The sequence below is a fragment of the Aplidium turbinatum genome, chromosome 5, assembly GCF_918807975.1.
Source record: "Aplidium turbinatum chromosome 5, kaAplTurb1.1, whole genome shotgun sequence".
NCBI lineage: Eukaryota > Metazoa > Chordata > Ascidiacea > Aplousobranchia > Polyclinidae > Aplidium > Aplidium turbinatum.
Genome location: NC_137476.1, coordinates 23,698,580 through 23,770,668, shown reverse-complemented (window position 1 = coordinate 23,770,668; position 72,089 = coordinate 23,698,580). Strand labels below are relative to the sequence as shown.

The 72,089-nt window shown below is 38.4% G+C and overlaps 3 protein-coding genes and 1 non-coding gene across 4 annotated transcripts in view; 3 read left to right on the top strand and 1 right to left on the bottom strand.

Moving 5' to 3' along the window:
* The window catches only part of LOC145770449 (E3 ubiquitin-protein ligase RNF170-like), a 15,445-nt gene extending 1,532 nt beyond the window's left edge, over nt 1–13,913 (top strand). The window contains exons 2-5 of the mRNA XM_082582102.1: nt 7,574–7,700; nt 8,724–8,823; nt 12,190–12,374; nt 13,055–13,913. Of these exons, the coding sequence (XP_082438228.1) occupies nt 7,574–7,700; nt 8,724–8,823; nt 12,190–12,374; nt 13,055–13,321 (679 nt within the window). The 3' untranslated portion in view covers nt 13,322–13,913. The remainder of the gene's footprint in view (nt 1–7,573; nt 7,701–8,723; nt 8,824–12,189; nt 12,375–13,054) is intronic.
* A 12,668-nt stretch (nt 13,914–26,581) lies between these two features.
* LOC145770825 (uncharacterized) lies at nt 26,582–31,743 on the top strand. The gene is made up of 2 exons (XM_082582555.1): nt 26,582–28,087; nt 28,975–31,743. The coding sequence occupies exons 1-2, from the start codon at nt 27,930–27,932 to the stop codon at nt 29,162–29,164; spliced, it is 348 nt and encodes a 115-aa protein (XP_082438681.1). The 5' UTR covers nt 26,582–27,929; the 3' UTR covers nt 29,165–31,743.
* Nucleotides 31,744–39,608: 7,865 nt separating this feature from the next.
* On the bottom strand, nt 39,609–70,187 carry LOC145770797 (DBH-like monooxygenase protein 1 homolog). The gene is made up of 16 exons (XM_082582525.1): nt 70,000–70,187; nt 69,644–69,754; nt 68,046–68,198; nt 66,951–67,038; nt 65,730–65,902; nt 64,211–64,285; nt 59,848–59,952; nt 58,815–58,914; nt 58,288–58,457; nt 54,445–54,539; nt 53,335–53,491; nt 51,896–52,032; nt 45,430–45,535; nt 45,138–45,213; nt 43,748–43,767; nt 39,609–40,044 (listed from the first exon to the last, which is right to left on the bottom strand). The coding sequence occupies exons 1-16, from the start codon at nt 70,156–70,158 to the stop codon at nt 39,913–39,915; spliced, it is 1,857 nt and encodes a 618-aa protein (XP_082438651.1). The 5' UTR covers nt 70,159–70,187; the 3' UTR covers nt 39,609–39,912.
* LOC145771426 (U6 spliceosomal RNA) lies at nt 42,092–42,198 on the top strand. The gene has a single exon (XR_014289216.1). It is a non-coding gene; the product is annotated as a U6 spliceosomal RNA (small nuclear RNA).
* Nucleotides 70,188–72,089: the final 1,902 nt, after the last annotated feature.

Here is a 72,089-nt window from a genome sequence, read left to right as displayed (position 1 = left end):
TATTGTCAACATGACATTTTCTTCTATTTGTCGATACAAATGCATTGCTTTCACTAGGGTGGCTCTTAAAATTGAGTTTTTGAATTTTGCTTGGGACACCCTTTCAAATGGTGAGGTTGTCAGAAAAAATAACTCTTGCAAATTTTTTTTTAATTTGAAGTTGATTTAGAGGTGGCCCTCCCTCCCTAAAGTTCTGTGCCCTCCCTCGAAATACCAAATCTGCATAACTCGAAAACCACTTGAGCTAGAGATACAGTTATTGTGTTAAAAGATGCAGAAAACATGGTTTTCTATCTGCTTTCTGAACATTGAATGCATCTATCTTGAGTAGAAAAGCAGTTATTTAGAAAAAACGCATTTGACCAAATCTTGATTTTACAACCTTTTTTGTGACCACGCAACCGTCTACAAAATTTCTTTTTTTTTTGTCTTAATTTTTGCACCTTAGAGGGAACACTGGTAACGATATTCATTTCAAAATGTAATTCTGGTCAGTATCATACTGGAAGAAGCGATATTATTGACAATATTTTACATATTGCCTTGCGTATCGTGACAGGATGTCTGCGACCTACACCATCGGACAATTTCCCTGTCCTTGCAGGCAACCAACCAGCTGAGTTTCGTCGCGAAGAAGCCATCCTGTCTCTTTCTCGCCGCACTACGAACCCCAACCACTTGCTCCACTCAAATCTCTACGAATCTGTGAGCGAGCAATCGAGCATCCTCGGCAACTGAAATCGAGACACCCATTTGTATGTGACGCACAACTCCTGATGAAAACCGCTGAAGACCAATCCATCAGCGCGGCTACCTGGGAGGACAGCAAATGGAGCTCAGAGTGAAAGAAGAACTCCTCAAGACTCTAAAGTTGTATCTCCGACACCAGCCCCCATCCAACCGGAATGGATAATTTGCCAAGGAAGGCCTGGGTGTGGCTCAACCGCCTACGTACTGGGCTAGCCTACTGGAGTCAGACTATTCCGCTTCAACATGCACAAATGGGGGATGGCTCCATCCGCAATCTGTGAGTGTGGCAAAGAGGAACAAACCACAGACCACACCATCTGTAACTGCACCAAATGGTGTGCGTGGTCTGCTTGAACTGGATGACGAATCAATGGACGAATCAAAGGATTGCTGCTCAACACCTGCTCAAGCATCTAAACAGCATCGCCACTGCCCAAGAGTGGTAAAAGACAGAGCCCTTGACCCCTGGAGTAACAAAGAAGGTTTAAAGTTTAAACGAAGAAGAATAGACAATATTGTTCTTGTTGGAATTTGGAAACAGTTTCCTGTGTTCAGTAACAACTTGCAAAAGAAACTGAAGTTGGTACTCATCTTCAGTTAAGATTTTGTTAAAATCCTGGATTAGACTTTGAGCAACTCCTCTCTCTGCTCTGTCATTGACTACTGAAAGTCCCTTCGCCATGTGTAAAGCTTGAATAAATGCACCATCTTCAGTCCAATGAGCAGGATCCTTTGAAAGTATAATTATTGCTTCATTTTCACCCAACACCAACAGCTGAAGAAGCCATTTTGAATTAGAGGTGCAATACTGATCTAGACCCTTATTGCTAAGAAACGCATCTACTTTGATGCTTGGTCTCCTTGGTGGACGTTCTCCTGTTTCATCTAACATGGTTGCCACCATTAGCTTTTTACTTTCCACAGACAATCGAGAGTCAAACAAGGCTAGACCAACCATTTCTTCGGACAGATACCATAAATGCAGACCAAGCTTTTTGCATAAATCGCCTTCGCCATCCAACAAGTGCGATGCATAGCACCTGAAGCTTGAAAGCGGATTCCACGCTCAGGAATTTCTCCAAGGAATATGATAAAAAACGGGCATTTTAGCTATGCATGAATGCATAAAAGTTTAGGAATACTTATTTCGTTTATTGCTTTACCAGTTTTACAGGTTAGTTTATGAACTTTGTTTATTGAATAGCTTGGGCCACAATACTTGTTTAGCACTGTTTTGTGCTAGAATACCGAAAACAGGTTTTTTCTAAATAACTGCTTTTCTACTCAAGATAGACGCAATCACTGTTCAGAAAGCAGATAGGAAATCATGCTTTCTGCATCTTTTGACACAAAAACCGTATCTCTAGCTCAAGCAGTTTTTGAGATATGCAGATTTGGTATTTTGGAGGAGGGCGCAAAACTTTAGGGGGGGAGGGCCACCTCTAAATCAATTTCAAATTCAAAAATTTTTTGCAGGAGTTATTTTTTCTGACAACCTCACCTTTTAAAAGGGTGTCCCACACAAAATTCATATTTTTTTCATTTTTTGCCAAATAAGAGCCACCCTAGCTTTCACACTAGTGAAGTTTTCTTTTTAGATGATTTAATGTTGATAAAACCTCATCAAAATAATCATAAGTTTCAATCGAGAGGTCTGCTTCCTACTCAGGGCTTAGTTTTAACTTACTAGCTCCCAAACGAAGCATAAAGGAAGCTCAACAAACATTAAAACATGTAGTACAACAATAAATAATTGTTGAGTATATCAAGAAATATTTGCTCTTCTGAAGTTTTGTGGGTCTTGGGCAAACCTGTATATAAGTGACACATGCAGATTGCAGTCTGCAGATCATGTATGCTTTCTACATAGTGTAGCATTTTTCTCGTTTGATGTCATAAAAAAACTGTATGATTCAAAGTGTTTAAAGTAGGAGTACCGTATCAATCAACCTCCACTTTTTGGAAAGTAGTTTAGTTTCTGTTGCCAATTTTCTTTTGCTGACATATGTTTGAGCATTTGAGCAAGCTGAAAGGTGTGTTTTGAGAAAATCTGTTTTGTTACTTTTCCCATTGTGTGTCATGATAATAAATGCATTGTTGCTAACAACGTTTATTAAATTGTAATTGATGACCATTGGGTGACGATTTCAAGCAAATAATTTTTTTCATTTCATCAAGAGTTTCATCCATGATAACTGAAGGTTTCTTGTAACAGTCAGTTGAAAACAGAAGAGTGTTAAGAGGACATCATGAAACTTCCTGTTTCGTTTTGGTACATATGACAATAGCGAATGTTGTTCAAATGGTCATACATTGCTTCAGTACTTTCCACCTCTCTTCCCCTTGGTGATTTGAGCTGTGGTGGTACTTCACGTCAATTGGCGATTACTGTTAATTAGCAACCAATGTAAGGTTATGAACTGAAAGATTGCAAACCAGATCATGAGAGGCAAGTAAATAATTGGAATTAAAGGGAGATCCGTAACAATATTCTTCTTTTGAGGTAGAGTATAAGAACTGGCATTTTGACTCCCTTCAGTCGGAAAGCTGTTCACCTTTATGCACAATGCACAATTGCACATGCAACTTTCTTAAAAGAAGCCGGCTATTCATATGCGTAGGGGTGTTAAATTTCGATTCGATTTCGATTAAGGTGATATTCGAAATTGTTTTTCGTGTCGGACATATTCGAAATTATAGCCACCCTGTCGGCTGAACGCGGTTGAAAGTGGCGTGAAATCTGTCTTGTCGCATTTTGCAAGCGAAAAAAGACTTCGACCCATGCGCATCGTCGATCACGTGACTATCACACGCTCTCGCGGGTACAACCATAGTACAACGGCCAGTCCCGCACCAGGGATGCAGGGTTGGCATTTTTAATGCCAAATTTCACAAATTTCTCTCTAGGTTGTGCAATAGCAGAAAGTGTAGGCTGAGCTTTGTCGCAGTTTTATCCATTTTTTACCGAATCCATAGGTGCCTGAGCCGTGGGGTCAGGGCCGTAGCTAGACTGCAGAGCAAGGGGTAGCCAGACCGCAGAGCAGGGGGGGCAACTTTTTTTAGGGGGGTCGAAAAAATTTAAATGGGCAAAATCATTATAATTGTAGCTGTTGCCCGAGAATGTTGAGATTATGCCAAGCGGGGGACAACATTTTTTTCAGGTAGGGCGAGGCCCCCCTGAAAAAAAGTTGCCCCCCTTGCTCTGCAGTCTGGCTACCCCGGCTGGCTACGGGCCTGCGCATATTTCTGTGTGGGGGCAACTTTTTATGCTGTATTGATACATAAAGCATTAGATAAACTAGCGATCGGCAGCAGGAAAACACTTTTTGAATGCAAACCGCAACAGCTTCGCGATAAATAATCACTAGAACGAGTTGCGATGCTACAACACCAGACAACAAAATCTGTCATTTTTACATTGATTTAACGTCTGCAGACGTTGAATCAATGTAAAAATGGCTGATTTTGCTTCCTGGAACATAGCAAAAATCTACCATTTTGTGTCGATTCAATGTCGTCAGATGTTGAATGCACCCAAAAACAACATAATTTGCTTACGTAGACGGAGCGTGCGTTTAGCTTTATGCGTTTGCAAACATGTCGCTTTCAAACTCGATGTCGCTTTCAAATCAAAACCTCTGCACTCTGCAGTGAAATGTCGCGGCAGTGAATCGCTCGCTGTGAAAATGAACTTGAAGTGATTGGGATCCCAGCGACCTCGGCTCCAGCGGAGCGATCGTTTTTAAAAGCTGGCCTGACCGTCAAAAAGCGGATAGTGATATCCCGACTGACGGGTGACCATGTCCATCAGCTTGTGTTCATAAACACCAACATGGGCCTGGAGCTGTAGACGTTATTTTGTGTTCTTTTTTCGCAAATTTTCATGGCTTTTTTTCGCGTTTTCCAGTGAATTTTCATGTCGTTTCTTACAATAAAATCACATTTTGCAGTTTGGTGAATAGTTGTGATATTCGAAATCGAAATTCGGAAATCGAAAATAAATTGAATTTCGAATATTCAAATAATCGAAATTGAACACCCCTACATATGTGATTATAGCTAGCCATTGCGCAGTGATTTCAAACTCATTATTTTCAAGACTTATCCTTATCTTCCATTGTTTCTAATTGTTGACGTTTTGTCAACAGATGTGCCGATTAAAGGTCCACATCTTTTAGGCGCAGACAGTTAGGCGCCGGTCAAATAGGCATGCATACTGTGGCGTCAGGATATTTAGGTGTGGAGCGCTGTGGTGCCCGGTCATCTAGGTGCTATTCCTAGTAAAGTCTGCAGATTATATCAGCTTGGCGGGTAGGGCAATGCTTTTCATACAAATTCTTATATTGAACAGAAAAATATGTTATTTTGTTAATGCGTGCATATATTTGTTGTTAATCATGGCTTCAGTGAGTGAAGCTGCTTTATTCGGCAATGCTTTTCACACAAAATGTTATATATTGAACAGAAAAATATATTGTTTTTTTAATGCTTGTGTTCGGCATTTATTTGTTGTTAGTCCAGGTTTGTGTCGGCGAAAACTTTATCAATTATTCAAGTTTCAAAGCATGACAATCAAACAAAAGAGCTTGCTAAGTGGGTTCTTTGCTATACTTGCATAGTCAGGCACTGCACACCAAAATTTTTACCATCCGCTTGGATATAGGCTATGGTATGTTTTTTACTGATGTTTAGTATAGTTATTATTTGACTTAACTAAAAGTGAACTCAGTCATGCTTTAAAGCTTGAATAATTGATAAGCTTTCCCCGACGCAAACCTGGACTAACAACAAATGAATGACGAACACAACACATGCATTAAAAAAGCAATATATTTTTCTGTTTAATATAACATTTTGTGTAAAAAGCATTGCCGGTTTAAGCAGATTCATTCACGGAATGCATGACATATTTTTCTGATATTCAGCAGACTTTACTACTACTGTACTAGGAATAGCACCTAAATGACCGGGCGCCACAGTGCTCCGCACCTAGTTATCCTGATGCCACAGTGCGCGAACCTATTTGACTGGCGCCTAACTGTCTGCACCTAAAAGATGTGCTCCACCGATTAAGGTAAAACACAAATAACTGATTGTCAAAACAATTTAACGTTTTGAAATTATTACAGCAATTGGCGACTCAGAAGCCCTCTTTCTCACTGAATGTTGCTGAGCTAGTGCATACCGGGCGAGGGCAATCTCACACAAAAAATCGATGTTGACAAAATGTCAACACATGCGAGGATAAGGGGTTTAAACAGAGCGGTCATGCGAACCTTTTGAATGTCATAAGATTTATTATAAAACTAAATCAAAATCAACCATTCAAAAAAGTTGTGTGTCCACACAATTTACTTTTTGAAGTAGATTGAATTATTATTGCCAAAGTAACCTTTACAGCCTATTTTACTCTTTGTGGGATATGTTTCTTTATTGTTTCTTAATTGTTTTAGCATCATTTGCAGCCTGTTGTGGTCCACTGGCCAAATGTTTCTAATACAGTACCAATATCACAAAACTATGCAATCTGCAAATATATACTTTTTTTTAACTGTTAAACAATGGCAACCCAATTCCATGGAAAATTGTTGAAACTGACAAGTTCAAAAATTTGTATTTGGAGTTGTTTACTGTAAAGCTTTTATAAAAATCCTGTATTCCAAAAAAACATTTACTGTACCTGAGCACTGTGATTAATTTATTATGTATATTAATTTGTTTTTTATCATTAGTAAAATGATTATTGGTTCTATTGATTTAGCATTAGATATATATTATTGGCTGCATAGCTGAGTGGTGAGAGCCTTGGTTCAACGTTTGAAAGGCTCCCGGTTGGACACTGCTCAAGAGCATGTGCTTTGACAAAACACTTATGCATGCTGCCAATTGCAGAGTGGCTCCACTTTGACTATAGTCCTTGATTTCTCATGATTATGAGTAAGAGTACACTGCTCTAAAGAGAAACGGAATGGCCGTTTCGGTGAGTCCGATTCGGTGAGTCCGATCCCTTAACGGGGGATTTTTTCGATTTGTTTTTAATTACTGGTACCGTAGCCTAATTACCATTGCCGTTTTAGGGTTTGGGGTTAAGGTTAGGGGTTAGAGGTTAGGAACTCACCGAATTGGACTCACCGAATTGGACTCACCAAATAGTAGCAGACCCAAAGTGAAATGCCTATGGCTCTCCTTAAGGCTATGACGCACTGAACTGAACATATTATTTTTATTTCATAAGGTCTCGTCAGTGCTCTAAACGTACATGGCAGAATGCCTTTTTTCTATGTAAAGTAAACTTAATAGGCAGGGTTGAGAAAAACCCGTTTTTTTTTAGTTTTATATATTGAAAAAAGGTAGATTCATGCTTATTTCACCTCAAAACTACTTTTTACCAATGAAGTGCCTCTCACTCACAGTACATGCTGGCATAAATGGATAAAATAATGCACTAGGACTGTTTAACTATGACGCCTTGCATAAATGAGTTTTAGTGTAGTACAACAAAGTGGTATTACGTGAAGTCCTAATTTGAAGTTTGTTAAAGTGCTTTGTAGTGTTTTTGTTTATTTTTTTCGATTTTCTGATACAAACTGGACAAATATGATGCTCTGGGTTTTTTGATCATTTTTAAGTGGGTTTTTGTAAATTTTTTGGGTTTGGTAAAATACCTACAACCCTGTTGATAGGCCTACAGCATAGCGATTTTCCATTTGAACGACATTGTAACGGCAGTTTGGTTCTCTCACCCACCTTGCCAAAGTGCTTGAACTTCCAAAACAAAACGTGAGGGATTCATAAAAACTCAATTTTTTATATTCTTATTTAGATTCAAGTACTTAGATGGGCTTAGTGCAATTCATCCAGAGAGTCAAGAGGATGTGAATGCTGCTCGGAGCCATTTGCAAATTGATGTCAATGAAGAACTGAACGAGGGACCAGAAAACTTAGAAACAGTAATATGAATGATCGATACTTACATCAATAATAACTTCTTAGCAGTAATTTCTAGCTGTGTCAATTAATACAAGCTTGTAAATGCAATGTAAGTTTTTGCTTTACATAAAGATTAGTTTATACCGGTACATGGCTACTAAATGGTTCTAAAAAATCATATTTTTTTATTTTTTACTGATTGGTAATTATATAAAAGCTTTTGTTGTTTTGGGGATGCAGTAAAAATAAAAAAAGGCAATTTAATAAACCTTTAATCAAACTGTCAGCGTGTAGGCAACAACCTTACTCAAATTTTCAAATTCAAATTGTTTTTATTTTTTGAAACCATGTGATGTTAAAACTCGTTGTGTCACCTGGGGAAGACAGGAAAAAATTAAAATGACATTAAAATATGATTTTTAAAAAATGTCAATCTGGCAGTTAGAAAAATCTCCAAAAGTCTGGAGAATGTAACAAATTAGGTTGTGCTGTATGTTTAAGTAACCATGGATAATAAAACTTCAAGTTTGATGAACATTGCAAATAATTTTTTTTTATTGAAAAGATTGTTTATTACTGCTGATGTCATTTTATAGGCATCAAATGTAGGACATTTCTATATTTCTTAGTTGACACTAGCTATTTTGTTGACTATGCCTTGAAATTTCTACATCTGTGTTGTGTGACAATGTTCACTTTTTGGTATTGGAAGTGCATAATTGTGCTAAAATTATTAAGCTTGTTGGCTAAATAAAGCCCCAACCATCAGTTTCTCGTGTTAAAACAAGTTTTTAGACAGATTATCTTTTGTGTTTGTTGCTGTAAGTTGCGGAATTTGTAACTTCAACAGCTATCATAATCACACGTTGTGATGCAATTTGAAAGAGTTTTTACTACTTTCAAAGAACTTCTAACTACCCAGCAGTTTCATTGCAGTCCTGGATTTCTAATCCCATATGACATTGTGAAAGAGATTTTGCCTTGGTTTGTCCATGTTTTTTTGGTGAATGCAAACATCACCATATGTCAGAATCTGTTTTCAGGGTGACAACCAGCATCGATTTTATAGCGATCGTAGATGCCCGGTATGCCTACTTGATGCACGACATGCTGTTGAAACAAACTGTGGACACCTTTTTTGTGGTAAGTTTGGTTCATACAAATGCAATAACAACTTTGTTGTCGACTGCCACCTCTTTATCCTTTACTTTTTCATTTTACGACGAGTATCGTTGTTCATGGAATTCAATACATGGTTGAATCAGCTTTGATGTTGGGAAGCTTTTTATGCACACAATATTTGAGTGGCACTCCCTGTAATTTGACTGGTGGACATTCAGTATAGTTTATCTAATAGATTTTATGAAATCAAGTGAACTTAGCATAAGTTTGATTAGGAATCCATAGAAGTACCGTACTTGATGCCCAACTACTTGCCAAGGGAAGAGTGCAGTAAAAGAAAGCATTACCAGGTATTAGAGGTGGGCAGTAGCGCGCTACTTTTTTGGTAGCAAGAGCATCGCTATATTTTTGTTGGGTAGCGACTGCAGTTACAGCACTGGCGTAGAGTACGGGGGTGCAGGGGTGCGGCGCACCCCCTGCTCTCTTCAGTATTTTAATTCTTTTTTCATTTTAATTTTCATTTTATTACGGTATTCAAAATATATCTGTTTCAAATTCACACTAATTTAGTTTGTTTCCGACGCAGCAAGCTACAAAAACGCCTGAGGTTTAGGGTCCATTATACGGCGTTGTCATTCAAAGAAAGCAACAATATCGTTAAACGCAACAATAGCTGTTACATCAAGAATTGCTGACTTGTTCATTTCCCCGCCCGTTTGAAGCTCAGACTTATTGAATGACTTCGATTCGCTATGACGTAACAATGCAGACTTAACAAATGCAGGCGCAGGTTTAATGTAAGTGTAACCTGGTGTAGCAGTCTTGTGGTTAACCACGTGCTCGCGCGTTGTTATTGCGTTGTAAGCAGTTATAAAGCGCCGAAAACAACAACCATAATAATTAAAATGAAGTAGGCAACTTTACAGTTCATGTGCACTTGTGCAGCTATAGACTTGCTTAAAGTAATAAAGTTATTAATTTGCCTTGTTAAAGTGTCTTGAAAAGTTTAGACCTGGATTCTCTGTGATTAGTTCCGCGTCTACAAGCCTTAAAGCAGCCGACGGCCATGGCCGCTAAGTAGTGCTTGAATGACCTCCGGTGCCACCTCCTCAGTCGGCCAATTTGGACGCCAGTTTCTTCTAGCTAATTATTTAATTTTGCAATAGAATGATCGATGATTAACTGTTAAAAATATCTACAGTAGTATCAAAGAGTGACGCAGAATTAGGTCAGCGCGTCATAATAACCACTGCGTTGCATTGTGCGGAAACTTTTGCTATTGTATGGAAATGTCCAGCTGCGATCACCAGCTATAAGTCTTGTTTGTAATTCCCAACGTTTATTTTAACAAAGTGTCAATCCGAAGTGCTAATTTACATCGGCTGGCAATATCGTCGAATTTATGTAGATTCAATGTTGTCGAACATTGAATCGTTGTTAAAAAAAAGAACTACCCAGACAACAAAATTCGTCATTTTTACCCTGATTTAACGACTGCAAATGTAGAATCAATGTAAAAATGATGAATTTTGTTGTCTGGGTAGGTTAGTTGACATCCGAGGGGAAAGCACGTGTCTTCGGGGTTGAGAAATGTTTCGGCTGTGGGTTAGTGATTTCACACCCTCAATGGTGACATCATAAGAGTATAAATGGTCAGGTTTTATGAAAGGCGGTATGCAGTTGAAACAATTTAGTGTCGTTAGATGTCGATAAAAAAAATAATAATAAAAAAGTTAGATGGTCCGCAATACTGCATGGATTACAATCCCGACAAAGGAGTTATTGAGTGGTACAACGATTCTATAACAGGACGTCGCCCAGACTTCAACACCAAGTGATCATTTTGGCATTGTTGCAAGTTTAATTCTATCTACTTGTGCTATCGCTTTGCATTTTGGCCTCCAAGCAAGTAGATTTGGCCGTCGAGAAGGAGCTCTCGGTAGGCCACGATGGCTGCCGGAAAAAAACACGAGTTTTAAGGCCTGGTAAAAAAAAATAATAATAAAAAAGTTAGATGGTCCCGCAATACTGCATGGATTACAATCCCGACAAAGGAGTTATTGAGTGGTACAACGATTCTATAACAGGACATCGCCCAGACTTCAACAACACCAAGTGATCATTTAGGCATTGTTGCAAGTTTAATTCTATCTACTTGTGCTATTGTTATTCGCATTTTGGCCTCCAAGCAAGTAGATTTGGCCGTCGAGAAGGAGCTGTCGGTAGGCCACGATAGCTGCCGGAAAAAAACACGAGTTTTAAGGCCTGGTCTATCACACGAAAACAATGAAGGGGGCAGGTAAAGGACAAGCTAGCATGGATATGTTTTTAAGTAAAATCAGCAAGTCGGTGGAAGCCACCGAAGCGCTTGCTGTTGTGCCTAGCGATTCTAAGCTGCCAGGTACCTCGACCCCGTGGAACGTTTGCAAGAAAAAAAGATTTGTGGAAGTCAGTCCATTGGCAACATACATTTTTATTGCACAGGCCATCAAATAAATTTAGTTGTGCAGGAAAGTTTCAGCCAGAACCATCACGCTATGGCAGCACTTGACGTATTGTCAAGTGTTGTGAATTTCGTGTTGAGAAACACGTTGCTTTCTGCACCCCCGGTAATTTCTAAAACTCTACGCCTATGAGTTACAGCGCTACTTTATTGGTAGTAGTGGAGAAGCGCTACATTTCCTTCAGTCGCACTCCCTCTACCCGCTACTTTCCGAATTAAAGTGAAAAGGGGACTCGTTTTTGGAGATTTTTTATGGAAACAATGCGTAAAAAAATCAAAGCAGAAATCATTCGACTATTGTCGGAAACATGAAGCCACTTGATAAGCAACAAGAGTGACACCAACACCAGTCACAATTTCGAAGATTAATTTTTTGTGTGTTGGTGCCATCGCATGAAACGTCGGTTTGGAAAGAAAAGTCAATTGTGGAGATCTTTTTTTCAGACAGAAGCAAGTCCTTGAACTTTCCAAGCGCCGATTCATTAAATATATCACCCCCCCCCCATTCCTTTCTGTGCTACGGTGAAGAGACTTTTCTCCATTGGAAATACCGTGCTGAAACCAGATCCGGCAGGACTCAGCGACTCGCTTTTTGAAATGCTTGTGTTCTTGAAAGATGCGTTACAATAAATTTCCACTAGAACGTGTTTTCTATAACGACGGTGAAATGGCAGTGTAAACGAATGAAATTCATTCTCAAGGTCATTTTGACGTTTCACAAAGTGCTTTCTGTGTCGGTTTAACTTTTGATTTGGAAGACTAAAAGCTAGAAATCCGCTCCTTATTAGTCAAAAAAATTTTCTTCATTACCGATCATAATTTACGATTAGCTGATCGCAAGACCTTAGCACGGCTTACAATGTCTTCAAAAATTTTCACCACAGGTCGATGCATTATCACTTACTGGCAGTATGGTAACTGGCTGGGTGCGGTACAGTGCCCGGTGTGTCGTCAGATCGTTACCTTGCTCATGAGAGACTTTGATGGAGATGATGATTCAGAAGAACGAACGGATGTGGAAAGAGAGGTCAATCTCTACAACCGTCGATACTCTGGTCAACCGAGACCGGTGAGCAATCACAAGCTATTCAATTTTTAAAACTTAAAGCTTTGGTAAAGAGTTTGCTTTGTTGAACCATATAGACAAACAAAACAAAGTAACTTTAGCGGGTAAAACATTTGAGTTGATTTCTTAATTATGTTATATCTTTGTGTAATAAAAAATGTTAAACCCGGTAAAGTTACTTTTTTCAAAAACTTAGTTTTTGAACAAACTGGGGTGTCTCAGCATACATACAGAAGCTGCGAACCACAATCCTAAACGCGATCACTGATGATGGGTTGTTGACAGTGTAATATTCCACTTATTGTTGATATACATTTTTCCATGCACTGTAAAGCTAGTCTTAGCGAGTTGAATCGGCAGTTTTTGATCTTCCCTCTTTTTTTGGTTCTCGCTTGATAATTCACTCACCCAGCTCGAAAGGAAAGCCTGTTCGACACTGCTGACAAGACAAGCACACTTAAATGCGTACCTAAAGGAGGACATGAAGATGGCTTCCTTGTCTTCTCATCCACTTAATCAAAATCTTCAACCATTTGGGGCAAGCCTGGGTATGACTGAGCTGTTCTAACGAGATGCCCCATAAGAAAAAAAAAAATTCTCGGTGAAGTAGGAGATTACAACGAAGCCATGGCATTAAAGCAACTTTTTACTACTGTATCTTCATATCGTGTTTTGTTATCCAGCTTCTCGATTACATCCGGGATCTTCCAACCCTACTGCGCCATGTATGGCGAGAATTTTTCTCAGTTGGTGGTCTCGTTGTCATGTTCCGCTTTCGCATACTCCTTTGTTTTGTCGCCGTTTTGGTCTATCTTCTCTCTCCCCTTGATATCCTCCCGGAAGCTGTGCTGGGCGTCATCGGATTCCTCGACGATGTCGTTATTCTTCTACTCGTGCTCGTTTACGTCACGATTATATATCGTCAGATCGTTGCCGATCGCGCTGATTGACGACGCCTTGTGATTTTTGTTTTCATTACACTGTTGTTTGACCGAGCATGCGGTTGAACTAGTGACTGGCGGCGGTGCGCCGACCGTACACGAAATGATGATGAGGGTGGTGTGCGACAGCTCGCATCAAAGGTTACAAAAGAAATCGTTCCTGTTGTCACGTGCGATTAGAGTTCCTTCAGTTGTGAGAGAATGCTTGAATTTGCTTGGTGACACTTCAACGTACCAACAAAAAATATAACAACCAAGTGCATTTCTTAACCTCTCATAAGTGTTTCACAAGTAAATCAGAGAGCGTGGTCACCGTTGCATCAAGGATGTTACTTATTCAAGTATGCTGATCCAAATGTTACACCGTTTATAAAGCACTTCATTTGTGTGTGATCAATATAGCTTAGCCTACTTAGCTATTCCGTAGTAACACGTACATTTTATTTGTTTTTTTTTTGCATTGGCGTAAAGGTCTTCTATCTTTCACTGCTACATGTTGAATTTTGTGTTGTAGGCTACGCAATTCACTCAGGCTAGGGAGCCGTTTTGGAAAAACTGGTATCTGCTCAGGAGCTACTAAGCATTCATCCACATGTATTGTTTTAAATCAGTGGTTCTCAACCTTTTTGTCTTGGTGGACCCCTTTTGGTGTCTTCGAAGCGGTCGCGGACCCCTAAAAATTTCAATTTGAAATATTGGTATATCGCGTTTCCTTATGGAATCATATGTTACATAAGTTTCAAAGCAACACACTTAAAAGAATTTGCTGAATTTGCAACGCACTTGACGATTGATGAGATTGACGAAATTATGTTATGACTTATGAGCTATATGTTGGCACACAGGATCAAACATCGGTAAGCTATATGCTCATTTGATGTTTTTCTATAACTTTCATCAAAAGTTAATAGAATACTTGCGACTGAAAATTGAATGAGGCTGTTCACCAGGCATTAAATTAAATAATATGTTATGTTCTACTGGTGCAAATTAAGCTAAACTATCACAAGATGTATACAGTGACAATCTGCTTTTATTCCGACTGTTACAAAGAATTTCTCCCTTTTTTCATTTGAAATCAATATTAATTCGTTATAATCACAGTCATTGCAAAACTGTGAGTGGTGATAGACTGCTGACTAACGTTTGTATTTCTAAATTAATCATTGATCAACAATCTGTTGTCTTAAAAGAATTTAGTTGAACATAGCCAACATAGCCTTATTAAAAGGTTTAAGTAATTTATATGATATTTTAGTTAAGAAACCAAACCTTTGTGCAATGTCCTTTGCAATTTCAAACGACTCACCAGTGCGTTGCGACTTACAGTTTAAGAATCACTGTAGGCTAATACATAAACAAAGCACAAACAATTTTTAAATTTCTTAATTTATCCGTCATGTTGAAAACTCGGAAACTTTCGCGGACCCCCGGAAATCGCTTCACGGACCCCCGGTTGAGAACCACTGTTTTAAATGATGTTTTTAATTTATTCTATTTTAAAAGTCACTCAGAAAAAAAACGAAATAACTAGGATAAATGACATTCTTAATATGTGATATTTCAAAATGTTTTGTGAAATTGCAGATTACCTACTATCTATGCATATTGAAGCTGATAAGACTTGTAGCTTTAGCTCCAAAGATGACACCTTCCTTCCCAGTTGCACGTATAGGATTCATAGCCTGGTTGTTACGTTGAATATGCAATTTTTGTTTTGAGAAATATTTATCATTTTGTTTGATTGGCATTGCGACCGATTCTTGTGTTGTTCCAGAAATACGTTCGCAAACGTACTTTGTTCATGTTGCAACACGCTTGAAATATTTTACATCCATCAAGCAACGTCATAAGGTAGTGTGAGGCATGGGAATGGGGTGGACATGTCCACCCCACTCCTACTAAGGTAAACTTTGCAATACAGTATATTGAGATCCAATGAGAAAACTTGGGCGCCGCTACTGAAACTCGTAACCTATCCAAGGAGCCCAAGAAATTGAAGAAACCATCGCGTATTTTATGAATATCCTATGGGCTAGTGCATTTTCTTTAATGTCTTGATTGGAGACCCCAGGGTCTCATTAGTATCTATTTAACGGCCCTGGATACTGGTGTGAAAGGCACTGCGGTAGGCCACTTTGAGTAAACAGTGAGAAGAACGAATAACACAGGTGAAAACATTGTATCAGTTTCTATCACAAACGGCGGGGTTTCATCAATTATTCATAAAACAGCAGAAACCAATTCGTTTTTGAGGGTATTAAAGGCTTGTTCAGCTTTACTACATAGAGCAGTGGTTCCCAACCTGGGGTTCGCGGACCCCTTGGGGGTCCGTGAGAAAGCATTTGGGAATCCGTGATTACCTTGATAAATTTTGGAAAAAAAATTGTTCTATATGCACGGATAGAGCACCAGCTATGCTCGGAAACAAATCCGGATTTGCTACTTTTAAAGCGCTCTGTCAAGAAGTAGGGTCAGATTACGAAGTACTTTTGTATCATTCGGAGGTACGTTGGTTATCTAGAGCAGGGGTCCGCAAATAGTGGGTCGCGACCCAAATTTGGGTCGCGAGACCATTCGCAGTGGGTCGCAAGACAGTTTAAACTTACCATAAATATAACTTGTATGGCAAAAATAAATACAATCGTATAGTTTTTGATGTGCTGAGTTTCGTACAATTTGGTAGGCTACAAGAAAATTTATACATTCGATTGCAGTACAGTAGTTAAGCCCACGGTTATATAGCCTGGAAGACACCTTGAGGCAGGCCATGAAATCTCTCAGCTTATCTCCAGAGCTGGCGACTGAAACTCAGCGAAACCAAAGCATTGGCGGCAGCTTTCCACCTACACAATCGGGAAGCTGATCGTGAGCTACAATGGAAAACTTCTGTACTTCTGCCCCGAACCAAAATATCTTGGGGTGGCACTAGACAGATCGTACACATAGGCTACAGCAACCATTTGGTGTCACTGCGCAAGAAAATGACACCCCGCGCTGCACTACTCAACCTGGGAGGCGAATGCTGACACTTTGCGTATAGCAGCCTTAGCCCTTGTCTACTCTTCAGCAGAGTACTGTGCACCTGTTTGGTGCCGCAGTGCTCACTGCCATAACATCGACACTGTCGTAAACAGCGCACAGTGACCGGATGCCTGCGTCCCACACCATTGGACAATTTTGCCATTCTCGTTGGCACCCAACCTGTTGAGCTTCGTCGCGAAGAAGCCACTCTGTTTTTTGGCCGACGGGCACTAGAGCCTAACCACCTTCTCTACCACAAGATATCTGCTCTCTCAAACCAGCACCCCCCTTGACTGAAATCAAGACATCCAGTCGCTCAACTTCTGATCAACGAAGCAGATGAAATTCATCTCTGCGGCTACTTGGGCGGACTATAAATGGAATTCTGAAGGGAAGTCAAGTACCACCAGACTCCATTCGTTCATCCACGACGCAGACACATGCCCCATCGGCCTGACACTACAAAGACAAGCATGAGTGCGCCTCAACTGTCTTCGTACGGGCGTCGGGCTTTTCCGCTCAACCATATGCACCAATGGGATTGGGGAATCGGCCTCTTCCTCCTTTTGTGATTGTGGTGCCAAGGAACAGACCGCAGACCACATCATCAATGATTGTACCATCTTCAAACCACTTAACGGAGTGGAAGGTCTGCGTGTCATGGATGATGAAACTAAAGACTGGCTACTCTGTAGTAGTTTTCCAGTGTAGTCCGGGAACATCGTGAATCTGGGGCGATAAAAGGATAGAGTAGACCCTCGGCCCCAGAGGCTTGCACGACGACGAAGCACACGTTAATAAGTCCACCCGCTTATTAAGCCAATTTGGTCCATTCCGGAGTTGCTGAAGGTATAGGAGTGGTAGAAAATTGTCCTCTACTTAATAAGCCAAAATCGTCCGGTCCCGATGTGGCCTTAATAAGCGGGGACGACCGTATTGGAATTGATATTAATTTGCAAAGTGTTTCGCGCATTCCGAAACGTTTGGGTCGCACCAAAAAGTATTTGCGGACCCCTGATCTAGAGGAGAAGTTTTAAAACGACTGTAGCAGCTAAAAAATGAGGTATCAACTCTTTTGAAAGTAAAAGGAAGTCTCCTCTCAAAATTGTTTGAGAGTAGCCTAAAAGTTTTCTATACGGCTTGGCCTACTTAGCCGATATTTTCGGTCATATTAACAATGTTAATTGTGGCATTCAAGGACCGGGTGTGACAATAATTGCAGCTGAAAAACTGATAGCGTTTTTAGCCAAGTTGCCGGTTTGGAAACGCAGATTGGAAGCAGGTAATTACGCTAACTTTCCAATGTTAGAAGATCTTATCTTGATGGATGAAACTCAAAGAGAATGTAGTATTTTGATCTCTATGAGAGAAAAATTTTGCGTACACTTGGAAACCCTGCAAATCTCATTTCAACGTTATTTTAATTTAGAACACCTGCCGAGCGAAGTTGAAACATGGATTCGAAATCCTTTTCTTTTTGACTTGAGCAACATTAGCTAAGATGACCTAATTGATTTGAGATCAAAAGAGTTATTACGCATTGAATTTCATTCAAAAACTGTGGAAGAATTTTGGTGCTCACAACTGCAAACCTACCCATTCTTGGCAAAGCAAGCGATTATTGTTTTGTTACCATACATAACCAATTAACCATTTACTTTTGCGAGGCAGGATTCTCAGCTCTTGTTACAATAAAAACTAAACATCAAAATCGCCTGGACGTAGAAGATGACATGCGTGTTGCATTGTCAAAAACTCAAGCACAGTTCAGTCGTTTAGTTCAGAAAAGGCAACTGGTCACAGCGGTAAACCATAATCTCTTCGTGAGAAAATTGTAACATAAGATTCTCGGATCCGTTCGTCTGTATGCAATAACCGAAAGAAACACTCTTCTGGAAACGTCTATTCGAGAATTGTATTTCTGTAAAAAATAGCCCACGGCTGTCGAAATTGGGACGCAACACGGTACGCCACTAAAACTTGTCACTACAATACAGATTACTTGGATAAAAGACGGAAATTTTGTCCAGCTGGTAGCACTAAGCAAAACAGTTAAATATGCGACTAGCTTTCAAGCAACAATTTTACGAATGAGAAAATAATTTGCAATGTTCCAAATCTCACGTAAGCAACTAAGCATCTTATGTGACGTAATAATGATAAGCAATGATAAACTATTCAAGCACCTGTTTCAAGTTTGGCTAACACCTGTTCAAGCCTAGCTCACACCTGCTCAAGTTTGGCTTACACTTGTTCAAGTAATTAAAGATTTAACGATGATGTAACGCTATGCCGCAGCTGCAAATTTTTTGCAGGTCTTGCAAACGATTCTGCAATCTGCTCATTTTTAGCAATAGTCCATTACGTCAGACGCCAAGATTCAGTAGACCTGAACGGTTTTATATGACGTTTGATATGAAAATTGTCCGTAACAGCAACAACAGCCCTCTCATTAAATTTGCTTACGTTGAAAAAAGTTTCGGCATGGCACTTTGGGTCACCTTAATATTCAAATAGGCTGACATTTCTTGAACAATTCATTCATTTTCTTATTTGAGCAACTGTTTAACCTGATATTTGCCGCAGGAGTCATAGCGGCAATGCAATATGACACAGTACAGTAGTTTAGTAGCATAATTATTACAATAGTCAATATAGTGCAGGCCCTTAGGGGAATCTTTAGGCTAAACGTGTTACACGTTGTTTTTTTGCATATTTTTGCAGTTGATCAACCCAACTTTGATTTTAGTGGGTGCCGCAACTTTTTGGGTCACGTAATCACCCCCAAATCGGGGATTTCCCCAGAAATCACGTTTCAGCTCTTTTTACGTCATTATTGTACAATTACATATTTGATTTTTGTATATTTTAACTTAAAAAGCACATACAAATAAGTGAGACAAAATAAACACAAAATAATTTGATTGATGACGTGATTGTGACGTCATCACATATATTTTTTTGCTTTTTTAACCTATTTTGGTCGTTTGCTGTTGGTTTTAGTTGGAGTACCGGTTACTAAAACCATTTCACAATTCCTAAAAGTAGTTTCGTCATGGTTGCATCTTTTATGGCGTCATCATTACATTATTAAAACTAGACAACTTCAAATTCAGGAACCAAAGATAAGTTTATTCCGAAAAAAGTGATCAAATACTCTCATTATAAGTTTTACAAATGCTTAAAATTTTACAATTGCAAGCAATAACAATAATTCCAGTACAGTATGACGCAATAATGACGTCAACAAGGGAATAACCAGAAGAGCAGCTACCAGGGGTGAATTTCCCTTTTGGTCATGCCAATTTAAAATAATATGTAGGCCTAATTATGATCTACAAATCAAATTAATACACGACCCCAGATGATGCAATGTCAGAGTCTTAACACTGTTAATTCAAGATGAAAAAACTAGCAGTTTTCGATGTTAAATTCCTACCATACGTAATTTAATGTTAAAAAAATTCGTGTACGACAAGTTTTTTCAAGTTACAAGATAGAGTTTAGAAAGTCAAAAGCATTTCTTGAATGATCAGTGTGGATTGGAGATGAAACGTCAATGTGGATTGAAGATGAAACATCAGAGAGGATTGGATATTTTGTGGTCGAATTGCATGTTTCGTACTCGCATGAACAAAGACTTGTGCATTTTATGGATTTTTTCTTACAGGAACATCGAGAGCCACAAGTAGACTGACAAAACGGAACAAGCTGATTTGCATCATTATGTTTCCAACCCCAAGCTAAAGGAGAAGGTAGTTGCTGAAGATTTACGAGGCTTGATTTCCGTATTTCAGCTTGATGTATCGCTCTGCGTGTATGTTGCATCAGAGCAGCTGACGTTGGTGGCAGCTTTTTAATAGTGCAACCATTGGTAAACATCATATAACGGCATTCGTCTACATCCGTGACAGTAGGACCATTGCCATAAAGAGCTACGACATACTTTTGTATGTCATTTATAGAACTAGGTGAGCTTGAGAAATTCAGAGAGTTAAATAAGCCACACATTGCGGTAAGATTAAGCATCCAACAATCCCAAGCCTTTTTTTCCAAAGACGAAACAGTATCACAGATTGTGATAGCATAAGACAAAGGCAAAGAAGCGCAAATCATCGGAGATTGAGGTAAAGATGAAACAATATCATGGATTGGAATGAAGCGAGTTTTTTCTTCAACTCCAAATTCAACCCATAGTTTACAGATTTCTAACTTGTCAAAACACGAAATTGCAATAATTACCACATTAGTAGCCTACCTACTGTTTTGACTATGGCATCGGATTTTCCATGTTTCACATGGAGAAACATACGGGTGTCTGCCTCTTCGTGATCACATGGGGAAACCTCAGACATGTCCAATGTTTGATTGTTAAGAGCTGTATCTAACGATGTTACAACAATCGTAAACAAGTTTGGGTCGACTGAAGTTATCACAGCTTGTTGAACCAGTTGATATAACGCAGTTTTGTTGCTGTCATTTCCCAAAAACTCAGACCAGTTGAGAGGAAGACGAGTATTACTTGTGACAGCCACGTAACATCCAGACCCTGTTTCTTGCAGAAGATAAGCCTCAAATAGCTACTGCCATCACAGAACATGCCAGCAGTGTGATGTCAGCCGATTATGAAGTAGTGAAAGAATCTGCCTCGAAAACCGATCACTACGTCCTTGATGGAGGGTTCTTGTTGCATCGAGTGCCATTGAAACTGGAGACAGTTATGGGTCTATTGCACACTGCACAGTCGTAGCCTATGCAGATTTTAACATTCGTCATTATCGCTTAGCAACGGTGGTCTTTGATGGATATGGTGGTCCGTCTATCAAAGACAATACCCATCAAAGACAATACCCATCAAAGACGCGGCATGAACGTCCACCCGGTTGTTCACTTTACTGTAGACACCAAGTTCATTGGAAAGAAAGAGCAGTTCTTGCCTCGAGTTTCCAACAAGGAAGGATTAATTTCTGCTCAACTGAGGAATAGAAGCTGCAATGTGATGAACGCTCCAGGTGATGTAGATGTTGACATCGTCAAGACGGCAGATGGACAGCCCTCATCGACATAGTACGACTTTAATTGGTAAAGACACGGACCTTTTAATATTGATAGGCCTACTACGCTATGCTGACACTGACCCAGACATTAAAGACCTCTACTTCCGCTCCGAAAAGGCTTACGCAACCAAGATACACGACATCAACAAACTTAAAGCAATCATCGGACAGGACATAATTATGCTTACAGCTTCTCTTCATTCATGCATTCACCGGTTGTGATTCAACGTCAAGGATATTTGGTATCGGGAAGAAGACGCTTTCAAGAAACTAGTGAAAAGTCAACCAATAATTAAAGAATGTGCAAATTGCTTTATTCTCCCAAATCAGACAGACCACATCATTAAGGATCTTGGAAACAAAGCTATGACCATTATGTTTGGCAACGATGGCAGTAGTAACCTAGAAACACAGCGATACAATACATTGGTCAAGAAAATTAAAACAGCCAAATGTTTGTTTGTTTATCTTTATCCTGCATTGCGGGAAAGCGGACTTGAGCGCTATGCATCGGTGTACGCCTTCCGACATACACCTGACCCACGCTGCAGCCGACGGCAATGTCTGTTTCCGGTTGTCTACTTTACTTATGACTTAAATTTGGTACTACCCATTACTCGAAATCGATCACTAGGTAGAGGCAATTATCGTTAAGTTTCTTGCCCAGAGAAACAACAGCAAGTGCGGGTGGCTGGAGTCGAACATGCAGGCTCTCGACTGCGAGCCCAACGCGCTAACCACTCGCCATTGCTGCCGATTCAAGTAAAATCGATTTTTGGTTACTTTTTTGGTTACAATAAGTTACCAATGGTTTTTCAACTGATTTGATTAGTATTGAGTAAAACAGACATTGCCGTCGGCTGCAGCGTGGGTCAGGTGTACGTCGGAAGGCGTACACCGATGCATAGTGCTCAAGTCCGCTTTCCCGCAATGCAGGATAAAGATAAACAAACAAACAAGTAACACCAACAACAAACAAGCGACTACAATAAGAAAAAAACAAGCAAAAAATTAATACATGACGTCACAATGACGTCATTAATAACATAATTTTGTGTCATTTTTATCTCGTGTATTTTGTAGTGGCAGTCAGTCCAAATGTAAAAAAATAACGTATCTAATTGCATAAAAATGCCGTGAAAAGAGCTCAAAATTGGGGGGAATCCCCGATTTGGGGGCGATCACGTGACCCAAAAAGTTGCGGCACCCACTAAAATTGAAGTTAGATTCATCAACTACAAAAAAATGCAAAAAAACAACGTGTAACACGTTTAGCCTAAAGATGCTCATTTTTACCCCTCAGGGCCTGCACTAATAGTAGGCCTATGTTAATTGAGTTTCGGGCAAAATTTAGGTAGGGGTCCGCAGAATTAATAATTTGTCTAAACGGGTCCGTGACAACAAAAAGGTTGGGAACCACTGACATAGAGGGTAGGCTATCTATCGGTTTTGATAAGAGGCTTAATTTTTTTCTGAAACTTTTGGTAGCCTAATCACTGTGCACAATAGGAAAATGTACCAACAATGCGTTGAATTTATTTTAAGCTATTTGGCACAGGTAGGCCTAGATCAAAAATCGATTTTACTCTGTCGAAGTCAGGTCGTAAAATGCCTTCTGCGATTTGATAGCCCAACAGTTTGATGGAATTTGTCACAAAAATACTCTTATCCTCGTTCAAAGTGAGATTAGCCTACATTCTTTTACAGCTTTCAAAAATGTCTTCATATATTAGCACCGTGCTCTTAGCGTGTGCGACAAGAGATCATACCGTAATGTCATCTAAATAAGCAAAAGTTAAAACTTACACTAATTGCTTTGAAGAGTGTATAATAGGTCCTGCCCTTGAAGGACCTATTGTAGCCTAGGACACAAGAAAACATTGAAAAATTGATCACGTTTATTACAAAAACAAGCACATAAAAATGTGAAGTAATAATTAATACCGTAGGCTACTTAAAGGGCGGGAAAACCCAAATTAACTTTTTGCGAGTTTTTTGTTTCAGCGTGATGTCATTGTGTAGGCTACAACATGCGTTTTAGCAAAAAAAATCCAAATTTTGTTGCCCTCGTCTCGCTAAGGCCGCTTTTGTTTGATACCCGTTTGCGAGGTCTCGCGCGCATCCAGCCGTGACGTCACAACTCACAAGGTACATATAGTCGTGGCCAAAATTTAAGACCAGACTTGATTTATGACGATTTTTGCTTTACTTGTCGGCAGCCGTGGCCGAGTGGTTAGCGCGTTGGGTTCGCAGTCGAGAGCCTGCATGTTCGACTCCAGCCACCCGCACTTGCTGTTGTTTCTCTGGGCAAGAAACTTAACGATAATTGCCTCTACCTAGTGATCGATTTCGAGTAATGGGTAGTACCAAATTTAAGTCATAAGTAGAGTAGACAACCGGAAACTGACATTGCCGTCGGCTGCAGCGTGGGTCAGGTGTATGTCGGAAGGCGTACACCGATGCATAGCGCTCAAGTCCGCTTTCCCGCAATGCAGGATAAAGATAAACAAACAAAAACAAACTTCAAAATACTGCATCAGATATCGTTTCAGTTGCATCATCTTATATCTGATGCAGTATTTTAAAGTAATGCAAAAATTGTCATAAATCAAGTCTGGTCTTGAACTTTTGGCCCCGACTATATGTACCTTGTGAGTTGTGACGTCACGGCTGGATGCGCGCGAGACCTCGCAAACGGGTATCAAACAAAAGCGGCCTTAGCGAGACGAGGGCAACAAAAATTGGATTTTTTTTTGCTAAAGTGCATGTTGTACACAATGACATCACGCTGAAACAAAAAACTCGCAAAGTTAATTTGGGTTTCTCCTCCCTTTAACATTGATAAACACTTTAGTTGAAGTGTTGTTTCTGGGAAATTATTCTACTCACAAGGAGCCACTGAGTGGAGAGCAGCCCTGAAATAGGTTGCTTAAGCACGCACCCCGAGAGCCGAACCAGCAGCACTGCTTGATCATGAGTCGGGCGCGTAACCACTGAGCTAACGGGGCGAACCTAACTTATTACCAGTCTAGCTAATTCTGTCAGCAGCCATATCCTAATTTATACGCATTGGGCGAAATAAATTAATCAGTCATTCGACAGGAAATAACCCCTACAAAAACAATCACAATATGACGCATCACTTCTATGCTTGAGTGGAGTTAAATCTGGTAGTTTTCCACTTTCAAGTAAATGTTGCCAGATGAAAACTTCTTCAACAAATTGATAAATCTTTATCAATCAATCAATCATTTTATTTTTCGTCATTAACGCGTCCGGGACGAAAAAGATACTAACTACAAAAATCGATATAAACCTACCAGCACGTTAACGAACGGGAAAAGGTGGCAAAACCTTGAAAAGTTTAAAACGTGCCTGAATGAAAAATTATGTAGTAGGCTATATATCAGTAGTTAGCACGGCCACAAAACCCAAAAAAACAAATAGCAAAAAAATAAAACAAAAACAGAGAGAAGCACACATGTAGTAATGAATGACGGCCTAATGAAAAGTGTTGTGGATTGAATTTGCCAGTTCCAATATTGATGTGGATGAACAGTCATAATAACAATAATAATAGGATGGAGAAAGAAAACCGGACATAAAAGAAACCCATCCTCAGGCAAAAGCCCGTTTCAATGTGGCCCAGGAGAGCAGGTGTTGAGCTCTTTCTACAGTTAGACCAGAGCCACTATATACAGTATATAGTGACACAGTATATAGTGACTCTGGTTAGACTGCACATCACACAGTAGCCTGAAAGCTTAAACTTAAAAGATGAAAATCTTATTTTATGTCAAATACTTTATTGTTATAATTTAGGATCAAACAGATGAGAAAATTTCCTATGAATTATCTTAAGGTTAGCAGAAGGAAACTGTTGGGAAAGTGACAGTTGGGAAAGTGAGTGAGAGGTTATTGGAAAGTGAGTGGTTAAAGTTCATTTGTTGGCGTTTGGCAACGCTGTTGTAGTTTTCTGGGATTCACTCACTGAGAACAACAGACTCACTCAATTTCAGTCAACAAAGTGAGATGCTTTGTACAGTATGTTAATTGGCGTTATTGGGGAAAATTTAATTGTGGGAGTCATTTCAGTTCATTTTTTTTTTTAATTTTCCGGTTTAGCAATGCTTTATATAATTTTTTTAACATGACAAAGAGTACCGTACATTTTTCTGAAGTTGTCACTCTTAAAAATGTATGGTAGGCCTTTAAATTTTTCTAAAACATTTCATACAGTAAAAAATTTTTTTTTTGCGAAACTTTGAATGGAATGGTACATATGGAATGCAGTCAAGTCGATTAATCGTATCAGCCATTTGCCTGGCATTTTAATACAATTATATTCAACTGATATGTTTAACCAATTTGATCAAGAAAAGATGTTTATTGTGACCAGGCATTATTGTTGCCAAAGTGTGTGTGTTAACTCGGTTGCGTTGGGTTTCACAACTGTGCATGTGTGTGGTTTAACCCTACAACTGTTTTCAACTCTAATAAAACTCAGAGGAGTTTATTAGTGTAACATAAACCCTAATAAACTTTTTTGTTACACAACGCAGTGCATTGCTCGTATCGGAATCGGTTGTATAATCAAAGCATTTTCACGCACACTGCAGTACAGCAATCAAACTCCTTTTACTTTTAATGATGTCTTTGACGTCACAAGACGAACTTTGACTGCCTGCGTCTTTGTTTCAAGTGTGCTATTTTTAGATCTGTTGCAGTGTGATTATGTTTTTGTCTATTCTTTCGCCTTAACAAAGTCTAGTTGTGCAAAGAATAATCTTTGTGGCGCAATGTCTTGCTCATGAGATGACAGTATGGTATTGGATTACAGTAACTTGTTTTTCTTTTAATGACATGCATCTGTCAGTTATGCAAAAGTCACAAGGGACATTCTCCTTTCAATTACCGGCAAACATTGTTTTTGTCTAGATATTAAGCAAAGATAGTGATATCATTAAATGAATGAAGTACCGTATGCAAAGGAGAAGCAAACGCTGATACACTTATCTGACATATTCCTTTATGTGGGATACAGTAAACCAATAGTTTTACTTATTAGATCGGATTTGGTTTGGGATTTCAGACTTTGTTACAATAAAAGAATTGATACATTTAAGCAGTAGGCGCTCAGCCGGTTTCGTCTGTAAGCTAATATGGTACGGATGCAACCTAATTCGTACCATGAACAATTCATACCGTCAGTTCGTACCTTGAAAAGATCAAGAGAAAAAATTAAAAAAGCCAAAGTCGCTGATCACAGTTTCCGCAAACATTTTAAAATTTTCCGCAAACAAACAAAAACTCTTAGGATCATTTAAAGAAATTTTAAAACGTTTGCGGAAACTCCAATCAACCCTAACCCTTTTAAAATGTTTGCGAAAACTCCGATCAACCCTAAACCTTTTAAAATGTTTGCGGAAACTGCGATCAGCGACTTCGGCAAACTTATAGGATCATTACCGGAAATTTTAAAATGTTTGCAAAAACTGCGGAAAAAACGGAAACTGCGATCAGCGACTTCAGCTTTGTTCTATTTTTTTCTCTCGATCTTTTCAGTTTGTTTGCGGAAACACCCTAGCCTTAAACCTTAACCCTTTTAAATTTTTGCGGAAACTCCGATCAACCCTAACCCTTTTAAAATGTTTGCGGAAACTGCGATCAGCGACTTCGGCAAACTCTTAGGATCATTAACAGAAATTTTAAAATGTTTGCATTACCGGAAATTTAAAAATGTTTGCGGAAACTGTGGAAAAATAGAAACTGCAATCAGCGATGTTCTCTTTTTTTCTCTTGATCTTTTCAGTTTGTTTGTTTGCGGATACCGATAGGCTACTCACTACTCAGATACTCTAACCCTTTCAAAATGTTTGCGGAAACTGCAATCAGCGACTGCGGCTTTTTTAAATTTTTTCTCTCGATCTTTTCAAGGTACGAACTGACGGTACGAATTGTTCATGGTACGAATTAGGTTGCACCCGTCCCATATGGTACTATGCTGAAAATAATTTTGTGCAACTTTTTTGTGTTTTGCCAGTCTGTACTTGGTTTTCTGGGTTTTGATATTCCCAAACGGTTTGATCTTTTGTATGTTGTGAAACCTGTGTCACTAATATGAATTATATAATATAGTATAAGTTGTTGATTAAACTTTGATTTCAATTGGTTGATAGTAGATCTGACTTATTAAAAAAAAAAATTGAATTTGTTATGTTGTAAACATAGTGTGCGTAACTCTTGCATAATGAAACCAAAGAGTGGCTGCTCTCTAGTAGCCTTCCAGTGTAGTCCGAGAACATTGTTGATCTGGGGTGGTAGCAGGATAGACCTTCGGCCCCAGACCAGAGGCTCATATATGACAAAGAAGAAAATTACATTGTTTACAATATGTTGAGAATTTTGTAAATACCATTTGTACTTTATGAAACTGTTTTAAATTTTTTGTTTGTTTTTGATATCTATGCAGTTGTTTACCACGCTCATTTGTTTTTATACAGTTCATTTTTATAATTTTTACCTAAAGAGCAGAAATGGTGTCACTATCAAGAGAACAACAAAACAAGCTGACATCAGACCATTTAAAAGGAAATGCAGGAATAGAAGTTTGGTTAATCCCATACTTTGTTACTTTGGCAATCATGATTATCATTGTCTCAATAATGATTGTGATGCATTTTGTCAACAGAAAGTAAGTAGTGCATTGTTTTCTTAGATTTTTTTTTACTCGTTTCATTGAAGGATGCTTTTTCTTATTATTCTACTGATTTGCAGTCATTAATTTTATTGCAAATGCAGTGTGATGACATATAATATATATATATATAATAATAATATAAATCAAATATTATTGATCCTCCTTTTAGGGTGAAACAGGCTGTCAAGGGTTTAGCGAGTAATAACTATATTTGATTTAATTCGCTCTGCTTGGCTTTTTGCTTGGCATTGAGCACTTTTTGTAGTATTAGTATGTAATATTTATTCTTATTGTTTGTATATAATATATATATATAGACAATAGACATAGTGTTGAATTGTACCCAACATCCATTGTTTTGCATCTTGAAGAACAAGAGCACTAACATGTAACAGGAATAAAAAATTGTTCAAAAGTATATGGTAGGTGCTTTCAAATATGATAATCCCTCTTTTGCAGTATTGGTAAACCAATGCCTAAAATTCACTAACTTTATGCTTATTTATTCCAGTTTAAAATTAATTTTTAATACACAGTAGTGGTATGTAAATCATTTGTTAGATAAAAAACTTTATCCATGTTAAAAACGACATTAGCAAGCCCAGTCAGTTTAGTAAACAAATCATCAGTGGTATGTTACAAGCCTAGGTTATTCTTTTGCTCAGTACCGTATATAAGTGCGTTGAAGAGGCACTAGTCTATCATTGTTATTCAGCCGCTAAAATCGATTTGAAGTCCTAGTTTCATCATTATTTTGTGTCAAAAAGCACAAACTGCGCAGTACAAAACAATCTGAATTTTGTACAATTGTCTGCTCTAAAGTAGCCTACTTTGCAAAATTGCATTATTATTAAGTTTGATGTCATTTGCATTGTGCTCAGACGACGTCAGGATGCAGCATCACATGGAGATTATAGAAAAACAAACTGTCAAGAGATGCTTCAAGAGCTTGACGATGTTAGTAGAAATGGTATTGCTGATAATAACAGAAGCGATGATTGGTCAGTTGCAAACAGTAGCGGTACTAAACCTCGCAATGATTACTCTAATCTACCAACATCCGATATATAACCCAGTAACCAACTCCCCATGATGTTTTCTCGCTTAAAGTTTGTCTTATTTTTTGAGACTGGATGCCCCAACCATGTATGATATATTGTAAATTAGTAATCATTGCTCTTGCTTATATTGTTAGGCTGTGTTGTTGCCGCTTTCAACTGAAATTCCATCTATGACTTTAAGCGCACATGGTTATGTGGAAGCTTGTTCAATGTTCATCCAGAAAGCAAAAATCCAGCAAAATCAAAAGAAAATTTTTGGTGTTGCAATTTGTTATGATATGGCCCAATTAAAAGACCAAGTGTTGTAATTTAACTTGTTAAGTGCGTATTGCGACAATTGTTGTTTGAGCCTATCGCTTTTACTGTACGTAACGCGGTCGATTTCGATACCGCTACCGGTCGATTTCGATACCGCAGCTTTTCATGGCACATTTAATTTCCCTTCGTGCCCTTTGTCTGGAAGGCGCTATTGCAGCGTGTGAAGAACCGACGAACATTGTTTCCAATGACAATTGCAGTTTGACAGAAATAGTCCAATATTGAATTTTTTTAAATAGTCAATACCACAAAAGAAGGCAACCATTTAAAAGAAAAGCTTGTTGCGTTGTGGTCTCCACAACACTCTACGAAGTAATAATGCGACAAAAAATACTGGGCGTCCTCACGCACAGTTGTGCGAGTTGCAAAATACTGTATATTGCTCACTTAACAGGTTAAAATTATAGCGTTATATTGCAATTTGCAACATATTCTGGATTCACCTATCTATTCTTTTACCTAGATTAGTATAATAGAGCTCAGAATAAGTTCCTATTTTTTCAAATTATTTTACTCTCCTTTTTATTTGGTATTGAATACGTCCTTGGATGATTCATATTGATAGCATCTTGTAATTCTGTGTATCTGAAAAGATGCTGTAGGTTTAAATGCTTTTCAATCGACATTACATTGCAAGGCATTGGATAATTTGGTCGACATCAAATCGGTTACTGGCAATCCCTCAGATAATTGTAATGTTTTGGAAGTGATTGCGGATGATAAGTGATTAAAAAAATTGTTCTGCAGTGTCTAAATGCTGCATGCCAGGCCTACAAGAAGATATTTAGGAGCTTTCTGAAACTTGGTTGTCTGCCAAAGGTCTAAAATTTTTAAAATGACTTTCATGCCAGAAGGTGCTTCCGTATATCACAATTTAAATTAAAAGCTGTTTCAAAATTCTTGTAAATAGGCTTATTTTAAAATTATGGTTGATGTTGTAGATTGGGGGTGCTCGTATCGGTAGATGGCTGCACTTTCTGATTTTGTTTTGTGCGATGTTGCAAAGTTCACGTGGAGCAGAACATTTGAACTTTTCCATCGTTTTTGTTTCTCACACAATGAATTAGAATGAAATCTGTATTTATAGTGCAAACTATTAAATATACACAACAGCGTACGCTATTTTACCTGGGGCTTAGGCTACTGTTATTTCAATAATACCGTTGTGTTGATTCACGTTGTGTGAATTTCACTGTCGCTGTTTGTGTGTGATCACTAAATTGATTGCTCGAAAAAGTTAGTCATACAAACTGCCATGCTCTGCGATGGTAAGTCAACAAGTCGTTTTTACTCAAGTGTCATAGTAATCAGGTTGTCACTGTATCACGTACGGTTGCCGTGTAAAGTTGCTGCTTTTATTGAAATAAAAAAAATGAAACGTAACTATACTTCAATTGTGCAACCAACACTGCATGTGTTTGTGTCTGGTTTTCTCTATTTCTGGACTTCGTGGGCGATCTGGCAAATGATGAGAGATGAGTTTCGGTCATTGACAAGAGTTTTTACTTAAAATCTTTGACCTCCATCTCTGAAGGAGCAGGCTAAACTTCGATATTAAAAATCTTCCAAGAATCAAGTGTCGTGAACTTTCTTTGAGGATGAAAATAACGCCAGCGCTATCTTGATTTAACAGCTATCCTACGATATTGTATTAAAGACACTGGTCACAGCGGAAAACCATAATATTTTCGTGGGAAAGTTGTAACATAAAATTCTCGGATCCTTTCAGTTCAGTTGTTTTTATTTCTGACCATCATATCAAAACAATACACGTCAACATAGCAAAGGTCGAGAAAAGGGTAGAAGCGACAAAACGCGAACGTTAAAACGTGCTTGAGACCGAAGTAGGCTAAGTTATTGATTTGAAAGAAATTTGGCACGGTCGCAACACCTTCAGAAAACTTTAAAATATAAAGGGAAAATAAAAAAGAAAATGTTACAAAAAACAAATAAACAACATATATTTAGGCTATAGCTTTATTAGCCCACATAGCTTTAGCTCAGTGGTTCCCAACCTTTTTCATCCGGTGGACCCTTTTAGTCAATATTCAAATCTAAATTCCCCCCTTATAAATTTAGTTTGTTAAAAACTCGTTTACATTAATATTTTAATCTAAGTCTTTAAAGATAAACTAAAGTTTCACTAGTAATAAGCTTTTTAGCCTGTAGCCTAATATTCCCTTTCATACTAAAATAATTTAATTACGGTAGGCTAATGAAGAACGTTGTTGAAAAGTATTTTATTCAAAGAAAAAAAAAAAGAGATACAAAGACCAGCTGAAAGTCTTCCTCATCCATGCAAACATCGATCTGGATTCATGGGAACAACTTGCTAGTGACAGATCAACTTTGGAATACACAAAATTTTTCGAAAAAGCAGAATACAAAAGGCCCATAAAAAACGAAACACTAGAAAAGAAAATCTAAAACTACCACGTCCCCCACCATCCATACAATGTGATTTTTCCCCCACATCCTTCTCATCATAGACTGGGCCTCCAAAGTCACATATGACGTTACCATCCAAAGCCAAATTCGATTGGACACGAGCTGGAGCCAACGACATTCAAAATATAAGAGGCAATGCATTTAACAGTCTGTGTGAAGCTTGTGATTTTTTTGTTTCGACAATTCATGAATGTGGTGGAAGTGTATTGGAAAGAGCATAACGAATATCATTCTCCACGTCTAATCTGTTTCTCTGTTTTCTTTTCATCTGCAAGAGTTGAAAAACCTGATTTGCATAGATAAGTGGAAGCAAACAGAAGGATAAGTTCGAATAGCTTTCTCTGTCACTTTGGGATAGGAATTACACGTTAATGGCCAAAATCCAGTGATCGATTTTTTCTCTGAATTTTTTTGTTTCTTGAATTTCTCTTGTGCAAGAATCCGTTTTGAGTTCTAAAAATTCATTCTGCAATTTATCGGGAAGTTTTTCCATCAACAATGTGAATGAATTTCGTATTAAATCAAGCTCATCATCATAAATTTCAGGAAAATATCGAATGAATTCTAATGCTGTGAGATGTTGGAAAATCAATTTATTTTCCAACTCTGAAAGAACTTGTTCTTTGCCTTCAACAACCAGCACCAATGATAATTTTTTAAATATGGTGACATGTTCAATTGTTCATTCTAACTTCTCTCTTTCAATCATCAAGCTTGCTAGGGAAAGCTTCCAAAGCATCTTTAAATGCTGAGCGGTACTGGCATCTGCTCCTGGAAGGGCCACCCAAGCCAGGCTGATCGGAAGGTAGAGGCCAGACAAAACGTAGTCTCCCCTCGATCAGGACAGCAGAGCCTTCTAGCAGGCCACGTTAAGGCAATCTTTTAATGACAGTGACATAAATCAATCACTTTCTTCTAACTTGCCTTGAGCCAGCATGGAAGCATTAGCCTACAGTTTGTAAAGTCACATGGTATCAATATGTCAATGGCGCATGGATACAGATAACCCATGTTGATGCGCAATTTGCTTCAAACGGAGATGGCGATTGGAGATTTGCCGTATAGGCCTATTGGCGTTATTTCCTTGCATTTTCAGATTCAGTTTATCCCGAGTTTATCCAAACATATCAACCAAATAAGCAAGGAATCTAATCCATCTGTCATCATTCAGCAATGAAACAAATTCCAATTTTATTTGAAGGTCAAAAAATAATTTAAGTTCGTCTCTGAGCTCAAGCACTCGCTTGGTTACGTTTCCTCTTGAAAGTCATTGTGTATTTGCATGAAAAAGAAGTAGGCCTACGTGATGGGTTGCAATTGCATCCATGTCAGTGCACAGTTTAGTTGCTTAAATAATCGGGAGTAAAGGGCTCCTTCTCAACGCTTTAAAGCTCTGGTCTAGGCCAACTTAGTAGGCTTAGAAAGCTTTACAATCCTAAAACCAAGTTCCCCCCTGAAAATTGCAAAATTCCCCCCTAGTGGGGAGTTTCCCCCGGTTGGGAACCACTGCTTTAGCTGATATATTTAAGATTTGTATGGACAGTTGCTATGAAGATCGGCCATGGTGCGTTATCAAGAGTGCTGATGGTCGTAAGGGGAACACGTCTTGATGCGTTTAGCTCATAGCAAAGACGAGCAAGGCAGGCAAAGAAAATCCTACCACGGGCAAAGCCATTTCAAGCGCAACGCACCATAGGCCTTGCACAGTGACGATCGGTGAGGGAAAGCAAGGAAAGCAGTGCTTACCTGAGCGAAAACTATGCAAAATATAATGACTGAATTCTAGGTTTAACTTCTTATTATTTTTATCAAGTCTATTTTAACTTGAAAATTACTGTGTTCGTGACTAGAATTACTCGTAACTCTTGTGAGTAGTCTAAGTTCTCACCAAACCGCATTTCTTGCCTATAAATGCCAATTAACGCAAACGCTTTTGTCAGAAACCATCACTGAAGCTCCAGGGAAATCAACTTTCAAAAGTGCTTACCCTACATTGAAAAACGCCTTCGTTTTATCCAATCCTCAATCGTTTTGCAAAACGACACCAGCTGCTTAACCAATCAGATGTGTTATCTGGTGTTATGGTTAAAATTGCTTTCCCAGTGACGTCAATGCGTATCTCATAGCGACTGCTTTTGGTTTCAGGCGAAAGGATACAGCCTCTACGCATGAGTGATTTTCGGGCTTGTAACTATAGGCTACTGAGTACGCTGAAAATAAAGCTGGTTCTCTTACCAAAAAAAACATAGATTCTACAATAAGACATGCAATTCCAAAGGGTACATTAACCAACCAGTACTGAAACAGCACAAGTGTTTTTTTAATTCTTTGGGTTAATAGACTGACATCACAAGTTCAGAGCAAACATACTTGTGTTCTTCAAGAATGGACTAGCTTAATTTAGCCTATAGGCTAATTATTTGCTCTTTACTAGTGCACCAGTCCAATGCATGTCGTAAATGCTTACAGATGACATTGACAATAAGTTTTTGTGCTTAGTCTAAAAAAGCAGCCAACATTCTAGACTAGTCCCAGTTTGATTGATTGATTGAATCTTTATCCTCGGACTGGGAAAGTCCGAAGATTTTGTTTTGGAAATGCTCTCAGAGCGCACCAAATTGGAAGTGTTTTTCAAAATTTTCTGGGGGAGGCCCCCCAGACCCCCCGCTGGAAGTGTTGCCTTCGGCAACACGCCTTCGGGCTTCGCCCGACGGTTACGCCCCTCGTGCCTACTACCTTGCTGCAACATATTTCCATGTTGCTTTCCCAATGGTTTAAGCCACCGAACGTCACTGGCCTTGCACGACTTACAAAATAGATAGGCTATAACTGGACGACTGGAAAACAATGACAAAAACAAATAAAACAAACTAGCAAAAACAACATCATCATCTTGCGGAAATTCAATTATACCCAGGGAAGTTATATCTTGAAGATATCAAGCGTGCTTTGATAAAAGTTGCGTTGTTAAGCGATAATTTTAGACCCCAGTCAGCTAAACTCGTCACCTCCACACTGATCCAACGTTAGCAAACGTTGAATTAATGCAAAAACGACAGGCATTGCCAGCTGGGATGTAGTAGTGGCATGTCACTGTAATATGATAAATCTGGGTTAGGCTACCGTATGTTTTACACGTTAAACCATAACAAAAGTGAAAAAAAACACGCCAATTCGGCATGTTAGAAAAATAGATAAACAATCAGACAATAGCATGACGATCCAGTCCAAGATATTGATATAAAACAACTGGTTGGAGCACATGGCCACCGCTTCATCAAAAGATGGTGATTGGTCGAAGAGGATGGAAAAACTTCTGCAGACTCTGTAGAACTTCTGTGGACAAAAAAACACAAAAACCAGAAGGCCAGTAGGAGTACTTACAACCTTACTATTTTGCTAATAAATCTACACACATTGGCCTATCATTTCTGAGTAAAAAAAATATATTAGTAAGTTTGGTGTATGTTATACTTAGATAGGATTATTTCAAGGAAGATTTAGCTTGTTCATTTTTGATTTAAAGCTTTTTACAGTTTTGCATTCATTTCTTATAGTAGGGGGAAGCTTGTTCCAAACTGTTGGCCCTATGTACCGTATTGATTGTTTGCAAGTGTTAATTCTGCAATATATCGGAATATAAGGAGAGTTACTTCTTGTTGTTAGGCTATTTGATTGTTTACACATAATTATATCATTAAATGTTGTGGGAAGTAGGTTTTTTGAATATTTAAACATGAAAGTTGCAATCTCTGTATTTTTCATGTGGTTAATTGATTTTAAATTATTGAGTTCCATTACACCTTTTATGCTTTCTCTGCGGTCAATGTCAAATACAATACGAAGACAGTTATTGCATGTACGTTGCAGCTTTTGCAATGAAGTTTTGTTTTCATGACACCATGTTGAGTTACAATATAATATCTGACTCTCAACTAGAGAATGGTAAATGGAGAGAAGTGCTTGTTTGTTTAGGAAAAGCTTAATTTTTTTTGTCACGCAGAGTGTTGATCTTATTTTTTGAAGCAAGATTTCCGTATAAGATTTCCATGACAAATGCTCGTTTACAATTATTCCCAGAAACTTTATTGAGGCAACTTGTTCTATGTTGTTTTTTCGAATATTTAAGGGTGGGTTGCATGATAGTGTCTTGCTTCCTTGACTTGAAAATAATATATGTTTGGTTTTGGTGACATTTAGAGACAATCAATTTGTTGATAGCCATTGATCTATGCATACAAGCTCTTGATTTGCCATATCATATACAGTAGAAACGGTTTTATTTTTATATATAATGGTGGTGTCATCTGCAAACATAACTGCAGTTCCGTGTTCCGAGGCAGTTAGGAAAGTCATTTACATAAATCAGGAATAGAAGAGGGCCTAAGATAGACCCTTGTGGGACACCCAAAGATATGTTGTTAACATTAGAAGATAGTGTGCCATTGAAAACCACTCTTTGTTTTCTATTACTCAGGTAACTCATGAACCAGTCATAGGCCACGCCTCTTATTCCGAAATGATATAATTTAGCTAGCAATATTTTATGGTCAATGGTGTCAAATGCTTTAGATAAATCAAGAAAGATTCCTAATGCAAGATGGTTGTCATTGAGTATCCTGGTGATACTTTCTATTAGCATTGAAGCAGCATGGCTTGTGAAATGATTTTTTCTGAAACCAAATTGATTGTTAGGCTATAGAAAAATTTATGTCTAATTAAGAACGAGTATAATCTGTTGTACATGATTCTTTCTAATATCTTTGAAAAAACAGGTATGCGATGACACCGAAAAAATACTCTTCTGAAAACGTCTTTTCACGAATTGTATTTCAAGAAAAAATAACCGCAGGCTGTCGAAAAAGGATGAGCAACGCGGTACGCCACTAAAACTTGTCACCACAATACAAATTACTAGGATAAAGGACGGAAATTTCGTCTAGTTGGTAAGCACAAGCAAAACAGTTTTAATATTCGACCAACCTTTCTAACGACAATTCTAAAATGACGAAACTGACTTGAGATATTTCAAATGCAGGTAACCAGCTTCTGTGACGTAACAGTGATAAACATTGTGAAGCAATTCCCACGGGTGTTGAAATGGTTTGTGCAATGTTTTACAGGTGTTACAAAAGATTGTGCAATCTCTGCTCATGTTTTAGTAATATTCCATTACGTAAGAGACCTCAACGGTTTTATGTGACGTTTCATTTGGGGAAGGATTGTCCGTAACAGATACCGCCGCCTTATTTGCAAGTTGCTTTCTGGCAGGCGCGTGATCAAGGAGTTGGTCATGGACGGAACCTTTACCACTAGCAACTTGCAATGGAGAAAACAGTCTGAAAAACTAAGTCGTTTGAAAAATAGCGCATCATAAAAACTGGTAGCCAATTAACCTCACATAACTAGATTCCACACCCATATTTTACCTATTACAGTTTCGTAAAATATATTCTTTAATTGCTTTGCCTGAACCAGGCATCGACGGCCTCAGATGAATAATTATACCAAGTATTTCTATAACTTAATATGTTGTATGAGGGGTTGTTTTGCCTTGTCGCTAATTTTTTTTAGATGAGTTTATTTGCCAGGGTTTCCTCTTTTCAAAAATTTGGTTTTGTTTTTTGCTAAAAATTATGTTGTTAGGGCTCATTTTTCATATTGATTCCCGACCAGTTAGCCTATAATTTCTCTTGGAGGTCCTGGTCAAGACAAAACATTTTAAGCTCGTTTCACAATGAATTTTGTAGCTGCTGGCAGACTGAAATCGATTTTAGCTGTTTGTGTTTGAACTTAGCTACTCATAGGAAAATAAAACTCCTCGGACTGACAAAGCCTCTGATAGGTCATTCCTTACAGTTTCGCATACCTACTGTAGGCCTACTTGTAGAACTTTGAACCAGCACTGATGTAGGGCCGGTTACCGAGATTGACAAATTAAAGTTTTCGATAGTTGTTGTAGTGTTGCTGCAGGTGAATTATTTCTTCCATTAGATGCCGCTCAATGGAGAGCAGTCCTGAAATGCGTTGCCTAAGTGCACACCTCGAGAGCTGAACTAGCGCTGCTTGATCTTGTGTCGGGCACTTAACCACAAAGCCAATGGGGCAGATAATCCAAGTTTATGTTTTAGACCGCTCTTACACAACCCAAAAAGTGCTGAAAAAATGAAAAATAATCTTGCCACGATTTCCAGAAAAATTAGACTTGATCTAGTCTACACAACGTTTGCCACAAAAACTGCTTTTGCTGTGTTGCAGTTTATTCTTCGTTGCACAGCCTAGCGTTGGATGGCCAGTGAGCTAAGATAGGCATCACTTTTACACAATGGTAACACTTTTAATTATATTTTTTTTTACAACAGACACGTTATCGGGAACCCACTGACCCCCCAACACAGTTAAATTTGATTTTTTTTAGTCACTTGGGAGTAAGATGATGTTTAATAATGAAGAGACAGAAAATAGCATGTGTTGATTAGATGCGATACTAATGAGCCCAGCTTCATCTGCGAAACACGTATCTATCACTGTCAATTCTTGCTATAATCGCTTGGCGAGAAACACATGTTATTGGAAAAGTCTTGATGGCTAGTGTGGAGGCTCCACCGGCAGAGATGGGCGTGATCTTGATCTTCAAGATTACTTTTTTTTTGGTGATCTTGATCTTGATCTAAGATCACTTTTTTTTGTGTGATCTTGATCTTGAAGAACAATAAGATCAAGATCACTTTAAAATTGAATTTGACTTCCTAGATAGAGGCATTTTTTTAGAACTCGTACTGTACAAAGTAGTTAGTGGCAACTACTAACATTAAGCCTCTGTTAATATGATGTGTGTCCAACAAAAGACGATTTAAAGTCTCCATCTAATCTGGTCAGTGTTGCCATTTCAAAATTGAAAAAGTTTTCTGTGTTGGTCATATTAAAGAAGTCAACTTCCATGTACTTTATGTTGACGTATTATAAAAAATGATTTAACTTTGTTCACAATTTCCATGTGTGAATTTTAAAGAAATGTTTGCTTTCTTTGACCCAATTTTAGATGTTTCAAAAGTCTAGAATGGCAGTGTTAAAAAATCTGGACTCTAGCCGACTTTGGTCATGTAAAGTGGTTTATTGCAGCAAATCAACTAGACCAAGACTTGTTTAGGGTCTGAGTATGAAGCGGTTTGTCTGACCTCAAACTTCCGAACTTTTATGATAGCAGACAGCAGTATCAAAGTTGCCAGATTGGTAAATGGTGCAATAAACATTGACACAATACAGTGAAAGTTAAAACTACTTAGTAACACGAATAAAAACTTCGACATGAACCAGACGAAAATTTGGTAAAACATGATGTTGTTCAAAGTTTATTTTTATTTATTTATTATTTATAAATAAAAAGTATAAAACTAATTGCAAATTTTGCGACTTTTTCAGAACTACTGTAATTAACCTCGGCCTTGGGTGTGACGTTGCGATTCTACGCAAACTACGTCAACAATTGGTAGGCCTAATAGCAACAGTCACAAACTTATTATAATTATAATTCTTAGGCCAGCGATCGAGTAGTTAAAAGTAAAAGTTAGCAATACCAACTATATAGCCTACCTTTACCAGGTTGCTTATAGTAATTATTTTTTGCAACATTATTGATCAAAAACTTCATTTTTTTCAAGTAGGCTACACAAAAAGTGATCTTGATCTTCAAGATTACGATCTTGATCTTCAAGATCACATAGTTTGGTGATCGTGATCTTCAAGATCACCTATTCTTGGTGATCTTGATCTTCAAGATCACCAATACTGGTGATCTTGCTCATCTCTGTCCACCGGTATGGTTAGCGGAACACATTGCTTGCTGTTCTAGTGAGTACTCACTAGTCAGGTACCGTAGTGCTGACGCCAGGAAGATCGCTCCTTCTCAACAAAAGAGCACTTATGTATCATATCATTGTAATTTCCTTTATTAAAATGAATTAATTGCGAACTTGTAATTCATCTGACATGTTACAAAGAGCTATCGCACATTCCAACATTTATATTGGTCTGGAATCCGGTAGATGGCGCCATGCACACAGATTCGAACTCATCGTTTCCAATTGGATTGGAAATGGAAAGTGGCTCGCGTATCGAGAAAGACTGCAAAATAAAATATCACAAATATAAATCTTGTACCTACAGTATAGCCTAGTATGTTTGTTTTGCATTACATGTGCAGTAGTAAGCCTAGCCATTATTCATTGATTGTAGGAAATTTATGTTCGGAGAAAGCTTCTTTAAGAACTTGAGCCGGGCAGGAAACATATAAGCCTATTTGAAAACCAAAAAGTTGCAATCAAGATTTGTGACACTTTTCCATAAAAAGATGAAGTTTCTTAAGAAACAGTATCATTTTTCCTTCGGGTAGGCCTACATCCCTTTTATTACTAACTCAACACGAAACAACCGAAAATCTTCGAACACAGAAAGCACGTTGCACATAAATTTTAATGTTTGAAACAATTGCGGACAAGTTTTCGAATGATTTTACCAAAATCACGGTGGATCGATATTTGGAATTTAATTTCAATTGCTAGCACAAATGTATAGAAAACGAAACGATTCCTTTCTCTTATTGAGGAAAAGTGTAAATCGTTTGCTGCTTTGTGATTAGTTAATTCGGTTACATGGTGCTCAGCTGAAGTAGGATTTGCCACCGGACACAATTTGCTCTTTTAATTGCTATTTCAATATTGATCTACAGTCTAGCTAGCCAATGATTTTAAACAGATAGTGATTTGTGTTGTAAGCCGTTGTTACAGAACGCTTTGCGATTGAAAAAATCTTACGAAAACCAAACTAAAAGGATTTTTTTTCATTATTGTCGTAGCGAAACTACAAACTTCACTGTTTATCAATTTTTAATTTCTTTGTGGTGTTATAGGCTACTTATGCTTGTTTTGTTGTTAATTTTAAATTTAGACTGAAAAGTACGGGTAGGCTACTTCAATCAAGCAAGGTCTAACTTGAAGCAGAATTATAGCCTACTAGGCTACACATAAAAATTAGCAAATGTGTTGGGTTCTTAAGTGATATTCTACCATTGGCATTATGGTGAAGCTTAATCAATCAATTATTACCAGAGCACAGTAGGCCATTTGAAGATCATTTGACTGTTTACTATAAGTCCATGAAATAAGTCACTATTACTCAAGCTACAGTAGGCTTCTAGCCTATACTGCAGATTCTTGTCACTCATAACACATAGCCCCTGTCCCGTGTTTACGAAATTCATCTGTTGCAATTGATGACGTCATCATCATCATCAGTCGTTATCTCCGCCTGCGGCAGATTGCGCATCAACATGGTTTATTTGCTTCCAAGAGTGGCGATTTTGAGCCAATTCGCCCAGTGTCGCCAAGTTGAGTCCGGTCCATGATTGAATGTTGTCTTGCCATCGTTTTGGTTGTCTGCCACGTTTTCTTTTTCCTTCTACTTGGTGATTATTTAATAGGCTAGGGAGTCACCAACCTTTTTTTGCATGCGGCCACTTTGGCACTAAGGAGAGCTGTGGCGGGTCGCACTAATAAAATTTTAGGTAGGTTGACTCTTGTGTTAGAAAACAACGCATTTCGTACCCGGTATCCAGCGTTACATGTTGTTTATATTATGTATGTTAGAATACCGCAGCAACAAAATTAATCGAACAACGCTACTGCCAGGCCAAGCTCCTTTTACAACACTTTTAAATTTTTTAACAATGCCTAATAAACGAGGCCACTTGTTTTGCGCACTTATAGCGAGGCGAGCGGTTTCGTCAGAATATTCATCGCCAAGCAAGAGTGGTGTTGTCACTTCGCTTCACAAATGATATCTTGCAATTAACAATTTCAGTAAACAAGGAAATGTTTGACACATCGCAATACAGGCAACAATAGTGACCTGCAAACATATCAGTGAAAAATAGGCTCCAATAGCAGGGAAAAAGACACCAGGCACCATGAAACAAACGCTTGTGAAAATCACAGAAAAATCGTAATTCTATCGTAATTCATGAACAGTCTTCCCTCTAAAAAAGCAATGAGTTGGTTTTTCATCCTTTTTGTGAGAGTTTATAAAACCGTCTTTCTTTTATTATAGACAACTGTCACTTGCGGTGCTTATCAGCGTGGCAAGAATTTGTTGATTAACAACATTTTGCAGTAGCCTACTTGCTTCGGCAGTACATATACTAAAATTGGAACGATACAGAGAAGATTAGCGTGGTCCCTGCGCAAGGATGACACGCAAAATCGTGAAGCGTTCTATATTTCTTTAAAAAAAAAACATTTTGCAGTAGCCTACTAAGCTAAATATTTTCATAATACAATCAGAAATTTTTTTTTTATGTTGTATATAATATATATCTATCAATCAAATCAATCAATATATCAATCAATCAATATTTGCGTTCAACTTCGACACCGTTCCATTTTAAATAAGCCATGACACCACACGGGTGTGGCAGACTCGATGACCAGTTTGGTCCTTCTGTCACTCCCATCGTCATCAGCAAACAACCTAGCTCACATTGTAATCTTGTATTGTTTTGTTTTTTCGCATGTGCTGATGATGCAAAATAAAAGAACTTCTTCTTAAAAAAAAAAAAAAAAGAAAAAGTCTTTAAATTTATATATAATATTTTACCAATTCATTATAAATTGAGTTGGCACACCGACCTATTTTGCCGACAAAAACTTGCATAAAGAGAGCACTGCTCGTGAAACACAATAACAGTGAAACGCACACTAGTATTTACATGACATTTGCAAACTAAAAATCAGCAACCCCATGCTCACAGACAATTTCGAAATTCAAAAACAGACGTTTTAATCAACCACTGGGACAGTGTGGCTGGACATCGCATGGGAATAATTTTAAGCGACCCCCGCCTAGAACTATAATCTGATTGGTCGGTCGATGGAATCGTATGCAAAGCGAAAATATGCTTCCCAGAAAGTATTTTTTGCCTTCGTGCTCTTTAACTCCTCAAGAAAAGTATTTTTGGTTATACTTGTACGCTGATACCTTCCGCGGGCCGCTGCGATACAGCGTGGCGGGCCGCATGCGGCCCGCCAATTGGTGACCCCTGAGCTAGCCTATCCATCACTGACATAAGCTAGCCTATAACATAGCCTACTTTTAAAAAAAGGTAATTTTGCAATATAACAAACATATAATCGACAACAAATTAATGGAATTGAATATCATTATTTAAACAACTTCAATCAACAAGCCACCCATTTTTATATTTACAAGCCGACTTTTTTTTACACAATAGGCTATATCAGGGGTGGGCGAACTACGGCCCGCGGGCCGCATGCGGCCCGCGAGACCCTTTTATGCGGCCCGCCGGCACTTGCAGAAACTACTACTCATCACTTATTGTTTTAATTAAACAGGTTACATGACAAAATATTATTCCCTTTCCGAGTGTGTTTTTCTCTTCACTTTCAGTGCGTAAACACACACACGTCAGTCGCGCATGTATTGGAACATGCTCTCACGCATTGTTTGATGCAATTGTTTGATCATAAAATACAAATACGGTAGCGGCTACCGTAGGCCTACCAGTACTTCTACTTTCCTCCAAATAGCTTTTCATTGTTATTTGAGACGCACTGTTTAATGTTTTCTACTTCGACAGAATTTTTGTAAAAAATAAAAGATTTATATTTTTACTCTGTTGAAATAATGAGTGCTGTTAAGAAGCGAAAGATTGCTATATAGATCGAGGAAATGACTAAATGAAGTTTGTTAGATTTTATTAATCACTAATAGAAAGTAATTTTCAAAACAAGCCGTGGGCCCTACTTTTTCCCACCTGTAGTAAAGGTTCCATCCAGGCCCGCAACCAGAAAATATTTTCGGGAGGGGCATTTAATTTTTATCAAAGAACAAACATTAAAATGATGCATTGTGACATTTTTATGTTAATGTCCACGCCCATTGATAAGGGACAAGAGTGTGTGGCACTACCATGTTACGGTTCAGTGGTCATAACTTATGTCAATCACGTTTTTGTTTAGTACAGCATAAAAGGAAACTAGCCTTTGTAACCTTTTCTCATTTAGCTGTGACTACCCAAGGAAGAAAATTACGATAATACAAATATTTACAAATGCCTAAGCCCAACTGAGTAGCTTATTCACCACGCTGTCGCAGCTGCTTTTGATCTCGAATTATTTAGTTGTTTTTAAACGCTTTTTATGGTGATCATGGATGCTGACATTATGTATACGCTAACGAAACAGATAATGAGGATGCCAGCCTAATTTATCGAACAAAATCGTTAGCATGGCTTCCAACCAGCGTAGCCTACTTTCGGTTTCGATAGTCTACACCAGTGGTTCTCAACGGGGGCGGTACCGCCCCCCAGGGGGCGGTATGATTACCTCGGCTTAAGGGGGGGCGTTTTGATTATTAGGGACCATTCTGGTTTAACCCATCTATCGCCCAGCGTAACGATTTCGTCAAAGAGCTCGTATCTTCATGGTAGCATTTCCTACCTCATAGCTGGTGGAAAAGGGATTCAGCTGTGCTGTTCTGCCACACCAAACAGCGAAACCCACTTGACATAAGAGGTGAACTTCGAATGTTTCTCACTGGCTTTACACCGGATGTGAAGAAACTGGCACTTTCTCACCAAGCCCAAGGTTCACATTGACTATCAGTAGGGCCTATACTGTTTTCATGCTCGCAAATATATATTTGTTTTTCATCAAATATAGTTACTAGTCTCCAAAACCCTTACAGCCTGTTTCACCCTAACAGGGGGATCATCAGAAGGTCCCTATATTCCAATAGAATTTTATTTGAATAAGGACGTTCTGATGATCCACCTTTTAGGGTAAAACAGGCTGTAAGGGTTTTAAAGACTGGTAATAGCCTATATTTAATGTAATTCGTTCTGCTTGGCTTTTTGCTTGACATTGAGCACTTTTTGTAGTATTAATAGTACGGTATTTATTGTTTTATATTTGCTTTTCGTAATTAATCGTAATTGTTGGGGGGGCGGTAAAATTTTGCCAGCTCATGAAAGGGGCGTTGGGCCAAAAAAGGTTGAGAAACACTGGTCTACACTCTACAGTATGGCTGTACGTGTACGACGTACGTCTATTCATAGTACATTTCATACTGCATAGAACGCTTAAAATTTCGGGGGGGGCAAATGCCCCCAATGCCCCCCCCTGGTTGCGGGCTTGGTTCCATCCCCAAGCACACTTGGAATTGAGAAGTCGAGTGATAGTATTCACTGAGGTAATCCGATGCTGTTTGATTCCACTTGTGCTGGTGAAAAAGAGACACATGATTAAACAACAGTGCTATGAACAAACGAAATTATTTCTGGTCCTTAGTAGTAGGCTATCCTACTTAGGCTACATGAAATGGTAAACCATACATGAGAGATGCCAAACTAACAAGGACTTTTTAATATTTAAAACATACATAATTAACAACAGTAGCCTACTAATATTAATTGACAACTTTGCAAGTTCAACTCACCTTACTTATTGCTTCATCCAGAGTTTGATTTGCCATTTCCGTAGGCGACGTAACAATAACATCACTTAAATCTACACGTATATCGGGTTTACCCATGTTGATTCTCCTGAAATATAGACGCTGCATTTACAAAGAAAGGAGGCTCAAAAATTTAATCCGCATACTTTTTTCGTCATGCATGTAGTTTCATCAGCCAATCATGATTACAAAAACACGTTATGACCTTCATCAAAAACCTTATCTTCAAGGGAAACCAAAACGTCAAACTTTCCATCGAACAAATTACTTTTCGAAATATTTTTGTTTCCAACACCCCTAGCTTATAGTTTTCCTTATTAATACTGTAAACTAAGAAAATGTAGAGTTAATATTTTTAACTATACTCTAACTACAGTAGCCTATTGTAACAAGATAAAACTTTGGTACAGAGTTTGCTTTGTTCAACCATAGACAAACAAAACAAAGTAACTTTAGCAGGTTTAACATGTTTTATTGCACAGAGATATAGTTAAAAAATCAACACAAACGTCCTCATCAGGAATCACTTAAATCTGCAATAAACATAAAATTATAATATAAATCTAACTATGCATTATTACAACTGTAACGACACTTCGAGCTAAAAAGCAACAAAAAACTGTAACAGATCATATGAGGTGTGCAGTACGTAGTTATTCGTCGGTGGCTCATCGTTCCTTTTGTGTATGTTCTAATGTTTGTCATATACCTGTACTTTACACTTCATGTGATCTTTTTCTGCCGTATAATTTACTCGTAATCATTCTTGTATCACTTGTTCAGTTTGTGCTTTTCAGTCTGTAGTGGCCTATTACAGTTATAGACGTGCATAGTCAAATTTATCTTACAATTGTCATTTTATGTATATCGCAGATTTAAGTAATTCCTGATGAGGAAACACGTATGTGTACCCACATGTGTACTGCTGAGAAAGTGACAAATTGAAACGATAATCCCTTCTTAGTTGGTCACGATCATGTGGTTGCCCAACAGCACCGTATGGGTCTAAGTATGGGGTCAAAAGTGAGGCAGGGGTGATGACAGTAAAATCCCTAGGGTCGTCACTCAAAGGTACCAAAGGGCGTTCGTTCACGATCCAAACGGCACTGCTGGTGTACGTAAGCAGTTCAATAAAATTGGGCTTACGAATTGAAGAGTCCAAAATGTGAAAAAAGTACTTGGTCATATCGGCCACGAAACCAAATCTACTCCGCCAAAATCTAGCCAAGAGATCTGCCAGAGGGTTTAACAAATCAGGACACGAAAACATTACATCATTAACACAAGTTCCTCGAAATTCAGACTTGCCATTGTAAACAATGCGCTTTTTTAATTGTGACGTAACAAAGTAAGGTAAATACCATTCAAATCCTTTTACATTTCCTGCTTCACCAGCACGCTCAATATAGCCATTAGATTTAAGATCCTTCATGGTGTCAGTAAGGAAATCACGAAGTTCAGGTTGTTTTAAAGCCTTCTTCCTTAAAGCAGCAGCTCTGTCTGACGCCAACACAAAATTGTTAAGTAAATCAATATCTTCCTTCAACGGTACAGGTATCTCAAATCGACCATCTTTCAACTCAATATTCGGTTCGACAAGTTCTCTAGCCAAAATGTCATAGCGAGACAATTCACAGGTTTCATTTTGCAAGGTCAAATCCTGAATGACTTTATTCAGGTCTGCTATTTCTACATCACGAGACTCAATTTTACGCTGAAAGCCAGAGATGACATCCGACTCTGAAGACGTTTGCACTCTGCACACATTTGCAACGTTTTCATCTAAGGGTGACTTACCACCACAAGCCAACCAACCGAGAGAAGTGAGTAAAGCATGCGGTTCACTACGATTTTCACCAACACGTTCTTCTTTTGCCCACTTCAAATAAGCGTTGTCGTTGCCAATCAGTACATCTACAGTACTACAATCATTCAAATGAAACATATTCACGTCATGAAATGACGGAAACCACTTAAATCTTGTTTATGCGGTAAAGTTTTAACATCGTCAGCCCAAGCTGAGTTAACCACCGAGGTTATATCACAAAACAGTTCATTTGTCTCTAACGACTGGATGTTGAGTTTGACAAGGTCAGCACAAGTAGCTTTCTGACCAGCCAGGGTATCCATTTTAAACGACGCTTTATCGTACGGTTTAAGACCAAGTTCGCACACCAAATCACTCGAAACAAACGTCAAATGCGAACCAGGATCATGCTGACAATACACCAACTTCGATTTACCCGTCATTGGATTCAAAACACGAGCAGCAGTAACGCGGTTAAAGGCTGCTTTAACATTTCCAATCTTAACATTACGCACAGGAACTCTGGCACCAGCATCATCTTTGCTGGTCGAATTCAGAGAATCACGTGACGTCACATAAAAATCATGCAGAAGAAAATAGTGTTTCCTATCGTTGTTAGGCCCACACTTACGACAGTTATTTGCATGAACGCAATCCCTAACCATATGCTGGCGCAAACAATTCAAGCATTTGCCAGCTTTCACAATAACATCTCTCCGATCTTTAGGTGTCAAGCGCAAAAAATCTTTACAATTAGACAAAAAATGATATTCAACTTGACCACGTGACGAACAATAAAAACATGCCGGTATGTCACTACGTCTGGCCACACCATCGCGCGGTGCGCCAACAGCAGTCGAGTACTGCGAACTCCCTGAAATCACATTATGATGGGGTTTTACAGACGTCTGCCTAACCGGACAAGAAGGCCATTTTCCTTTGCCAAACTTTTTAAAATGCTGCGACTCACCAGAATTGCCCATTAGCATAATGCTAAAATCAGTCGACTTGCGCGTTTCCTCCCGTACTACAAAATCGAACAAACTCTGAAAAGTAGGCTCATCAGTGCCACCATACTGATCACCTAAAAAGTCAAGATAACGCTGCTTAGCGTCAAACGGGAGTCGCTTAGCCAAATCCAAAACAAAACGTCCTTCTAGTTTATCACGCTGACCATAAGCTTGCGCGTAAAGCAGACACTGCGACAATTCATCTTTAAACTCTTTCAAATCACTGGAAAAGATCGAAGTCAATTTGCTACCATAGCGGTACTTCCTAATTTCCGGTTCGGCGAAAAGACCTCCACGAACTCCAAAACGTTGAGACAAGTGAGCTAATGACATTTCTATCCTGTCTTCCTCTGACAAGCCAGGAGTGTCAGAAACCAAATTAGCAATCGTTTGCGCAGCTGTTCTAACACAAGCTGCTTGTAACAAAGTCAAACGAGTTCCTTTAAAGGGCGAAGCTGCCATCAAGGCCGTAATACGATTTTTAAAGAAGACAAATGGCATATTATTACCATCGTAACCAATCAAGGCCGCCTTATCGAAAAACGTCCTACTATTTTGGTATTCAAAAAGCGATCCTGTTGTTGAAAACTCGATTTAGCGGGAGAAGACAAGCTATATCCCTTAAAGGGCTGATGGGGCTGTCACATGCCCAGCCCGATCACGATCCTCACACATGTTAAAATCAGGAGACGCGACGCGCCTCTCACAACCACCCAAATTACGTGTAGCTGGGCGATCAAAAACTAGCGGCGCAGAAAACTGTGAAGGGGGCAAAGCATTACTGCTAATGGCGGCCCCGTGACCTGTACGCTCTGGGGGAAGAGTTCGGGTATAATTTGCAGGCCTTGGCTCTACAGCCTTCGGAAGACCCTCAGCCGCGGCCTCGAGACCTCCTGAAACAGCTGGAAAACGTGTGGATTGCACTGGTCCACTCACGGACTGAACAGGCGTCTGGAAAAGGTTATGTAAATTAAACTGCGATTGATGTTCACTTCTGGAATGGCTAGAAGAGCCCTTCTTAGAACTACGCCGGGAGCCCACCTCTGATCGATATTCAGCCAAAGCTACCTCTTTACGTTGTTCAGCCCTCAACTGTGCGTCTTTGAGTGCGAACTCAGCAGCTCTCGCTTCAGCTTTCGCGGCGGCCCCAGCAGCTTTTGCCTCAGCTCGTATGGCCTCAGCTCTGGCGGCGGCCTCAGCAGCTCTCGCTTCGGCCTCAGCTTGGATGTGGAGCTCCTCTCTTCTGAGCTGTAGGTTAATTTGTGCAACTATCCGAGACGAAGTCCTAGACATCCTAGTGCTTACATTTGAGGCGCTATCCTCAGGATGTATGTCAGCATCCAACATATCTGAGAACTCACTTACTTTTTGTTCGAAGGCATTTTTTAACGAGTTAAATTCGGGATCTACCCTCTCACGAAGTTCTGCCAAGATTGCAGAGTTAAAAATTTTACTCAAAAGAGCTTGGAAATGCCGTAAATCCTTTTCTAAAGTAGATAAGTGAGATCGAAAAATTAACAGTTCCTGCTTATCACTCAAAGAACATAGGGCTACAGAAAGTTCCACAATTTGAGTCAAAATATCCCTTCTAAGATGCCGGCCTCTCGAACTGACTTAGCCTCATCGTTACCGGGTCCCTCCCCAGAATGGCCTGCCCGACCGCAAAGAACATCATCAGGCTTAAACTCAGTCGAGTCTACGGCGGTCGAGTCCTTGTCGCCACCGAGTGTAGACATATTAAATGTTGGGGCTAAATTAACAATTAAAAAATTGACACAAACACACAAAATATTAAGTTATAAAAAACTTAACTGCAAAAACCGAAAAAATACAAAAAGAATTTAAATGCACAATAGTTGAATGGTTATACAATAGTTGAATAGTTGAAAATGCACAATTAAAATGCACAATAGTTGTAGGGTTATATATATGAAGTCCTAAAGTTCCACAAAACTTGCTTGGATTCGTTCACTTGAATCTTCAAGCACAGATGGATTGTCTTTAATCTTCTTTCTTGCCAATGAATGTCAATGTTGTTTTTTCTTTAATTTTTTGGTTGAAGTTCTTCAGTACCAACTGAGAAAAGTCTTTAATTTTCTTGTGCTTTAATTCTTCTGCACCAACTGAGAAGAAAACGGCTTTAATCTTTTTCTTCTGTAGACTACCAACCAACAACAATCTTCTTTATTATTCTTTGTGCTTCTAAGTTCCAACTGACAACAACGCCTTTATTATTTATGTGCTTCTAAGTGCTTCTTGGCCTACCAACTAACAAGCCACGTCTTTTATTTTTTATGTGCTTCTAGTGCTTCTTGGCCTACCAGTTAACAAGTCACGTCTTTTATTTTTTATGTGCTTCTATTGCTTCTTGGCCTACCAGCTAAAAAGTCACGTCTTTTATTTTTTATGCTTCTAGTGCTTCTTGGCTTACCAGCTAACAAGTCACGTCTTTTATTTTTTATGGTCACAGCGGTAAACCATAATCTCTTCGTAGGAAAATTGTAACATAAGATTCCCGAATCCGTTCGTCTGCATGTAATGACCGAAAAAGAAACACTCCTTTGAAACGTCTATTCAAAATTGTATTTCTGTAAAATTAGCCACCTGGCTGTCGAAAATGGAATGCAACGCCGTACACCACTAAAACTTGTCACTACAGATCAGATTACTTGGATAAAAGACGGAAATTTTGTCCAGCTAGCAGCACTAAGCGAAACAGTTAAATTTGCGACTAACTTCAAGCAACAATTTTACGAATGATCAGAATAGATATCAATATCTCAAACTCACGTACGCAGTACTGTGACGTAATAGTGAAAGACATTGTCACACAATTCAAACAGGTGTTCAAAGGTGATGATGCAATATTTCATGTTTAAACAGGTTTGACACAAGTCTTACGAACGATGGTGCAATTTTGGCTCATTTTTAAGAAAAATTCCATGACGTAAGATTCAGTAGACCTGAACGGTTTTATATGACGTTTGATTTGTATAGAGATTGGCCGTAACAATTATGTTATATCTCTGTGTAATAAAACATGTTAAACCAGCTAGCGTTACTTTGTTTTGATTGTCCATTATTAAGATAATTGAACAATTTTATTATATCAGTTTTTGTATGTAAATTATTAAAGTTTATCATAACTTTGGACTTGGCGTCCATTTCAATAGTCTAACATCGGCAGGTGCAGATATGCCTGATTTTTATTTGATTGATTCTGAGAATGTTTATTATCGGACAGAAAAAGCTTTTTTGAGTGCTAAATTTTGGCAGTTTTGTTTTCTTGCAGGGGTTGGGAGAATGATGAAGCCGACAGTCCGACACTGATCAGGTCACTGAGATTGACAAACTGAAGTTTCAGCTTGTTGAAGATTAAACGTCTGTAAATTATTCCAATCACACTATAGGTGACGCTGAATGGAAGCAGTCCTCAAAATGCGTTGTAGCCTACAAACACACCAAATCGTCTGCGTTTGAACAACGCTTGCGGTTTTTTCTTGCACAAAGTCTGGCGCTTAACCAACTATAGGCTGTCGCGGCGGACACCTTTCTTTACCATTCTCTACAATTAGCTTCTTCGGCTTTTGCATTTTAAAGTACAGTATTTGTCTAAATCAACATCACTTACTTCACTTTATCAACTCCAATAGTGGTCATAAAAGGGCGATAACTTTCAGCGGAAGCTGATACACAAGTTGATACCGCTATTTTAGGATAGTAGAGAAGAAAGGCCGTGCACATTTCCTTGGTCGTGTCCAGTCCACCCTTAAAAGCATCCAATTATTGGTTTCTACAAATTATGAAATAGACCGAGCTACTATGTAAATGACGAATGACAATTTTCTTTCGTTTTTTTGACATCCTTTAAGCGTCTGCTTATTTACGTAAGTTGACGCCACATTGCAGATGAAGATGTTGGAAATATTTTTTTTTATGCTTTGTCCGCTTGCTCACATAAGCTGAGACCAGTGACGTAGCTAGAAATAAAATTTTAAGGGGAATAATGCAACTGTTTGGAGGCAAACGTCATTCAACGTGACTTACAATGGTATTACAAAGTTGAAACCGTATTAAAACATTTTTTGAGAGACGATTGCCTCCAAGCCTCCCATCACTAGGTCTCTGGCTTAAACCAAGAAGTAGGGTAGGTGCGGGACCCATGGGACAGATTTTTTTATTTGTTAATAACGACTCCAACATAAATGCTACGTCTTCCATTTTTTCATAGTTTGTAGATCCAGAAACTTACGAGGTATTACGCAAAATTATTGAAATATTATGATTAAGTTTAGTTATTGAGTTATTCAAAATATACCTATGGGACCGATGGGACAGTGTTATGGGACCGATGGGACATATCTAAAATTGCACAAAGGAAGTACAAAAAATGATTGTATGAACTGAAATTAGTTTATTTACATTAAAAGTGAAACATCAACATGAAAGGTCAAGTTCTTTTGTCAATGTTCGTAAGCAATTGCAATATTCCATGTGTAGATTGTCTATATAGCCTACCAGTGGTTTTCAACCTTTTTGGTGGATCGGAACCCAATGAAACATTCCAAAAGCACGAGGAACCCCTGTTCAATAATTTAATTGCCTTATGCAAAAAACATCATTTGATTAACAAAATTAAAATACTCATGTTCAGATTTATTTATGTACAAAAGATGTCGACGAAATTTGGCTGGAAAGCAGAAAGTAAAGTTAAAAGTAATCGCACCACAAGAAAACAACGAAAATTCGGGATCGCAACGAACATGTCAAAGTGTAGCAAATTTATTAATAGTGGCAAACCTAATCTATATTTGATTATACTGTATTTAAACAATATGCATACAATAATAAAATAGACTCTCAGATTTGAATGTAAACTTTCGGAACCTTAGGTTTACTTTTGAGCTATTATTGATTGAAACAGTGTTTTTGTTGCAAACTTAAAAAAGACCTGACAACACTTTCATAAATTGCATCCTATATATATTCTCAAAGCTAAGATGGCGAAAGTTGGGCGTCCCTATACACTCTTGATTTCCAGGCCATATCTATAAACACAGACTTTCTTACCACAATTGCGTGGGATCTGAAAGTGCTTGAATAATCGCAGACAATTTGCAAATCATCTCCTTTTTTGACCATTGTTTCTGGATTGAGAACTCGGGGCTGTTGGTAGTTGAAGTCATAGTTGTCATCTTGAACAACATTGGGCAGCTGTGTTCCGTTTCTGGTAAACACAAACAACAAATTTGCTTTCAGTCGAGTAGTCAACGGATATGGACTATGGGGGTAAGTAAATTTATATTTTTAAATAGTGTATAGGCTACTTCTCAACAGTCGTGATTGTTCAATATGACCTTATTATGCAATAAAGACGTTGAATTTAGGTAAACTAAACGATATTCATCCTCCTTGGCATTTAACCTATCCTCATTTTACATTTTTGTTGTTCAAGCAGACATGTTGTTATGTATTTTAATCATTTAAAAACGATATTTCTTCAGTATTTTCACCACATTTTTTCTAAAGCGGTATTAAGTTCTCGTTTTGTGATGAAGCACAACTCCATTGGTTGGTTCGGTTAGTTTTGAATCTTTATCCTAGGACTGACAAAGCTTTGGTAGGTTATTCCTGATAGTTTTGCATATCTGTAGAGGCTTTTGATGTAGGGCCGGTTATCGAGATTGATAGAGTGACGTTTTTGGTTGTTGAAATGTTGTTGCCATAGAATTATTTCATCTATTAGGTGCCGCTGAATGGAGAACAGTCCTGAAATGCGTTGCTTAAGCGCACACCCCAAGAGCCGAACCAGCGCCGTTTAATCTTGAGTTGAGCGCGTTACCACTAAGCTAACGGTTCATAACTCTTAACTCTGCCTCATGACAACTTATTCTAACACTAGAAATTCAAAATTACGGTATAACCTAGGCCTATCAACCGTGCAGATTTTTTTCAAAGTAGAAATAATCCAGAATACCGTTATCGCCTTATCAGTGCTTAAAAATAAAATTTCCACCAGCACCAGTATTAATACCTAAGAAAATAATTTGCCCTTCTAACTTTAGTGACCGGGCTTGCTTTAGTGATTCAAAGTACGGTATTTGGTCATAATAGGTTTGTTGTGATGAGTTTTGCAGGCAGGCTAATGCTGTGGAAAAGTATTCTATCACATTTTCGTACCTGATATGTGTCAGCTTCATTTTTCTCCCCGCCAGATGTGAGTGAAGAAATAATCTGAAAATCTTAATTGATTCAGTGCCACTGTAAGACATTGCCTGAAAATGTTAAAGTTATTTTTAGAATAATAAAACGTAGGCTATTAAAAAAAAGTGAGTAGAATTTGAATGAAAGACGAATATATGTGATTATGAGTAGTAGCCTATAAACAAACTATAGCTATTTGTTGTATAAGCGAACACAGACGGGTCAATGAAGCTGTCTCTTTAAAAAAGTTTCAAAATATCACGTCGAAACACGTCAAAATGCATGAAATGGAAAACACTTCAAAGTGTTTAGCTAAAGAGATTTCCAACTAGAAATGAGTAAACAAAATATTTTGCACAACATTATTTTATTACAAATTTATTTTTTTGCATTTAAACAATGCAGTAAGGGCTTCAAAGTTTAATAATTTTTAATTTATTTTAAGTTTATCGGAAAAGGCTAGCCAGCATTATCTGTTGCTATTGCATTAGGTGGCCTGAAACCGTGAAAATTTATGAACAGTCTGATACAGTAGTTCCCAAACTGTGGTACGCACACCACTAGGACTATAGTGATACGCTGAAGTTTTCCAGATAGTAGGCAAGAAACTCACTTAAGTTGACAATAATTAAAACAAAATAATTTACTGGAGCTTTCGGATTACACAATGCAGATCAATATTCTGTCATAATTAATTTTATTTTCATGGGGATTCAAGCGTTTATGACGCAACATCTAGGTCAGTGGTTCTCAAAGTTTTTTCATTGCGTCTGCGACGCTTTTGGAAAATTGTGTTGGTCTTGCAAAGCACTCAGTGATTTCGGTCATTTCAAGCACTCAAGAGTTTCAGTCATTTTTGTTTACTTATTTGTTATCCTATCCAGCCTTTGTTGGTCTCGCATTTACATTTTCCGTCACTATTTACAGTCACTACGCAAAAACTGACATCTTGCATCGCCTAGCTAAAACGCTTGACAGGCACAACGTGGGGTGCAGGCGCTGATACCTTGCGCACTGCCACCCTGTCTCTGGTTCATTCTACTGCTAAATGCTACGCCCCTGCGTGGTGCCGCAGTGCCCACACCACACCCGCCTGATCGACCGGTCAATCAACGACGCATTGCGAACTGTGACTGGATGCCAACGCCCAGAGTACCTACCGCAGTCCTTGCAGGCATCCAACCAGCTGAGCTTTGCCGAAAGGGAGCCGTTATCTATCTGGCTCGCCGGGCAGAAGATCTCAACCACCTGCTCCACTCAAAACTCAACGTCCCAGGAACCCTCCCGGAGGCTAAAATTCAGACACCCTTTTGTACCAGCTGCCACTCAATTATTACAACCATTTAGCGATCATACCATGAGTGCAGCCCATTATATGAAAGACACTTAGAGCATAGTGTGCTGCAAAAACCATGGTTTTATACCTCACCCGGTAGCACGCCCCCCTGGCATGGATCTGCCCCGGCCTATTTGGATTAAGCTTAACAGAATTCTAGCAGGAGTCGGCCGCTTCCATTTCAACATGTGCAAGTGGAGTTTGGCTCCCTTGTTGGCCTGAGAATGCGGCACGGAGGAACAAACTGCTGACCATGTCATTCTCGAATGTTCTATTTACAAGGCACCAAATGAAATGCATGTTATAGCAGCACTGGACAAAGCTACACTCACCTGGCTCACTATCACCTGCCCTGAAGTTTGACCAATCCTGTCTCGTACGAAAAAAGAAAATTGGTCTGGCGACGAAGAGAATTAGAATTGTGCTGTGGGATTGTTAAATCAAAATAATCAATTGCTACAGATTTGTAATAATGAGTTCTAATCAGTGACGATCGGTGAGGGAAAGCAAGGAAAGCAGTGCTTACCTGAGCGAAAACTATGCAAAATATAATGACTGAATTCTAGGTTTAACTTCTTAATATTTTTATCAAATCTATTTTAACTTGAAAATTACTGTGTTCGTGACTAGAATTACTCGTAACTCTTGTGAGTATCTAAGTCCTCACCAAACCGCATTTCTTGCCTATAAATGCCAATTAACGCAAACGCTTTTGTCAGAAACCATCACTGAAGCTCCAGGGAAATCAACTTTCAAAAGTGCTTACCTTACATTGAAAAACGCCTTCGTTTTATCCAATCCTCAATCGTTTTGCAAAACGACACCAGCTGCTTAGCCAATCAGATGTGTTATCTGGTGTTATGGTTAAACTTGCTTTCCCAGTGACGTCATGCGTATCTCATAGCCGCTGCTTTTGGTTTCAGGCGAAAGGAAATCAGCCTCTACGCATGAGTGATTTTCGGGCTTGTAACTATAGGCTACTGAGTACGCTGAAAATAAAGCTGGTTCTCTTACCAAAAAAAACATAGATTCTACAATAAGACATGCAATTCCAAAGGGTACATTAACCAACCAGTACTGAAACAGCACAAGTGTTTTTTAAATTCTTTGGGTCAATAGACTGACATCACAAGTTCAGAGCAAACATACTTGTGTTCTTCAAGAATGGACTAGCTTAATTTATAGGCTAATTATTTGCTCTTTACTAGTGCACCAGTCCAATGCATGTTGTAAATGCTTACAGATGACATTGACAATAAGTTTTTGTGCTCAGTCTAAAAAAGCAGCCAACATTCTAGACTAGTCCCAGTTTGATTGATTGATTGAATCTTTATCCTCGGACTGGGAAAGTCCGATGATTTTGTTTTGGAAATGCTCTCAGAGCGCACCAAATTGGAAGTGTTTTTCAAAATTTTCTGGGGGAGGCCCCCCAGACCCCCCGCTGGAAGTGTTGCCTTCGGCAACACGCCTTCGGGCTTCGCCCGACGGTTACGCCCCTCGTGCCTACTACCTTGCTGCAACATATTTCCAAGTTGCTTTCCCAATGGTTTAAGCCACCGAACGTCACTGGTTCTAATGCACATATTAAGGAATCGTAATAGTAAGCGTTTTATTAGCGCAATTTATTTTAGATACAAAAGGAATCAATGTGTGACGACTTTGAAAAATTGAAACCACTTACCAACAGGGTGTCGCGACGCAAAGTTTGAGAACCTCTGACTTGGGTTGTTCAACAGAACCGCCAAAACTTTTCAGTTTTCAAACGTTGCTACTGATGATAGCGTTGGTAGTACAGCCTAAGCCTATTGACCTTTTATTTATGCGACAGCTAAACAGCTTAATTATATTCAGTCTAATATTATATTAGCAATCTTTTTCTCTTGGATCCCTGTGCTGATATTCATTAAACTTTCTTGCATTTTATTGTACATTTTTGAGATTTTCTGAATATAGGTATAGTCGTATAGTATGCAAACACTGTATGACACTGTATCACATCACAAATGCAGAAGTTTTAAACCAGGTACATCAAGATAAGGAACTATTGAACAACATAACTCAAAGGCAACTCAAATTTCTCGGTCATATCATCAGAAAAGATAAATTCGAAAATCTTTGTCTAAGCGTCGCCTTCTCGGGAGACGTGCTCGTGGCAGGCAACGAACAACATTTATATCTAATTTTCAACGAAATACATCAATCAGCCAACCAAGAACACTTTGGGACATTGCACGACAAAGGAAACATTGGAAGAATTTATGAACTGAGCATCTAGTTCATCAAAGGCCGCATCGGCTATGATACTGTAGTAGTATGACACTGCTAAGTGCTAAATGGTACGAGAATAGAAGAAGTTTGGGAATCACTGGTTTGGAGAGTTGAATCGGTGATACCGTAATCAAAACGACGTCAGCAATATCAGTTTACCAAGAACTTAACAATAAACAATGATAAGAAATTTAGTGCAAGGGATTTGAACTTACCTCTCCTAAGCAAGCTGAGTCGCATCCTCCATAAACTCTATAGGAATCACTCTTTGGAGGTATGATCAAGAAAAATCCATTGTTGATAGTACCGACGCTCAATGAGCCGGCATCGTATTGTCTCAACATCGAAGTGTAGTGGAATCGCATTCCAGATCTATCACTTATTTCTGGGAGAAGACATATTATGCCATTAGGCTGCCCAAAAAATTATTCAAGTCAGAAAACAAGTGGAATAGATTGAATGCAATAAAAATTCCTTTGAAATATAAGAACTGGCTAAAAAAACAAAAAATAGAAAGACTGAGAGCAGAGGATTCAATTTTAAGCATGTGCATTTGAGCAATACATTTCAAGGCCAGCGACTCACTAAACAGACAGGTTAAGCTTTTCTAACTATTATAGCAGTTGAAATTCCAGATTTTCTTGACTTTTTCCGAATTATTGTGAAGGCCAGAAATGAAATCAAACTGAACTTAGTTCACAAACCAAAGTTGTTGATTTTTTTGCTAAAGTTCATTACTAACCTATCAGACTAGGATTGTCGTAATGCATTTCCAGTTTCACGTATTTTGTTCCACCTGGCTCACCAATAGGAAACCCTACGTGGTCCGGAAATATGATTGCCTAAAATACGAAAAGTTGGTTTGGTGGGGAATTCGTATGTAATTGTTTGTTATTAACACGCAAGGTTCGAAATCGTCCTGTTTGGTTGCCAATGTGTTCAAATTTATACAAACAAGGAAAGCCCTGGTAGGCTAAGCCTAGTGTGAAGTGAAGCGATGATGAAACGTTAACTATACATTTAAATATAATGATGGTAATAAAATTTAAAAGGGATTATATCATAACAAAAATACGCTCTTTGGAGCTTTACATATAACATAGACCTAGTAAAAATTTGTTTGCAAATTACTCATAAGCCTTATAACTTGTGAGATGGAACGTTTTGAGGCGAGTTTTGTTTTTCTGGCCTAACTAAATTTAAAAGCACAAACTACGTTCCGTTGGATTAGCTATTTATCATACCATGTTTGTACCGAGATGCTTTACGTAATAATTATAGTATAATTATTATACGTAGCCTATTGTGATAATAATAACATTTTTTATATAGCGCCACATCCTCAATGCAAACTAGGCTTCTGGGCACTGTAAATGACGGCGATGATAAAATAGTAGGGGCCTATGGTTTATTTTGTTGTGCAATATTATAACAGCAAAATCATTAAATGATGCAGCACGCTTAACGAACAAAATTGAAACAAAGAAAAATAACAAATGTACACTGCATCTTTGAAGTAAACCACAACGGGAAGCTGCGAAGTGACCATGACGGTCTTCGAGTCAAGCAGCCACCCTCAGCCAAGTCGTTGATAAACATCTAATAAACATTACACTAAATTATCTACACTTGCAACAAAGAGTCAAGACAGAAGCAAACTTGCATCCATAGCTAGTTTCAGTCATAATGTTCAGAAAAATAGAATTTTTTTAAGCAAGTTTTGAATTTATTTAAATTCTCAGCTCCCTTTACACTTCCTTAAAACAGTCACTTACACCACTTCCAATAGCCCATGCTCCGAACACATCATTGCATTGGTCAAGGTCTGGATGACTTCCCCGGATGTAGCATTCTTCGCTGTAGCCAACCGCGCTGCTATTCTGTGATATGCAAAATATTATATAATTTGTATCATTTAAGGTGCATATGAATTCTTTGTGAATTTTCCCAAAACTTAAGCAAAATTTAAAAACTAAAATATAAATCGTGATCAATTTTTAATACCGATTCAGATCCAGAAATAATTGAATTCTCCAGCCATAAAAACAAGCAGATAACTAACGTCCATAAGAACATTAATATTCATTAGGACTATATACAGAAAACTAGTATATCTACTTTGCCTTGACGACTGAACTTCGTTAGTTTCATCTGAATGTGCAATGAGAAATGTTTTTGACTTGTGTTGTCTTATTTTTCGGACGACTTAAAAACCTCGTGTCTTATAAGAATAGTTTAGTTTGTTCTTACTTTTGACCATAACATAGCAGAGGTCTAGAAATGGTGGAAGGGACAAAACACGAACGTTAAGACATACTTGAATACCGAAATAGAAAAGCAAGTTCAACAATTGAGCACGGTCATAACAACGATAATAATCAACGAAATTATTTTGTTATTTTTTGATGTTATTTCGTTGTTGTTGTTCGTTATTTGTGCATTTGCAGTTTGTGTATTATTTTGTTGTTTTGTTTTGGATATGGACAGCTTTGTCTGATGCAAATAAATTATTATTATTATTATTAATCACAGTTTAATAAATTAATCATTCTATTTGTCGTCGTAGTCGTGTGAGCCTCTGGGGCCGAGGGTCTATCCTTTTACCACTCCAGATTCACGATGTTTCCGGACTACACTGGAAGGCTACTAAAGAGCAGCCAGTCTTTGGTTTCATCATCCATGACACGCAGATCTTCCGCTCCGTTAGGTGGCTTGAAGATGAAGCAGTCATTGATGATGTGGTCTGCGGTCTGTTCCTCGAATCCACATTCACATGAGGAGGAAGAGGCCATTCCCCATTGGTGCATGGTTGAGCGGAAAAGCCCGATGCCCGTACGGAGACGGTTAAGGCGCACCCATGCCTGTCTTGGTATTGTTAGACCGATGGGGCGTGTGTCGGCGTCGGGGATGAACGAATAGAATCTGGTGGCGGTTGACTTCCATTCAGAACTCCATTTATGGTCCGCCCAAGCAGCCACAGAGATGTCCTGTACATTAGCTACGTTGATAAGAAGTTGAGCGGCTGGCACGAATGGGTGTCTTCATTTCAGTCGACAGGGGTGCTCATTTGGGAGAGCAGAGATCTTGTGGTGGAGAAGGTGGTTAGGCTCAGGTGCCCGTCGATCGAGGGACATAGTGGCTTCTTCTCGACGAAGCTCAGCGGGTTGAATGCCAACAAGAATGGGGAGATTGTCCAATGGTGTGGGACGCAGGCATCCGGTCACTGTGCTCAGGGCGCTGTTCATGGCAGTGTCGATGTTATGGCAGTGAGCACTGCGGCACCAAACAGGTGCACAGTACTCCACTGAAGAGTAGACAAGGGCTAAGGCTGCTATACGCAAAGTGTCAGCCCTCGTTCTCCAGCTAGAGCCTGCCAGGCGCTTAAGTAGCGCAGCGCGGGATGTGAGTTTCTTGCGCAGTGACACCAAATGGTGGCGGTATGTGAGCGATCTGTCCAGTGTTACTCCGAGATATCTTGGTTCGGGGCAGAAGGCAGGGATATCTAGAACAACGGGATTGCTGACTCTGTTTTGAGGTGGACAATAGGAGGGTGACTGCATCATTACTACATCATTACTCCACAAACAAAAATGTGGATTTCTCAACATACAACCCATTTCTTGTTTTTAAAATGATGCTTGAAGATGAAATAATTTTAAAAAAGCAAAAAAAATTTGAAAATGTAGCCGTTTTTCCCCAAACCGCCACCAAGTGGTGAAAAATACACAAATTTTAAACACAAGTATTTTTAATACCACCTGCTGGATTTGAATCAAATTTTAACAGAATGTTTATAAGTATCAAGGCTGAAGTTCTATGACAGGAAATGAAGATATTTGAGAAAATAAAAAGTTATTCGAATTGTTGCATTTTTTCAACAATTTTTGATCCTCGGACATGAAACAAATGGGTGCCGACAGCATCATGGACAAAATTTCCAAAATTCTTTGACCAGAGGCTTTGCATGTTTACTCTGTCTGATAGTGTTAAAAATTTGAAAGCGATTGGCAAATAAGTGAAAGAGATATTTGGAATCAAAATTTGGTACTTGGTCAAAAATCACAATTTACGAAAAACAACAATAAACATTTTCAACACCTTAAAGCCTCCTTTATCATAAGTAGACCCTTTTTTGCCTCTGCTTGGGTTTGTAATTTTTTCTTAAGTGCTTTTAATGTTTTTCTCTTGGCCTTGGATGTGTCAAAGCTTCTTTTTCTTTATTTGTCAAGTCAAAACTTGTCGAGTATTTGGCAGATTTCTGAATATGCAGAGATTTTGCTACTATGTCTTGTTTTCCTAATTTTTTTTGCTGAAGTAGAAGGTTGGCAAAAAGGGCTTTGATCTTCTGTTGTTGGATGGCTTTCTGGTGTTACAGGAAAGGTTACAGTTGTGTTACAGTAACAGTTCATCAAGTCTACCACTATTGTTAGACTTACAACCAACCTTATCCAAACTTTTTTTGTTTAGCAATATCACGAAATTGAATTTTCTTACTTCTTTTCATGTTTTTTTTTATTTCCTATTTTTGATGACTAAAACTTGCCCAAAAGTGATGCAATAATCAATTAAATATGAAAACTAAAGCTGTGTTCAATACTCAATAGTCTTCGATGACTAACAGCAAAAGTTTGCTTTAAAATGATGATCTTAAGGTATAGACAAGGCCAGCCATTAGTTGTTGCTATGGGCGTTGCTAGGGAAGATGCCTAGGAGTGCCCACTTTCAAGACCTTATTTTAGCTTCACAGCAGGGATATCTAGAAAAGGCGACTCCTCAACAGCGTAATTGACACGCGCTTTCGCCTTTTTCATTTTCGGGCGTTAAAGGGATACTAAAGGAAAAACCTGACTTGGCGATTTTCCACGTTCTTTGTGTTTAACATACTACCATAAAACGATTTTCAATAAAATTTTGCCCCATTGCGGTCTGACCACCATTGCGCGCGTGCTTTTGTCAGAGCTTTCAAAACGAATTTGGCCTGAGCAGCGAAGCGTGCGACTGTAGCCTACAGTTACGTCACTACAAACTATAGCAATCAGCTAATCGCGCAATAATTGTTACTGCGGGCGATTTGACTGTAGGCTATGTATGTATGTATGTACATCAAAACAACACATTTCAACATCAAAACATCAGACAGTTTGCTCAAAACATCAGATGTGGTAACGTGGCTTTCGTTATTGCTGTCTTTAGTGACGTATTCTCGAGTAGTGTTTGCACTTTTGGTTATTTTGAAAAAAAATGAAAATAAATGAAACATTGGACTTTGGGCCTTGCCAGCGCCTTTGAAAACGAATTTTTTTTCGGTAATTTTTTTTGAAATGTATTCTTGAATGTTCAGTTTACTCATTTTAATGCCTAATTCCCGTTTGAAATTTTCATTTAGTATGCCTTTAACAGCGCTGACCCTTCTACTGTCCATCGCTTTATCGAAATGTGCAAAGTCAGCAATCCCGTTGTTCTAGATATCCCTGGCAGAAGGACAGAGACTTTCCGTTGTTCTGGACGTGTAGCTCACGATCAGCTTCCCGATTATGGAGGTGGAAAGCTGCTGCCACAGTTTTGGTTTCGCTGAGTTTCAGTAGCCAGTTCTGGAGATAGGCTGAGAAAGTTTTCATGTCCTGGCTCAAGGTGTCTTCTAGATTTTCCCACGACTTTGTGGAGTGGAGAATTGCCAGGTCGTCCGCATAAACGTATTTCGAGGAGACCGTAGTTGGCAGGTCGTGGGTGTAGATGTTGAAAAGAAGTGGAGCCAGGACCTATTCTATTTGTTTTTTGAGAGAAAAAAATTATACGACTGCAGAGAGTAGGTCTAATTGAAATAATTTATTCTTTTTTCGCTCTCCTTTCCTTGTGTTTATAACTAAATATAGTCTGCTGATATAATTTTGTATACATTTTACATTTCACATTACAATAATATAATTACCGTACAAGCTTTACAAGCAACAAGGCTTGTAAGGCTAATTTCTAGTAGCCTACTTGAGTGACTAAACCGCGGCTATTCGGCTCGTAGTCTATGTTGCATTATTTTGCATAAGTATACGGTCTAAACACCAATCTATTATGAGCAATGTTTTGCAAATGAGTTTTTAAATTTTTCGTAGGCTGTAAGTCCCCTCACACTTTAAAACCTACTTTCAATCCAATACATAGATGTAAGACCATGTGGTGGACATTGGTGCGGTATCTTTCTTCTATTATCGGGTCAATCTAAAACAGAAAACAAAATTTTCTTTAACAAGTTGTTTTGTTTCTAACTTAATGGTATTATTTCGCCATCCAATATTGCTATTGCGTTGTGAACTCGAAATGGAACTCATGAAAATCCAGAGTTGTACGTGTCGTATACGCCGCAAATTCTACGCCATAGACTTGCGGCGTAGACTTTTTGTTTACGCAAACGCTTACAGCTACATTTTTTTGGATAGTGGTTGCTTGAGGCTACGCCGTAAAGTTTTCGCGGTTTTTTAGCGTATAGCGTCAACGTATACTTTTTAATGTCTTAGCTGTTGTTTGCATTTTAATTTTGCAGTTGAAAGAATGTTTTCAATGGGCAAAGACATATTGAAACCAAAACGCAGCAAAATGTCAGATGAACACTTTCAGATGTTTGTGTTTCTTCGTGGAAATTCAAAATAAAACTTGTTTGTTTCGAGTGGTTTATACCATGTGAATGTTTGGCACCTAGCAAACAAAATGAGTTTACGCTAGTGTGTGCGCTGACGCTGACGCCGCCAACGTTTTTTACAAGTTACGTTGACGCATACGGCGTATGGTTTTTCGAACGTTTTACGCTGATGGTGTCGATATTTTTTGTATAGGCTACGCGTACATCACTGTGAAAATCTTAGAACATAAAAAGCGTCATGAAAATCAAAGCGTGTAGCTTTTTAGTGCAATAACGATCAAACGCTTGCTGTTACAATACAATAGGCTACTGTTAACTGTAATAGCCTCCTGTTGTGTTTGAGAACGATAGTTTCTGTGCTGAGTGCCTTGCGAAAATATCAATGTGTGAATTTCAATAAGGTAACCTTAATGACGCACACTTTACAAGTCACCATCTTTGTCCAAAAACAAGGTTCGGCAAGAGGAAGACGAATGGAGCAGGTGACATATCACAAGTTTTCACAAACTTCATTCGCATCTTTTCATTTTGAATTTTAAAGCAATTGTTGTGTTCAGGAAAGTTTAATTTCGTTTGTCGTTTTTCCTTGTGGTGACATCACTAAACAGATCGACAACTTGGAAATTTAATCACGTTTACACGTACCGGTATGTGAATTATCTTATCAAATAGCAAAAAATGTCTTCTGAAAGTAATAGGATTTCTCTGAAGAGAAACCATTATCCAGGAAAAACCTTTTATATTCCCAGTCAAACACTCACTTTGACAAAGCGGTTTTACAACTGACAACTGTCGCGTCATTTTGGACTTGAAAAAAATAGAACACGCTCTTATTTTTCAACTTTTTTCCTCCCTCATTGTGACATAAATGTGACTTTCGTCAAGGTTATAAGCTGTAGCAGTTATACAGTGAGTAGGCCTTCGTCTTGTATCGTAGACTATTAGCGCGTAGTAGGCTACAAACCAATGGGTCGGTTGAATAGAATGGTGTTCAGGTAAAGACATATTCGTACAATTCACATATACCCTGACTACATGATGTTTTCCGTTCAGCTGTGGAAGCTCATGCAAAATGCATTTGTAGTATGTTGACTTTACAGGCAGCAGTGCATTGTTTGAGCGGATGTCAAAGGTCAAAACGTCGACTTCTTGAATTTCTGGTGCCTCTTGCGGTTGAAATATATAAAGACTTTTCGATCCTGAAAAATGTTTTTTAAAAGTATGAAATGGTTGAAGGTTGGAAATGGAATAGATATTCAACCAACTCACCACGCGGAATCCACCTTGCTGAACGAAATGAAAACGTGGCACAGGAACATGGTATCACGCAGGGGAGGCTCGCTAGTGTGTGCTGCAGCACTCACATGAAAGTTTTCACAAAAGTTGCTCAAATATCTTAGCGTTTCTTCTGCCCAAAATGTATTTTATGTTCTCTTTTCACAGAATTGCTGACTGTTATAATGAAAGTCGATGAGTATCTGGCGTTGTGGTAAGTCAAAAGGAACTTACGTCGCAATAGTGACGCCAGTGTGAATCCGCCTTTACGTTGTAAAATTACACATTGATAAGTGTTACGCAATAAACCAATTAGTAATTTCAAATCAAAGAATTTATCTCGGCGCAACCACCGCATACTGCACAAAAACACGTCGGAAATAAAGTACATAAACGAAACTGCAGTCCACGTTCTTTTCATTTTGAAAACGTTGCTAAAGCCTTTAAAGAAAATGGGTAGTCTATAGAGATTGTAGATCAGGGATGCGAAACCTTATCCGCGTTTGGCTTATCCGCAACACTAGAAGGATTACGTTTTTTTGTAATTTACAAAATATTTTACTTTTATGGGTTATATAAGAAGAGTGAAGTTGGTTTTAAAGTAATTTAAGGTTTTTAGTTGAAAGCAAGCCAGCAGTAAAGCGTAAAAAAAATGTCAAATTGGCAATTGACCCTTCTAATGCTGAAGGAACAACGGAGTTGCGCGTCCCGTAATGTACCGTCCCTAGTAGCGTACAACTGCTGACAGATATTGCTGTGGAGTTTAAGGGCAACACTTAATAAGGGTTTGCGAGAGTGAACGCCTATAAAATTTACTATCAGCTCCCTATACTAAAATCCATCACTACGTAGAACCTACACAGTCATGGTTACAGAAACAAAATATGCTCGTTTTGTTCCATAGTGAGTAGCTTACTCAGCCTTGTGCTAAAGCCAGGAAAATCGTTTCTAGATTAATATGCACCTCCTTACCTCTGTGCTCAAAGTTATGCTGATTGAAAGACCACACGTCATCTGGATCAACGTCATCGTACGCGTATATCACCCTCATCGTGTCAGTCTATGACAAAAAAGGGTCAAATAAAAATCACCAGTTAAACACTGTGTTGTGCCAACTTCTCTAATCCGACGTTGTATCTATTTCTTGTGTTAATGCATTCGCAATGAAAACAAAAATCATAAATTCTGAAAAGTTTGAGTGTTCATCAGGACAATTATTGTTTCTAGCACTAGTTCAACGTTCATCTGATGAAAGTGAAAGCAAAAGCAACGACAAACAGGTTGATTTAATGTTTCGCTGACGTTTTGTGCATCATGACAATGCGCATCCTCAGAACCAATAACATACGAAATAAAATTTACAAAGTTATATATTGCAGTGTGTTTTATTTTTTTTTTCTTGTCTTCAACCGCACTGCAGTATATAACTTTGTAAATATTATTTGGAATGTTATTCGCTCTGGGGATGCGCAATTGCGCATTGTCATGCTGCGCAAAACGTCAGTGCAGCAATAAGTTAACCTGTTTGACGTTGCTTTTGTTTTTACTTTCATCAGATGAACGTTGCAACTAGTGCTATAGAAACAACAAAAATCAGGAAAATCTTAGAAGGTAGAAAACGTGATACAGTGCAAATGCGTGACCTTACATACAGGCCTAAAGTAGTTTTCCCAACTAGTCCTGTTTTCACTTGCGGGTGTTTTAACCAAAATACAAAGGATTTCAACGTTTTGTTGTTATATAACTTTATTTTAGTTTCCTTTTGAGTTTAGCCTAACGAGAAGAAATTCTTTTGACGAAATCGTTTCAAGCACCAGATTATAAATAAAATTAGAGGTCCACATTTTGTAACTTATCGAAAGTCTCTCACTTTTGTTTCCGTCTTAGAACAAACGCAAAGTACCATAACTGCATATTAATCTAACTTCAAAGACAATATAAATTGCAACCGCCCCACTAGGCCGCTATACCCTTTATACAAATTTTGCGACGCCGTTGTCCAATTGAAATAAGAATTTGATAGAACATTGACAAACCACTAACCAGTTGTGATGTCACAATACTCACAGTGATGGACCGGTCTTGCTTCTCTTCGCAGGCGGCCAGTTGTCTAACAAATTTTAAGAAAGTAAAACCATCGCATTCCCAACCTTCCAAAAGCTCTACATTTTGTTCGTCATCAAGCGGAGGATAACCATTGTAATTCAATCCATGTCTATCCTGAAATAATGAAATAGACTTATAAAGATTTGCCACAAGACAAGGAATTAATAGGGATTAAATACGCGTGACATGGCGTAACGGATAAGACACCCGCTTTCTCATTATGCAATCCTGGTTCGACTACCGGTGCCGGTTGTTGGAGAACACCGCTCCCCTCTACCCAGGGTGTAATAAATTGGGTACGTGTAATTGTTGAAGGAAAGACGGCCGAGAGAAAGAAACTGGCCACCCTACTCTCGTTTGTGCCGAAGGACTAGTATAATGAGAACCATATCTTCTTATTCCTCAATGCTTGAATTCAAGCTTGGAACTCACACTTTTTTCTACCTGAGCACAAAATCGGTAAGATGAACTGACAAAGAATATCATATAGTAATTGACAAACCTACGGCTTGAATGTTACAAAAATAGGAGAACAATGTACTGGAAAAATGTAGTAGTCTACTGCCTACAGTCCGCCTGGAATTTCCCACCTCCGAATCTGACACAGGGTAATCCTAACCGATTAATTTATAATTGATTACATAATAATTTATGTAGCGTGATCAATTTTCTGTGCAAAATCCAAAGATCAACAACCGTGCCGAAAGAGAACTACGTCATGTAATCTGTTGATCAACTGATTAGGCTACTGATTTAACAAAATTTCACAGCAATAACGCCTAACAACACAAAAACCTAACAGACAACAATCTCAAGCCAAACAAAAGAGCCGCATTAAACAACGACTCAATGACTTCAACACCATTCGTCATAGCACATGACCAGAGAACTATATTTCGAAAGCTAGTGCAATTCGCTATTACCGCAGCGACCTCGCAGCATCAGATTGTGAAGTAACAGGATTAACCTATCAAGACTCTGTCAGTCCGAGGATAAAGATTCAAAACCAAACTTACTCCCAAGGAGCAATGAGCGACTTCAATCGTCATGATGACTCAGCACTGACATAGCAGCGGTTTCTGTGCCAAAATTAGATCATGTGAACGTGATGCTTTTGATACGGTTAATGTCGGAAATCGCGTGGAAGCAAGAGATTATTTGTGACAGCTAGGTCTGACAATCACTACAAAAACAGATTTTCTTTCCTTTTGATTTATATTGCATATATTTTATGTTGTTATTAAAAATTGTCAATTTAAATGCAGAATTAACTTCTGAAACACAAACATAACGAAAATGTTTGCCGCATTTGGACTCAGTAACAGTTGCACAGTTGAAGGCCCTAGCCAGCTCACTAAGACGTGAATCTTGTTTTTATTTTTGTAAAAAACCTCTTGATAATAAGCTACTGTTTGGTTACTCTCTCTAAAATATTTATTTAAATCAGCCCTGTCACAGTTACATAATATGTGTAAACTAGCCGATACTATAGCGTGAAATGTGACCACAGCATCGACCTGTAGCAGCTTTTTCTTCATTTGAATAAACACTATACTCACAGTGACATGAGCTTCTCCATTGTTTACCCAACCAAGATGAATATCTGCATTTGCCATGTTTCCATTAGGAGAAAATCCAATTCCAATCCATCCAGTGGTGTTCACTTTAAGCTGGGATGAGCAAAAAAGTAGTTTTTTTCAAAAACGATAGATCGAGTGATATCGGCGAGCGATTAAAAATTATCATTTCATCATGTGAAATAATCGAACTATATAATTTACTTCAAAGTTTTCGTTGTAGTTAGCTTTACATGTTTCTTCATTGAACGTAATCGATTGTATGAAAATTTATCAAATAATAAGCTTTTCACTTTACAACATGGTTCAAAAATAATTCAGTGTGTATTGATCCCCACTTCGATAGTTATGTGAGAAGAATTGTAGCTCCAGATCATCAGAAACTGCTTCTCAGAATCCAAGTACGTCTTCCGTGTGTCGGTGAAGCGAGATTGTGATGTCACAAGGAAGAACAGGCAAAATAATTGCAGCGAAAAAAATGTCAGTCGTAATTTCATTATGTGAATAAAAACTTCCAATCGGAGGTTGTAAATTATCTGATAATAAACAATTCATTGTTATCCTCACTGCTTCGTCAAACAATAAAATTGCCACAATTTTTAAAGCAGACTATTAGGTAGCTTATGATCCGAGTGCAAATGGGATTGTCTACCAGAAGTTTAAAACCAGAGCCAAAAACTGTATAAACAGTCTGCCACATAGGCTAAATAATTTCAAAGCAGGCTAAGTAGCCAGAAAACTATACGTGCATACAAGAAAAGTTTCAAAGCAAAACTTTCAACTTTTTATGAAAACTTTTCTACGACTGTTCAGATGTCTTTGCAACTGTGTCAGGCGCCTCAGGCAAGGTGACTTGCAAAAACTGTTGTTGTTTTTTTAGAAAAATCAAAAGCTACTTGATATGTGTTGGAATTGACATAGTCTGAAAAATGATTATGCAAAACAAAAGCTGTGGAAATTTTTAATAATTTGTATGTTTGACTTTGCAAGGTTAACCAAGAATTTGCTTTTTTTGTTATAGAAGTTTGTTAGAAATGAAGTAGCTTATGCCATCAAGCTTAAGCTACAAGTTTCATCTACATCGATTTCATTCATATACAGGTTTCAATTGTTTGGCACACTAGTTGGGCACCAATTTTTACACAGATATTCAAAAGAGAAAAAAATATTTTAATTGGATTCACACAAGATAAAGCCAACAAGAAAAGAAGGCTTAACCTATAGTTCACAACAACTTGCAAAGAGCTTGACCCTTGAAAAATAACAAACAATTTTCTCACATGAATATGCAATGACAAACACCAGGAATTAATAACTTTATAGAGTTTTTGTTTGCCAGTTAGGCTTCTTAGTAAACTGATATTGATGTCGTTTTTATTAGTATTAGCGACTTTACTTTCCATACTGTTCATAAATTTTCATTGTTTCAGGTCACTTAATGCAACAGCAATAGGAAATGCTGGATTTACGAACAATCAGATCTTACACCTATCCTTTTTCGATAGAACGTATTGCACACCAACAGGCCTATCTATTTCCGATATAATAAACTAACAGGCTATAGGCTAATTTGAAATACATACGGCATTGTTTAAATGCAAAAAATTAAAATCCTGCCAAAATAAAGTTTTGCAAAACAGTTTTCTTTGCTCATTTCTGCTTTGAAATCGTTTGAGCTAAACACTTTGAGCTATTTTCCACTCTCTGTAGGCTATTGGTGTTTTGATGTGATACTTTGAACCTCTGTTGAAAAGGAGACAGCATTTTGACTTGTCTGTTTACTTATATAACAAATAGCTATAGGCTACTCATAATCACATAACGAAAAAATTGCTGTTATTGCCAGGGACTAATCTCTATCACATGATTTTCATCGAAAACAACTAAATTGTCTCGTGTCTCGACTTTTAATTCACACTATCATTCTTAATTAGTTTCAAGTAAAAAAATATTTTTCAGTTGATGAGCATATGCAGAACCAGGGTTGGAAGTCGTTAGTCAAAAAGCAATGACTATTTCACTATTCGATAGTGCCCAAAAAAGCAATGAATAGCAATTACTAAAAATTGACTGGCCAAAACATAAGCAACAAAAATTACGAAAACTTGAAAAAAAACAAGCCCAAACTTGCCTGAAAACCGCAAGGTTGGCAACACTGTTAACGACTCTCACTGGCATGGTTTTTCTGAACTGTGTTGCCGCAAAATTTTCCTTAATCCTTAGAAGTTCGAAAATCGGAAGGTGATAAGGTCGGATAATAATCCGAAAACTAAATCTCGTAAATTCGTTTTGAGGATGAAGTAAGTGAACAACAAAACATGATTCAGCAGTTCTTCTCAATATCGATTAGTGAAAAACGAATAATGATTTTGTTGCTTGCGTAAAGAAGCAGTGAATAACGCGCATTCGATATTTATTTTTAAAAGCA

Bases quoted from the DNA above. Each gene is read 5' to 3' on its own strand.
- LOC145770797 (XM_082582525.1), bottom strand. From the start codon at position 70,158: ATGAAATTACGACTGACATTTTTTTCGCTGCAATTATTTTGCCTGTTC. The intron at 58,458-58,814 runs GTTAGTAATGAA...GTCTTCTCCCAG, and splicing joins CGACAATCCTAGTCTGATAG to AAATAAGTGATAGATCTGGA. The intron at 45,536-51,895 runs GTAAGTGATGTT...TCTATATTTCAG, and splicing joins ATTGGAGTTGATAAAGTGAA to GAGAATCAACATGGGTAAAC.
- LOC145770825 (XM_082582555.1), top strand. From the start codon at position 27,930: ATGGTGTCACTATCAAGAGAACAACAAAACAAGCTGACATCAGACCAT. The intron at 28,088-28,974 runs GTAAGTAGTGCA...CATTGTGCTCAG, and splicing joins ATGCATTTTGTCAACAGAAA to ACGACGTCAGGATGCAGCAT.